Source organism: Mustela nivalis, assembly GCF_964662115.1.
Source record: "Mustela nivalis genome assembly, chromosome: 6".
In the NCBI taxonomy this organism is placed as follows: domain Eukaryota; kingdom Metazoa; phylum Chordata; class Mammalia; order Carnivora; family Mustelidae; genus Mustela; species Mustela nivalis.
In genome coordinates this window covers 95920678-95981625 of record NC_139025.1, presented here as the reverse complement: position 1 = coordinate 95981625, position 60948 = coordinate 95920678, and the positions used below count along the sequence as shown (strand labels likewise).

The following is a 60948-nucleotide window of genomic DNA, read 5'->3' as shown; positions in this document are numbered from 1 at the left end:
AACAGATGATAACATTTGTCTTAAAATTACCTGATGTCTCATGTCCCAGGGACACCTCATTTTCTGGCAGAATGCATATCTCCAGATTGTTTCAGGATGCTTCCATCATCACTAAGCTTTCAAGAAAGTCCTTACACTCCTCTCAAATGTTCACTTTCTTCCCCAAACATATGTAAGCTGTTCCTAGTCTCAACAGGGCAAAGCAACTTTGGGAATATCCCCTGCCTTCTTGTTGGGCCACCCTTCTGATGATAAACAAGCTTTCTTTGCCTTCAAACTAATGTCTCACATGTTGGCTTACTGCACCTGAGGGCACAGACAAGTTTGAGTTCAGTACCAGTAGTTGACTTAGGACATTCTACTAGCTGGTAAAACCAGGATTCTTCAAGATTTGAATAGGATTAAAGAATTATAAAATGCAGGAGAGCCTGGGTGGCATAGTCAGTTAAGCATCTGACTCCTGAACTTAGCGCAGGTCTTGATCTCATGGTCTTGAGGTTGAGCCCCACTTAAAAGCAAACAAACAAGCAAACAAACAAAAGAAAACAAAATGAAGAGGTATGCCATGGTAGCTAAATCAATTAATCATCTGCCTTCACCTAAGGTCATGATCCCAGGGTCTTTGGATCAACTCCTATATCTGGCTCTTGCTCAGCTGGGAGCCTTCTTCTCCCTCTGCTTACCTCTCCTCCTGCTTATGCGCATGCTCTCTCTCTCAATCTGACAAATTAATAAACAAAATCTTTTTTAAAAATCTAAGAATTATGTAATGAGGAAACTTTACAAAAGCATATGGGGTATTAAATTTCTCCATACAGAAAGAATAGCAAAGATCATGTTCCAAGCTCTCCCTCTGTACCTCCCTCATACCCACTCATTACCAGGAGTATGGATATAAATCAAGTTCTGTGGTGGGTTGGAAATATGTGTAAGAATATTTATAGAGTTAGTATAATTTTGGTGGTAGAAATGGGTTAGAGATTTTTTGGAAGAATCTGGGAGAAATCACATTATGAAAAAATAGAGAAGGATCAGTCTTTGGAAATAGGGTCTAAAGGTCATGAAACCACTTTAACGTTTTTTTCTTATTAAAATCCTGTGATGTAGGAATTGGTTGGGGTTTCAAGCCTCTGGTCAAGAAAGCATTCTTGAGACATCTTTGGTGCCAAGAGTTGATTTTATTAAAGCACCAAGAAGAATCCCTAGGCAGAAAGAGCTACATTGGGGTCATGACAAGTGGACGATTACACACTTTCCAGTTGGGAGGATGTTAAGCATAGGGTAAGTCTCTAAAGAATTTGGAATCAAGGTTTCCATGACCCTGAGGGGACTAGCTATTGTTAGGAAAAGGTCATTTATTACTGTCTAGTAAAACCTTAGTCATGAGACCCTTAAGATGTATACTGGAGGCCCATACGATTGAGGGATCATTGCCATGAGATATCTTGGGGGGGGTAGTTGGGGATAGGGTAGAGATACAGAAAATTTCCATAGGAATTTTTATAGGATCTTGCAGATCAGGCTAAGATTGCCTTTTGTCCTCAGTAATGTATTAACATTGAGGCAGTTGAGTTCCTAAAGGATTTCACTCTACTCGTGTCAAGGCCCTGTCAGTAGGCTGTTGGCAGTAAGGAAATTTAATTTTTTCTTTCACCTTTGTTTCCCACAGCATAGATGAATTTGTCAACTTGGAAGTTCCCTGAACCCCATACTTTGTGATTTTTATAGAGGCTACAACACATAGGCAAGATCATTATTACCTCCATTTCCATCCCCTCTCTCCTCTGTAGAGGATGGGGCTGAAGCTGAAATTGCCATGCCCTTTTTTTTTTTTTAAGATTTTATTTATTTGAGGGGCACCTGGGTGGCTCAGTGGGTTGAGCCTCTGCCTTCGGCTCAGGTCATGATCCCAGGGTCCTGGGATCGAGCCCCGCATCGGGCTCTCTGCTCTGCAGGGAGCCTGCTTCCTCCTCTCTGCTTGCCTCTCTGCCTACTTGTGATCTCTGTCAGATAAATAAAAAAAAAATCTTTAAAAAAAAAAAAGATTTTATTTATTTGACAGAGATGACAAGTAGGAAGAGAGGCGGGCAGCAGGGGACGGTGTGGGGGTGGGGAGCAGGCTCCCCGCTGAGCAGGGAGTATGATGCAGGGCTCAATCCCAGGACCTTAGGTCATGACCTGAGTCAAAGACAGAGGCTTAACCCATGGAGCTACCCCGGCGCCCCTAAATTGCCATGCTTTTAATCATGGCTGGATCTTTCTGGTAATCAGCCCGCATCCAGGGGCCATACCCAGGCGTCTGCCAAAAACAAAGATATTCCCGGTATTCTTATCACTTAGGAATTTACAAAGGTTTCAGGAGCTCTGTGCCAAAAATCAGAAGCAGAAATCAGTACATATTTTCTACTTTCTCACAGGGTTGTAGTCATTGATTGACTGATAAAGAGTAACAGAAAATGTTGACCCAAAATACGGGTCGACTTTTCAGCACAAGAATTACATTAAGCTGTTTATTTTGAGAAATTGCAGACCAGGAGAAATTCTGAAAGCAGACTAGAGATTTGTAAGCCTCAGATGTCTAGCTGTCTTTTAGTCTCATTTTCTATGGGGCTACCAAATGTCTTTACATAATTAAAATACTTTTTGTCTTATTAATCAGTCTTTTTATAATGGGAGGGGGGTTTCATCCAAGAACCTAGAATGGTGGAGAGAAAATTATTTTCCCTCCTATACCTAGAACCTAAATTCTTAATTCCAGCCATATTCTTTTTTTTTCCCCATGATTTTATTTATTTGAGAGAGACAGAGAGAGAGAATGAGCATAAGGGGAAAGGAGGGAAGAGGAGAGGGAAAAGCAAGCTCCCTTTTGAGCAGGGAGCTGGAAGGGGCTTGAACCTGGAGATTATGACCTGAGCCCAAGGCAGAGGTATAACAGCTTAACCCACTAAGCCACCCAGATGCACCCCAGCCAAATATTAAACTCCTGTCCTTCAATGTCTAATTCCAATATCCGTTCCAAAACACCATTACTTCTGTGATATTTCAGTATTTAGATAAGGGAAGAATGTTTTTCATCCCCCAGAGCTTATTCCCCGCCCCCCAATCTATGCTTTCTTTCATGCATTCCAATAAATCATGGGACAAGTGACTCTAAAGCTACAGTGGATTATTATCCCTACTACTACTTATATTTAAAACATCATCTGATGAAATAGGAAAACCAATAGTAAATATGTATGATGCATCAGTTGCCAAGGCTAGAACCTGTGTGTGAAGGACTATGCACACTCTGTAAGGTATCCATTCCACCTCCAAATAAACATAGAGCATGGTTTCAAGGGAAATATGTAAAAGCCTTGAGCAGAGTTTGAAGGGAGATGAACTTTCCTCCTCCAAAATTCAAAAGACATGGGGGAGGCAGGAGAGTGGCAGAAGCCTTGGGTTATGGTATAACCTCAAAAGTTACCTAGGGCCCAATTAGTTCTCCTGAGAATGTGAGCAACTGCAATCAAGATGGCCCCAGGCTTGTGAAAGGGATCCCAGGCACCCACATTTAAGGTCATTACAGTGCAACAGAAAGTGATTTTATTGCTGTGAACACAATGCAACAAAGCTTGACAGAAGTTTCAAGATTGAAACTAGGGGGCCTGGGTCTTTCTTTGCCCTCTTCCCTGTTGCCTTCTTTCAAAACACACAGAGCTCCAAAGCAGAAAAGTATCTGATCACTCTTGTCCACAACTCTGTCCACTCCCCTTCTTCTTTCTTCTGTGGGAACCATGAAAATCAACAAAGGGAAAGAAAGGCAGAAGAGATTATCAAAGAAACTGCACCAGGTGAGAGGGAATGTAAAGAAAACCTTAGTCTTAATCTAAGTGCACAGGAACTAGAGGATAGGGAGGGTCGCCCGGCTGAGGGGGGTTACAGGCAACAGTGTAGAACTGGTTCTGGGGAGTAGTACTGTAGCGGCAGTTGGGATATGTCCCTCCAGTGCGACTGCAGTAAGTCATGCCAATACGATTTGCACTCTGGTGGCAGTTATTCTGGCCATTCCTGCAGGTCCTGTTGGGCAAAAGACAGGTAGCAGCCACGTTCTGGAAGGTGTCATGCAGAAAGGTGTTTTGAGGTTTACAGTGCTGAGTAAGACTATTAACAGCACGCATTACATTGTTGCATTGTACGGGACCTGCTCTTATATGCTGAATTTCAAATATTTGAAACCTAGTGAGTTGAGCCATAGCACCAGGGGGAAGCCCTGGCCCCCATGATCCCAACAGCAACAGGAGGAGAAGAAAGGGTCCCAGAAGATCCAGCATCATCTCTTCTGTGTAGGAAGAGAGAAGAAAAGTAGAAAATGATTGTAGTAGAAGCCATAAGACCAAAATTATTATTCACAACCATTTAGATGTGTTTGTAACTTTTCAGATTTCATAGTCCTTTTCTTGTTCTTTAAACTGTCTTCTTTCTGACATGAGTCTTAAAATTCTAGGAAGGACCTGAAGCCCAGTAAGGAGGAATGGGAGGTAAGATGACTTTTCCTTTAAATAGCAGATCCCATTCTTCTTTTTGTCCTATACCTTCTGGTCCAGAAACTTGGCTCCTCCCACCTCCCTCCTGGGATATTTCTCAAATATCTATGTGACCTGGACCTTCTGGCCATTGTCATGACTCTGCTGTCCCCAGACCCCAGGCATCTCCTCTTACCAGGTCTTCTTACTGGGGCTCCTGCTGAGGATAGAGACAGTGGTTAGTCCCAGGCTCAGAAGCTTTTGTCTGCTGTTCCTCTGCCAGCATGGAAGGGTTCTGAGCCCTAGGAAAGAGGAAAGGGAAACCTGGGGCTTGGATGATGCCCTTCTTGTGCACAGTGTGGATGAGACCCACACCCTCCAACTCACTGTTTAAAGCCAGTATCCCTGCAGATGCAGGAAGACAAAGCCTCCTTAAAGGAACAAAGGAGAAGTGATAACTTCCTCAAAGAAGTGTGAGGAAATTATGAAATCCTGATGTCCGTTGAGTGCCTCCATCCCTGAAGCTTTATCATTTTGAGCTCCATGATTTCACTTCTTTAGGAGAAAACAAATGACAAACACACAAGACTCCCCCAGTCCAGTTGCCAATTGCAAGTGGCACTCGTTTCCTGTGCTTCTGATTGCCTGGCTATAAATCTGAGCTTCCCCAACTCCCTGTTTATTCCATTACTTTGCTAGAGTGGCACACAGAATTCAAGGAAACACTCATGGTTTATCAGTTTCTTTTTTTTTAATTTATTTTTTATTTTCAGCATAACAGTATTCATTATTTTTGCACCACACCCAGTGCTCCATGCAATCGTGCCCTCTATAATACCCACCACCTAGTACCCCAACCCCCCCACCACCACTTCAAACCCCTCAGATTGTTTTTCAGAGTCCATAGTCTCTCATGGTTCACCTCCCCTTCCAATTTACCCCAACTCCCTTCTCCTCTCTAACTCCCCATGTCCTCCATGTTTTATTTGTTATGCTCCACAAATAAGTGAAACCATATGATAATTGACTCTCTCTGCTTGACTTATTTCACTCAGCATAATCTCTTCCAGTTCCGTCCGTGTTGCTACAAAAGTTGGGTATTCGTCCTTTCTGATGGAGGCATAATACTCCATAGTGTATATGGACCACATCTTCCTTATCCATTCGTCCGTTGAAGGGCATCTCAGTTCTTTCCACAGTTTGGTGACCGTGGCCATTGCTGCTATAAACATTGGGGTACAGATGGCCCTTCTTTTCACGACATCTGTATCTTTGGGGTAAATACCCAGGAGTGCAATGGCAGGGTCATAGGGAAGTTCTATTTTTAATTTCTTGAGGAATCTCCACACTGTTCTCCAAAGAGGCTACACCAACTTGCATTCCCACCAACAGTGGAAGAGGGTTTTCCTTTCTCCACATCCTCTCCAACACATGGTTTATCAGTTTCTTTAAAAATATGGTAAAGGAGACAGATGAAGAGCCAGATAAAAAGATACCTAGGGTAAGGTGGGAGGGTCATAGTGAAGGAGCTTCTTTCTTCATGGAGTTGGGGTGCATCATCACCCTCCCAGTAGAGACTGTGTTAGAAAGATGTTAGGGTTTGAAGCCAACAGCCAAGAAAGAATTCTTGAGATATCTTTTGTGCTAAAAGGTGGTTTTATGAAAGCATGTGGACAGGACCCAAGGGCAGAAAGAACTGCACTAAGGTTGTGACAGGTGACTGATTCTATACTTTTAAGTTTAGGTGGGGTTAGGGATAGACAAAGTCCTGAAGGTATTTGGAAGCAAGGGTTTTATGGCCTTGCAGGGCTAGCTGCTATTAAGATGAGGTCATTTATTAGCATCTAGTACAGCATGAGTCATGAGACCCTTCAGATGTCTATCAGTGGGCCATAAGTTTGGAGATGATTGCTGACATGTAACTTGGATGGAGTAGAAATAAAGGAAGTCTCCAAAGGGATTTACATAAATTTTTTTAAAGATTTTATTTATTTATTTGACAGAAAGAGAAAGTACAAGCTAGGGTAGCCTCAGAGAGAAGGAGAAGCAGGCTCCCACTGAGCAGAGAGCCCATCAGGGGGATTCAACCCTAAGACCCTGGATTCATGACCTGAGCAGAAGGCAGACACTTCATCAACTAAGCCACCCAGGTGTCCTGGAACTTTTACATGTTAATGGGGACTTACAGGATCCCGAAGTTGAGGTCCATTATCAAAGGAACGAGGCTGATATAAAGCAAAGGTCAAGTAAATCTTTATTCGTGCCAAGCATCAAGAATTGACTGACCAGTGAAGGCTGCCTCTACAGAGAGCGACCCCTCTCAATCTTACAGGCTACCTTTTATTGGGTAAAACCACAACCCATATTTTGTTATTTTAACCCACTGGGTTTGTGTGTCTCTTGCTGATTGGCTAATACCATCTGGTCTGGTGACTTGTTACTTAAGATTACCCCATACCAGGAACTGTTAACAAACAGTACTTTCCAGAAGGCTTAGTCATGTTAGGCCACACACGGGTGGCTAATTGAATTACAATTGACCCTATAGTAGCTGTTTGAACTACCCTATCACTCTGGTCAGAATTGGCACCCAATGTGTGGCGGCCAAAAGCTAGGGTTTACATTCTTTGGTGGTTAGGGAAGTTGCATATGTGCTTTGTACTGATTAGATGTCTCCATCTGGTCTAACTTGTCCTTGTATTCTGGGCTCTGTTATCAGGAATTACTCAACCACATTTTACTGGTTTCCTGGACTTGCTTTTAAGGAAGTTTCTCTGAGGGGCAGGGACAATTTAAGTTTACTGCACAAACAACAAAAATTGCTGTTTAACAGAGATGCAGTCACTCTGGCTAAGTAGGCCCTTACCCCTGGGAGTTGGGCTCATGTCAGCCTAAGGTTACCTTTTTTCTCTAGCAAAATATTAGCATTGAGGTAACTGAGCTCTTTCAAGAAGGTCTCTCTGCCTGTCTCAAGTACTTGTCAATGGGCCATGTTGTAAAGAAATTTAATTTTCTTTCTACATTTCCTTTGCCTTTGTTCTTCACATCAGGAAGAGTCATTCAAAGTGGTGATGAGACCTTGGGCTAACAGACCATCTGCAGTTAAAACAAAGGAAGAAGAGTGTGGGGAAGGCAGACTCCAGGAAGGTAACCAGGGAAAGTATAGTAAACAAAGGTAAGGTTTGGTAAGCAGAGTTAAGTCTGTGCCTTCTTGATTGGTAAGAGTTTCTTGTGACTTAGAGGCATGTTTATCTTGTCAGACATAGGGAAAACCCTTAGGGATAGAGATTTCCTCTATGATGATAAATTTCTCTTATTTGTAAGAGAAATAAGAGGGGGATTTATAGGCTACTTTCAGAGCCTCTCCTTTCTCTGCTGTTTCTTAAAATAATCAGCTCAAAATCATCTCCATGCCAAAGAGCCATCTTTTGGGCTGTTACATTCTGGTCTCCTATAGGAAAGAGTCTGGTTGGCCTAACTTGAATCTCATGACCATCACTTCACTCAGTAGAGGGGATTTGAAACCTTGGGATGATCCCAGCAACACTGCACAGAAGCAGGGGAAAAATAGTTTGAGAAAAGAAATGAATATGCACCTATCCAAATGGGGTGGAGGAAGTGGATGTGGGAAAACCCAAGCAACAACACATTTTTTTAGAGAGAGATAGTTTGTGAGAGTATGGCTCAGGTGACAGAGAAAGAGGGAGAGAGAATCCCAAGCAAGCTCCACGTTCATGACAGAGCTGGATGCGGGGCTCGATCTCATGACCCTGAGATCATGACCTGAGCTGAGATTCAGAGCCAATACTTAACAGACTGAACCATCCAGGGCCCCACACCATACATTTTGAGACAGTTGGGGTTTTTTTTTAAGATGTTATTTATTTATTTGACAGACAGAAATCACAAGTAGGCAGAGAAGCAGATAGAGAGAGAGAGAGGAGGAAGCAGGTTCCCTGAGAGCAGAGAGCCCGATGTGAGGCTCAGTCCCAGGACCCTGAAATCATGACCTGAGCCGAAGGCAGAGGCTTTAGCCCACTGAGCTACCCAGGCACCCCAAGACAGTTTTTATCAACTGAGAAAAACGATTAGTAATCTTCATCTTTATACTCATTATTGATACAGAACTGCTGGTTCCTCTTTTTTTTTTTTTAAGATTTTATTTATTTACTTGACACAGAGAGAGAGAGATCACAAGTAGGCAGAAAGGCAGGCAGAGAGAGAGGAGGGGAAGTAGGCTCCCCACCAAGCAGAGAGCCCGATGTGGGGCTCGATCCCAGGACCCAGAGATCATGAACTGGTCCAAAGGCAGAGGCATAACTGACTGAGCCCACCAGGTGCCCCAGAACTGCTGGTTTAACACTAATCTCTTGTGAGTTTGATTACTATAGGTCATCATCTTCCCAGTGTCTGCTCATCCCCAGGTGCACTGAAAAACTGCAAAGCTGAGGAGCTCTTCTTGAGAAATGATGACTAACCTAGATTCCTTGGCTACTTATGGGGCTAGATATCTAGGACTAGGAATGCAGCCACCTAACTGTACGTGTTATGATCTTGGCCTTTTCTCCAAGTGTTTCAAGACTGGAGTCATTTAACAATGCAGGAGGCTAAAGGACACAGGGTACTTAATGTTCCACATTTCACCTCCCCATATCTGCTGGAGGCAAAATTTTATGTGAAGGTTTATCCTTCTCTGTATCACTCTTCCCCATTTAGCAAACAGAATTCTCATGGACATTACTTACTTGTGTCCTCAACATTTCCTTCTGCAATTTACTTCTTCTTTCCTCCAACAAAACTTAAGTCTTAAGACCCATTCTTGAAGGTCACCTTTTAACATCCCATATCTACTCTATACCTCTGCCTAGTGAAAATGATTATTATAAGAAACCCCATTTTTGCCATTACCTTCTTTCTTTTCTGTTTCTTGTATTATTTCTGCCATTATCTTCTACTTAGTTTTTTATGCCTCAGGAAACATAATGACTTAACCTATCTAAAATGCATGCATTTCCTTAGAGACATGTTTAAGGAATGAGTCCAATGACACACATCTTCAGCCTACACTATGCGCCCATCACATCCAAGCACAATGTGTATCAAACACCCTGGGACACCTCCACCAATCACACAACATATAACATATGTGAATGTCACACACATTGGAGTGACATAATTTATTTAGGGAAGGAAGACCATTCTGTTTTGGTCAGTGTAATGAGAGTCACTTTCGGGAACATGCCTGGTTCAGTAAAACAGAAAAGCCATATAGAGCCTAATCTTAAAATACTGTAGGAGCAGATCAGATACATGAGGGCACAGGAATATTCCAGGCAGAGAAACTGTGAGTGGTTTTGATAGGAAACAAGCATGCGATGATGCATAACTCTAAGTAGTTGGAAAATGTTGGCACCTCAAATGCAAAGGATGGCATAGCAAGGGCTGCTAACCGTGGCACGGGCTCCCTCTTGGGAAGTATTGAATACTCTACTCAAACCTCTGGGTATGGGTAGACTTTCTATTTTTTGATGTCTAACAACTGGATGTCCTCTATGCCATCCACATACCCGTTCATGCCACAGTGGAATTCAATGTAGCTGTAGCCATCGTGCTCTCTATAGCTCTTTTGGTTGCCCTCCTGGTAGCACTGGAGTATTTTGAAGGGATGCTGGGCCCATATATATACATTTCTGTAACGGTCTCTCCACTTCCTGAAGCAAATATGCTCAATTTTGTGCCAAAAGGTATAGATGAAGATGTGATAGTTTCTGTCTTGTGGAGCTTCTCTTTCCCTCATGAGATCATTGCATTTGTAGTCGCTGAATTTCCAGCTTGTGCTCAGGTAGTGCTGTTTCATGAATTCCTTCCAGGAAAGGTTCTGGCTGTGTACAAGCAGACCACCTAGGGGAAATAGCAGGGCCAACAGAGGGCCTAGGGCCTTTAGAAAGGATGCCATCTCAGTCACCAGAGCCACCTGTGGGTCTGCAGGGAAGATAGAGGAAAGCATTATCTCAACACTGCTGTAAGAGTTGACCTGCACCTTAAAATTCCTTTCTTGGCAGTGTAGACACTGGCACCCAACTTTACCATTTTGTTCCCAGGCTTGAAGAGGATAAATCTCATTAAGTAGTTAAATTTATGAGAACTAAACAGATGCTAGAACCTGACTGAGACAAACACGAAAATGGTCCAAAATAGACAAAGTTAATTTTGAGAATTTCAAACACCTGCTGTCTGGCCTATCTTCTACCCAAACAGAGGAACTCATCACCCTCTAGCTAACTCTGCCCAACAGTCCAGATCAAAAGTCTAAAGCGTGTGGCTGTAAAAGAAAATGGCAATTTAAGTTTTGTGGCTGTGAAGTGGAAAGGGTTGTCACCACTTAAGCGAATGAGGAAGTTAGGTGAAGACTTGGGTGATTTTCCAAGCAACAAGGCTCTGGTTCCCTCAAACCCCAGGCTACAGTTACATTGATTCAGCAGAACGGTATTTATCTGATCCTGATTTCCTTAGGGTACTTCCCCAAAGCCTGGGTGAAATCTCTTATCACTTCTGACTACCCACGTACTATTCAGTGGCCATTTATCACATTATCATAATTATAAATCTTCTTGATTTGGTTTCAGAATGCAATCATATAGGACCTCAAGTTTTGAAATATCGTTTTGTTCAATCAAGTTCCAAGTTTGAGACTGCCCTCATAAGAGCTACTCAGGTCAAAATGAAGGTACAGTGTTATTTGTAAACAATAGGTTGTTTATGATGAGGCATAAAGCTGGTCCTGTGGAATCTCTAACCTGGTTCTTAAGCCCTATGTTCACAAATGGGGTTAAGAACAGCTGCTTCAAAGACCTGTGAGCATCTAATAAGATATGTCAGTAAGAGCATTTCTGAGAATGGTATAGGGACCCAGGACAGCCCACCCCAAAAGGTGTCCCAATGGCATATTCATCATTTTGAATTGAATCTATTTGGAAAATAGACAAGGCAAGGATACTCAGACCCTCTTCAGTCCCCCCAAAGCAGAAATTGAATCTCTCCTATGAATGGTACTTTCCCTGTACTAAGAAATAAAAAGATATTCTTATCACCAGAGATAGCGATTTTACTTATTTTTTTATTATAATTTTTTAAGTAAGCTCTATGCCCAATGTGGGGCTTCAGCTCATACCCTGAGATCAAGAATCGCATGTTCCATTAAGTGAGCCAGCCAGGCACCCAACCAGTTTTATGGATTTTAAAGCCAAAAAAGGTATATAAAAGGTATATTCCTTGCTTTTTACTAATCTTCTACCTCAGCCCAGAATGTGCTTGGAATTCCTTACTAATTAGCACTCCCCAACATTTGTTTTGTCTGTCTTGTCAATTCCTCAGAAATCTATGTCTCATTGTTTAAAATGTCTAAAAGTAGCCTGCCTCCGTCATTTCTTTGGGATCTCAATTTCATTATTGGGCCTCTGTGCATATAATGAAACTTTTTTTCCCCCTCCTATTAAATCTGTCTGGTTCAACTTAATCTAAACTGGGTGGAAGAATCTTGAATGATACAAGGAAATGTTTTTCATCCTCTATCGTGTGAAGTGCTATAGAAGACAGAGGAGGCACATTCACATCTGGGCCACCCTGTACCTGACCCAAAGGTCCTACCCAGGTTAGAAGACCAGCAGTCAAGGTGCTTCAATGTATTATGCTTGGGAAGATTGGAGAAGAAGTGGGAATAGGGGTAGATGGCTTGAAGAGAGACACTGTTTCACTGGGATTAATACTGAGTTGATTTCAGGTCTTTGCTTCTTATAAAATTGGATCACTTTCCAACCTTACGTCTACCATCTAAAAGTTCAGTGAGACACTTTGCAGTGTTTCTGGGCCTTTTCCCTCATGCATGTTTAGCACCAGCCCCAACTGAACTCACCCTGTTCAGATCCAACACTCAGGTGTCAGTGGTGAGGAAATCAATATGTGGTTCTGAAGAGCAGAGAGCCAGGAAGTCTGCAGTTGTGAAGAAAGGAATAGTAGTGAGAAGTGCAGGACTCCAACTGATTAGTAGCCTGTCATGGGTGGGCGACAGCCTTCCTAGGTGAACCTGTTCTGTGTCTTCTCATCTAGAACACTTAAGTTCCCTCTGAGAATAGCCTGGAGCAAAGGTGTCTAATATCAAAGCCTCCCTTCTGGGTACAGAAGAATGACAAGGCTCTGGGGAGGGGTAAACTGGAGACGGGTAATCTGAACTTATCAGGAAAGAATCAGAGATCTAGCTCCTAAACTCACTTCCCTAAAATCTTCTGGGGAAAATCCCACAGATGACTAGGCTATGTTCAATGAGAACTTCAATGGAAAACAAACAAAGAAACCCCAAACAACAAAAACAATAAAACTCCTCTGGTTTTGTGGACTGTGGAATCTCCATTAAGCGGGGAGAGTATGTAGTCAAAGGTGCAATTTGTGGATAAACTGAGGTCCCTGAATGTGTTTCCTATCAGTGCACCTAAGCCAGCTTGGTTGAGTTTCTTACAGGGCCACCTTATTATCGGATAGTCATGAAGGGTAGCAGAGTTTTCCACTCCAAATGATACCTTTGGGCATAAGGACAATTTTGAGCTGGTGGTTTTTAAGAAACCACCAACACAGGAGAAGCTCTGAAACCAGAGACTCAGTTAGCCTTTTTATAGGAACATTTCCATTAATAAAGGAAATTTCCTTTTGTAAGTTTATCTCTCTCCTAGTATCAGAAAGAGGAGCATGACTCTACAAATCACAAGAAACTCTTATCAACAGAAAGAAAGAGAGGAAGGAAGGAAGGAAGGAAGGAAGGAAGGAAGGAAGGAAGGAAGGAAGGAAGGAAGGAAGAAAACCTCTTATCCATGGACATAAATATACCTCACAAATATTACCAGTGTTTGCTGGGTTTTTCCTGGCAAGCTCCATAACGCTGGCCCACCCCACCCTCATTCCAACATCTTCCTTTTGTCCTTAGCTGAAGATGGTATTCAAGGTGGTGGACGGGATGGGGGTTGCTTCATGAGCACACTAGGAAGGCGTTCACATTAGTTGTGTCCTTCCACAATGTCAGCTTTAATCAATCATAAAGCAAAGTTAAATCAGAATTATAAACCAGGTTCAGGATTCCAAGCTTAATGACATTTAACCATATGACTCAACTTGGCTCCTTACACAGCACACAGAGCAGGTCAGAAGAAAAACCACAGCACAAAGCAGATAACAGAAGGATGTAGTAAGTTAATGAACCAAACTTGAAGTCAGTCTGTGGGCGCACAGTTGAAATATGGTCTTGGTCAGGTCCTGGTCAGCTCTGGGCACTCACTCCTTCCTACGGTCCCCCGGGGAAGGATCTCAGTTCTGTCTGCAGATTAACAGGGTAGAGCCTTTGGGAGCAGTGGTCTTTTCAAGTGGTCTCTGACATAGAGGGGTAAGGTCTGAAGAGTCTGACAGTTTGCTGTCAATCCTCCCGTTTCTAAAGGGATTGCATTGGTTTCAGGACCCTGCAGACTTTTTTTGGTTCTGTTCCTTATTAGTTCTGGGAAGTCAGCTGACACCGGTCCCAGGAATATCTCCTAGCTGCAGCACCTTTAACTACTGTGTCATCACTTGACACAGGCCCCTGCTTGACACAGGTTTCCACCTGACATGAGAGACTCTATCTTGCTCTCTACAGGTTGTCTCAGATCTCACTCCATATATCCAACTACCCTTTGGTATTTTCGGGTAAAAAAAGGAGAGTAAAAAGACAGGAATTCTGGGCAAGTTCATGTGTTCCACTGAAGACCTAAATCATGCAGTGACTCAGTGAGTGCAGAGAGAGGCAGCAGAGAGAAGCTAGGAGAGCTAACCTGTGAAGGAACAAGCTCAGAGAGAGATCCACAGGTGTCCAAGGCATCCTATTTCACAGTGTATTACAGTACTTCAGGCAGGAGTTCTGAGAATCTAAGGAAGCAATGCATATGAAAGTAGTTTTGTAAAGAATAAAGTGTTAATGTTGATCTATATTATTCATAATATCATCATAAGGTTACTCTACCCCAGTCATTGCCAGTTTTGACTGGTTAACCCAGTGTTTCTGAAATAAGTGTGATATTCTACTTTTGATGTGGAAGACAAATAATTGAGAACCCAAAACAGACATCCAACAATTCAACTATGAGCTCAGCCATAAGCTCTAAGGCTTCTCTGAAATGAAGCCATTAGAAAGTACCCTAAACTGACTGGTAGGAATATATCCATTTATATCTACAGAAATCAACTACCGAAGTAGCCCAGGCAAGTCAATTAACCCTGGTTTCTGAGAGCTGTTTAGTGGGTCTCCTTCCTCAGAGTTCTACCAGCTTCTATAACAGACTCTGCTTGGGTTGTGGCTTCTAGTTTGAGTTATAATTTTTTCTAATTCTAATTTAAGTTTGTAAAGAGATATTATCCCTTGAATATAAATTTAAAATCATTTGTTAATTATAGTCTTTCTTTGAACATTTTCCTTGACTTTAACTCCTTTCTTTTAATTCCTTGATATTTCCTTTTGTTAACAATCATTCAACTTATTCAGTGTTTTGGTCCAAATGTTTCTCAAAACCATAATAATACATAAATGGCCTCATGCAGACTATAATAATGTCTTAGGGTGTCTGAACCTGGAATCCATGGGCTTCCAAAGACCCAGGGAAGGAACTGATAGAGTCATGAACGGGTATGAGGTATTAACCTCAAAAAATAAAACTACCAGTTATTTTACCAGCAAAAATGGGCTTATTCAGGAATAGCAGAGAACTGCAATCAGGGACAAGCAAGTTACAGCAGAAGTATAGGCAAGTGCCTGAACAAAGAAAGGAACACTTTTTCTAGAGGAAAGGAAAAAGTTTGGAAGGCTTTATAAATAGAAAGTCCCTGGAGTAACAGGGAGTTGGAAGTGTGGTAGTTTTGCTTTGGCTGGGTTGTGACAGAATCAGTTGGCTGGACTGTTCCGGAGCAGGGTGGAGAAGCCTATCTTCCTGCTGAACTAATAAAGTAGTTTGCCTTGCAAAGTAGTCTTTTCCTGATGTATCTGTAATTGGCCTGAGTGATAGGACAATAGAGCGCCTCGGGCTGGTCCCCACTGCCATTCTAAACCAGGTTTCCTTTTATTAACTTTCACAGGAGGGGAAAAAAATAACATCTTTATTTTCACTGACCTGCCACTGAGATTTAACAATTTCTTCACTTCTGGAGGCAATTAGCTGGCTCAGTCGGAGTATACAACTCTTGGTCGCAAGTTCAAGCCCCACATTGAGGAATCTCCACACTGTTCTCCAAAGAGGCTGCACCAACTTGCATTCCCACCAACAGTGGAAGAGGGTTCCCCTTTCTCCACATCCCCTCCAACACATGTTGTTTCCCGTCTTGCTAATTTTGGCCATTCTAACTGGTGTAAGGTGATATCTCAATGTGGTTTTAATTTGAATCTCCCTGAGGGCTAGTGATGATAAACATTTTTTCATGTGTCTGATAGCCATTTGTATGTCTTCATTGGAGAAGTGTCTGTTCATATCTTCTGCCCATTTTTTTATATGATTGCCTGTTTTGTGTGTGTTGAGTTTGAGGAGTTCTTTATAGATCCTAGATATCAACATTTTGTCTGTACTGTCATTTGCAAATATCTTCTCCCATTCTGTGGGTTGACTCTTTGTTTTCTTGACTGTTTCCTTTGCTGAGCAGAGGCTTTTGATCTTGATGAAGTCCCAAAAGTTCATCTTCGCTTTTGGAGACATATCTTGAAAGAAGTTGCTGTGGCTGATATCGAAGAGATTACTGCCTATGTTCTCCTCTAGGATTCTGATGAATTCCTGTCTCACGTTGAGGTCTTTTATCCATTTTGAGTTTATCTTTGCATACGGCGTAAGGATGTAGAGGTGACTTAAATAAATACAACTTTAAAAAAAAGAGAAAGATTTCTTTCTGTCAGTGGTCTTTGTGAACAATGCCTCAATGGTCATAGATGTGTGGATATCTCTTTGAGATATTGATTTCAGTTCCTTTATATAAACCCCCTGAAACCCCCTGAAGTGGGATTGCTGGATCATATGGTAGCTTAATATTTTTTACACAATTTATGTATTTATTGTGGGAGGGGAGAGGCAGAAGGAGAGAGAGAGAATCCCAAACACAGAACCAGAGTGACTCCGTGTTATACTCATCTTTTCATTGGAGTGCCAGGGGTTGTTCAGCAGATCCCTGGGGAATTAACAGACACATATGCATACCTTAGCTCAACTTGCAGGATGGAAGTGAAATGGTCTAAAGCAATAACGCAGATATTTGTGTTCACCACAACACAAATGAATTTTGTCCAGCAGAGAATGTAATTTTCTATAAACCATTATCACATTTGAACTGTTTTTACCATGTTACAGTTTTCCTCATTATTAATTAACCAGCCAAATAAAAGAGGTTTATTTATATATTTATTTATGACATGGGTTTTTTTTTTTTTAAGATTTTATTTATTTATTTGACAGAGAGAGATCACAAGTAGGCAGAGAGGCAGGCAGAAAGAGAGAGAGGAGGAAGCAGGCTCCCTGTTGAGCAGAGAGCCCAATGCGGGACTCGATCCCAGGACCCTGAGATCATGACCTGAGCTGAAGGCAGTGGCTTAACCCACTGAGCCACCCAGGCACCCTGACATGGGTTTATTTTTAAACTTCCATGATAGCCTCATGTTTTACTTTTAGAAAAAATTAAAGCTTAAATTTCACAGTTTTACAGGTGTTGTTTCTTTGCCCAGAATACTCTTTCTAACCTCATCTGTTTGGTTACTTAACCATCTTTCAAGGCTGTGCTCAGATATCCTCTCCTCTGAGCTTTCCCCTCTAAGGCACAGGACTATGTTTCAGCCTTCATTTGTCCAGCACCCACTGCATTCTATTACAATTATTAAGTTACATTATGATTATACAAAAGTGTACTACTTGAAGAGTAAATTCAATTTGAAAACTTCAGATCTACGGTCCTCGGTGGCACAGTAGGTGAAGCCACAAACACATTCGTCCTTTCAGCCAAGTCCCCGGTCTCAGGGTTGTGAGATCGAGTGCTCAGTGGGGAGTCTGCTTGGAATTCTCTTTCCCTCTCCCTCTGACCCTCTTGCTCTGCTCTCTCTCTAAAATAAAAATAAATAAATCTTTAAAAAAAAAAAAAAGAACCTTCAGATCTGCTGTCCCCGTGCTTTGCTCTTTACTACAGCTCCTTGAGGCAGCATGGCTCTTACTAAATACACATTCACACAGTGGCTTTCCCTCCTTCCTTCTAAATGGGCTAGAATTCCTTCTATCCTTAGACTTACAGCTTTCCTACAATAAGACTACTGGGGGAAATAAGAACGCGTCCTCCTGTATCTGGAATGGAAATTTAGGAATGTGACAAAGAGCACCACAAGCTCAAGAGAGAGTCATTTTTGCTAGGATAGGTCACCAGGCTGGGGCTTGGTACGGATCAAACTATGCTTTCAACCTCCCCCAGAAATGTCATCTCAGCTGGTGGTAAGTCAGGAAATTTCTCATCCACACCAAGGAGATAATCTCCCACATGGGCTCTTTCCATTCCCCAAAGGAAGAGGAGCTCAGTGGCGTAATAAGCACCCTCTGTTCTTCCCCCTAAAGAAAAGTGACCTAGTCTCAAATAATCCTTTCTTTTATTTTGCTAAAATTTCCTTGCCCCACAGCCCTGCCTATAAAAGGCTTCCTTTTTGTAAATCTCCTCTGAGCTCCTTTCTGCCTGTTAGGTGGAATGCTGCCCCATTCATGAATCACTGAATAAAGCAAATCAGACCTGGAAATTTGCTCAGCTGAATTTTTATTGTTTAATTTTGCATTTTGATGATAAGACCAGGCACTTGGTTCCTGGACTTGTTTTGAAAACATAAAGCAGCACTATACTTAAACTCATCATATTATGGACTTACCTTCACATTCTGTTTTGATCCCTGTTTAAATTACATTTCATGCACTTCTTAAACCCTGTGCATGATTAATCATTATCTTTGCCCTTTTGACTCTACCCCTTGTTTGTACATTGACGTTAAGAATCTAATGGAAAACAGATGATAACTTTTGTCTTAAAACTACCTGATGCGTCAAGTCCCAAATGCCACCTCATTTTCTAGCAGAATGCTACCTCCAGACTGTTTCAAGTTCCCCCTCAGTTCCCTCAAGGTTTCAAAAAAGCCCTCCCCTTCCTCTCTTGTGTTCACCTCCTTCCCAAACTTCCCCAAGCTGTTCCTAATCTCAACAGGGCAAAGGAACTTTGGGAATGATACCCTGCCTTCTTGTTCGGCCACCCTTCTGATAATAAGAAAAACTTTCTTTGCTTTCAAACCAGTGTCCACACACTGGCTTACTGCACATGGGGGCACAGACAAGTTTGAGTTCAGTCCAAAGGTTGGCCAGGACATTCTACTAGCTGGTAAAACCAGGATTCTTCAAGAATTGAGGGGAAGGATTGAAGAATTATAAAATGCAGGGGCATTTGGGTGGCTCAGTCAGTTAAGTATCTGACTCTTGATCTCACTTCAGGTCTTGATCTCAGCGTTCTGAGCTTTAAAAAAATCTTAAAAGAATTATAAAGTGCAGAAAGCTCACAGAAGCAGATGGCATAGAAAATTTCTCAATATGGAATAAAGAGCAAAGATAGCATAGCAAGTTCTCTCTCCCTATATCCTTTCACACCCACTCACCACTAGGAGTATGGATATAAACTAATGTGTTATGTTTACTTGGAAATCAATGTAGGAGTATTTATAGAGTAGGTATAATTTTGATTCTTTAGTATCTTCTGGAAATGTCTGTCTTTGAATAAGACAGTTGAATAATATCTTTGTTTTGGATAATGCTGACTCCTCTGATATGGGTTATACAATGTGGACACTAAAATATGAAATTTTGCCAGTCTATTGCTACTTTAATATCAATTACTTTGAGTCCAGTAGTTGTAGTTAGTAAATGAGTTCTAACTAGTTTTAATGGTATTTTTGGTAGTTATGTGCATATGTGTGCTGTTTATATTTTAGCCACTAAACCAAAGGCCATACAATTCTGTGATAATTTGATAAAAACTATTGACCTGCTGTCTAAAAATGGAAACAACAAGATGTATTCAAACAATTTCAGTGGGTTCACAAACTTCTTGAAGTCCTCAGGTTAGAAGCAACTATTCTAGAAAACTTGATCCCTTTGAGTGCTTGGACATTGGCTTTTTCATCCTTATATCATTGCTTACCATAGCATTTACACACAATAGACATTCTACAAATGTTGTGTATTTGTACTTATTCACATAAGTGAATGCTTGAACAAATGAATGAAAATGAGAAAAAAATGTAACCATATAAAGTAGGGCATGCTAAGTACCAAAAGTGTGGTATGAAGGGATTAGGAGGGAGGAATCACCAGGAGCTGGAATCTAGAAGCTTCTTGATGGTCTGAACTGACCTGGGATGTAAAAGCTGGACAGACTCTCACCAAGCAACAACAAGCAAGAATGAAGTTTCAGTGGTTGGAATGTGTATGGTATGTTCCTGGAACTGTCAGTGGCTAGGTATGATTGATATGAAGAGAACAGGTGATGTGAGTGATAGGAAACAAGGCTAGACAGGTGGGCAGAAGTCAGGTTATGGAGATTGTGACATATGCTGTGCTAAAGAAAGTTGATGTTTCCTGTAGGATAGGCACCTTGGCAGGTCCCAATATTTGCCAGGAACAAGTAGAATGACCTGCCTTGTCCACACTGTGGGATTACAGTCCCTCTTCACCTCTCCCCTTTTTCTTAATTTTTAAATTTTATTCTTACAATTCATTTGGCTCTGTTTTTCTGTAGTGGCTTCCTGCCACTCTGTATTTTGCCAGAGTGCATTGCCTGGGTCCTAGTTGACACTTTGGACTCTGTTCCTTTGCCCACCCATCATTCTATGGAAAAAATGCCAAGAAGGAGGAACTCACATACAATAAAAAGTGAAATAGTGTTCTCTGCCACAGAGCTAATCAATATGGATATAAGTAAAATGTGAGAGATAGAATTCAGGATAGCAATCATAAATTCAATAGCTAGGCTTGAAAAAAGCATTAGTGATAATATAGACTCTTTAAGGGCAGAAATGAAATCCAATCAGGCCAAATTTTAAAATGTTATGAATGAGATGCAGTCTAAATTGAATACTCTAACAACCAGGGTAAATGAGGTAGAAGAACAAATTAGTGATCTCAAAGAAAAGCTGATTGAAAGGAAAGGAAGCTGAGGAAAACAAAGATACATAACTAGTAGTCCATGAAAAAAAGGCTTGGAGAGATTAATGATGCCATGAAACATTCCAATGTCAGAATTACTGGGATCCCTGAGGGGTGGAGAGAGCGAGAGAGAGGGCTAGAAGATATATTTCAGCAAGTGATAGCTGAGAACTTCCCTAATCTGGGGATGGAAACAAGAATTCATATCCAAGAGGCAGAGAGAACCCCTCCCAAAATCAATAAAAATAGATCAACACCTTGACATAGAAACATCCTAAGAGTAGCCAGGGAGTGGAGTTTCCTTACATATAGAGGGAGGAACATAAGAATAATATCAGACCTATTCACAGAAACCTGGCAAGCCAGAAAGAGCTGGCAAGATAAATTCAGTGTACTAAATGAAAAGAACATGCAGCCAGAAATACTTTATCCAGCAAAGCTATCATTCAGAACAGATGGTGAGATAAAGAACTTCCGGGACCAGCAGAAATTGAAAGAATATGTGACTTCACAGATATACACAGAACATTCAATCCTAAAACAATGTAATACTCATTCTTCTTGAGTGCACATGAAACTTTCTCCAGAATAGACCACATACTGAGTCACAAATCAGGTCTTAACCAACACCAAAAGACTGAGATTATTCCCTGGATATTTTCAGACTACAATGCTTAAAATGGGAACTCACCCCAAGAAATTTGGAAGGAACTCAAAAACTTGGAGGTTGAAGAGCATCCTGCTAAAGAATTAATAGATCAACCAGGAAATTAAAGTAGAACTTAAACAATCATGCAAACCAATGAAAATGAAAACACATTAGTTCAAAAACCTGTGGGGTACTGCAAAGGTTGTCTTAAGAGGGAAGTACATAACCATCCAAACCTCTCTCAAAAAAATTAGAAAAATTTCAAATGCACAAGCTAATTTTACTCTAAAGGACTTGGAGAAAGATCATCAAATAAAGCCTAAACCAAGCAGGAGAAAATGAAGATTAGAGCACAAATCAATGAAATAGAAACTAGAAGACTAGGAGAACAGATGAACGAAACTAGAAGCTAGTTCTTTGAAAGAATTAATAAGATTGATAAATCTCTGCCCAGCCTTATCCAAAAGAAAAGAGAAAGAATCCAAATTAATAAAATCATGAATGGGGAGATATCATGACTATACCAAGGAAATAGAGACAACTGCTAGACATTATTACTGGCAGCTATATGCCAACAAACCAGGCAATCTGGAAGAAATGGATGCTTTCCTGAAAACCTATAAACTGCCAAGACTGAAACAGGAAAAAATAGACAATCTGAACAGACCAATAACCAGCAGAGAAATTGAAGCAATAATCAAAACCTCCCAAAAAACAAGAGTCCAGGGGCAGACAGCTTCCCAGGGGAATTCTATCAAACATTTAAAGAAGGAATAAAACCTAGTCTACTGAAGTTGTTTCAAAAGATAGAAATAGAAAGAAAACTTCCAAACTTGTTATAAGAGGCCAGTATTACCCTGATCCCAAAACCAGACAAAGACCTCATCATAAAGGAGAATTACAGACCAATAATCCTGATGAACAAAATACTCAACAAGATCCCAGCCAATAGGATCCAACAGTACATTAAAAGGATTATTCACCATGACCAGGTGGGATTTATTCCTGGGAAGCAAGGGTGATTCAACATTCACAAATCAGTCAACATGATAGATCACATTAACAAGAGAAAAGAACCTTATAATTCCCTCAATTGATGCAGAAAAAGCATTTGACAAAATACAACATCCCTCCCTGATTAAAGCTCTTCAAAGTATAGGGATAGAGGGAATATACCTCAATATCAGAAAAGACATCTATGAAAAATCCATAGCAAATATCATTCTCAATGGGGAAAAACAGAGCTTTTCCCATACAGTCAGGAACATGACAGGGATGCCCACTCTCACCACATTCGTTCAACATAGTCCTAGAAGTCCTAGACTCAGCAATCAGAAAACAAAAAGAAATAAAAGCATTCCAGTTGGCAAAGAAGAAGTCAAACTCTGCAAAGTCAAACTCTCTCTCTTTGCAGATGACATGATACTTTATGTGGAAACCCCAAAAGACTCCACTCCCAAATAGAACTCATATAGCAGTTCAGCAACATGCAGGGATACAAAATCAGCTGCATTTCTATACACTAAGAATGCAACTGAAGAAAAAGAAATTAAGGAATCAAATCCATTTACAATAACAACAAAAACCATCAGATACCTAGGAATAACCCTAACTAAAAAAGTAAAGGATCTATACTCTAGAACCTATAAAACACTTATGAAAGAAATTGAAGAAGACACAAAGAGATGGGAAAACATTCCATGCTCATGGATTGGAAGAATAAACATTAGGAAAAGGTTTTTGCTGCCCAGAACAATCTACACTTTCAATGCAATCCCTATCAAAGTACCATCGACATTTTTCACAGAGCTGGAATTAAACAATCCTGAAATTTTTATGAACCAGAAGAGACCCCCAATCGCCAGGGGAATATTAAAAAGAAAACCAAAGCTGGGGGCATCATATTGCCTCACTTCAAGCTATGTTACAAAGCTTGTGCTTATCAAGACAACATGGTATTGGCACAAAAAACAGACATATAGATCAGTGGAACAGAATAGAGACCCCAGAAATAGACCCTCAATTCTATGATCAAATAATCTTTGACAAAGCAGGAAAGACTAGCTAATGGAAAAAAGACAGTCTCTTCAATAAATGGTGCTGGGAAAACTGGACAGCCATATGCAGAAGAATGAAACTGGATCATTCTCTTACTCCATACACAGAAATAGACTCAAAATGGACGAAAAACCTAAATGTGAAACAGGAGCCTATCAAAATCCCAGAGGAGAAACTAGGCAGTACAATTCAACACTGGTCTCTACTCTTCTTTCAAGATATGTCTCCAAGGGCAAGAGAAACAAAAGCAAAAATGAACTTTTGGGATTTTACCAAGATAAAATGCTTTTGCACAGAAGATGAAATAGTCAACAAAACTAAGAGGCAACCCACAGAATGGGAGAAGGTATTTACAAATGACATTACAGATAAAAGGCTGGTATCCAAGATCTATAAGGAATTTCTGAAATTCAATGCCCAAAAAACAAGTAATCCAGTGAAGAAATAAGCAGAGGGGGTACCTGGGTGGCTCTGTTGGTTAGGTGGCTGCCTTCAGCTCAGGTGGTGATCCCAGGGTCCTGGGATTGAGCCCCACATCAGGCTCCCTCCTCAGTGGGGAGTCTGCTTCTCTCTCTGCCTGCAGCTCCCCCTGCTTGTACACACACACACACACAAACACACACACATACACACACAGAGAGTATCTCTCTCTCTCTGTCAAATAAATAAATAAAATCTAAAAAAGAGAAAAAAGGAAAGAAAGAAAAGAAATGGGCAGAAGACATGAACAGACAATTCTCCAAAGAAGACATACAAATGGCTAACGGACACATGAAAAAATGTTCAACATCACTAACCATCAGAGAAATAAAAATCAAAACCACAATGAGATATCACCTTACACCAGTTAGAATGGCAAAAGTTAACAAAACAGGAAACAACAAATGTTGGCAAGGAAGTGAAGAAAGGGGAACTCTCTTACACTGTTGGTGGGAGTGCAAGCTGGTACAGCCACTCTGGAAAAGAGTACGGAGGCTCCTCGATATGTTAAAAATAGAGCTACCTATGACTCAGCAATTGCACTACTACGTATTTACCCCAAAGATATAGATATAGTGAAAAGAAGGGGCATGTGCACCCCAATGTATCTATTAGCAATATCCACAATAGCCAAACTGTGGAAAGATCTAAGATGTCCTTCAACAGATGAATAGATAAAGAAGATGTGGTTCATATATGCAATGGAATAGTACTCAGCCATCAGAAAGGATGAATACTTATCATCTGCATCAACATGGATGGAACTGGAGGGGATTATGTTAAGTGAAATAAGTCAAGCAGAGAAAGATAATTATCACATGGTTTCACTCATATATGGAACATAAGGAATAGTGCAGAGGACCATAGGGGAAGGGAGAGAAAATTGAATGGGAAGAAATCAGAGAGGGAGACAAACCATGAAGAGAGTCTGGACTCTGGGAAACAAACTGAGGGTTACAGAAAGGAAGGCAGTAGCAGATGGGTAATGGGTGATGGGTATTAAGGAGGACATGTGTTGTGATGAGAACTGGGTGTTATACACAACTAACGAATCGTTGAACATTACATCTGAAACTAATGATGTACTGTACATTGCCTAATTGAACATTATGATATAAATAAGCAGAGAGACAGTTTCAATCTTATACCACTGTACTTTTAAATACCTTTATTTTAATCTTAGTTTATTATGACCACACCTAACATTCCTTTCCAAAGATTTTCCTTCACAAGCCTTCCACAACTTTCTTTTGCATTCAGATTTTGTCCCAATCCATTTCTCTTCAAACAACCATCTTATTTAGGACAGAAGCACCTTCTTTTACCTTTGACAAAAATACATTCCCATTCCTTATATCTTTCTTACATGTCTCCTGCATTTCTACATACAGAGTTGTTTCGTGTTATTTCCATCAGTCTTAATTACATTTAGCAGAATTTTGCACTCTTAGAAACCTTTGTCTCTAGTGAAAACTAAGAAGTAAACTAATTGTGAACTGTTACACTAAAACTTTTTAGATGGCAAATTTGTGAATCAGTTAAGCACAAAGCATGTTTACCAATAGACTCAAATATCCTTAGTTTTTTGTTTGGTTTTGTTGGGGTTTTTTGAAACAAGTAGTCAAAAGCACAAACCTACATTCTGTACTTAATGCTTTAACACTTTATCCTATTTGGAAAAGACCTAGATGTCCAATGAATTTAATCCCGTTTACCATCCAAGCAAAAGTTTAAAGTTTCAGATTATCAAAGACTTTGAAATCTTTCTTAACGATTACCATGAGAACTTTCATGAGACAGACAAAATTAACCATTATTTTAGGTCATTTTTTTAATAAGAAATTACAACAGAGATAACATGAGCTTATTTGATCTTTAGTAAACCTTGCTAGAATAAAAGTTTCACACTTAATGTTGATAACTTTAAAGACATGTCTATCTTAATTACCAAAAAGCTTAAATAAATTAGTTTTAATACTGAATTATTTTCCACCTGGATCCTCTTTTAAAAGTCTACTTGCTCCCCACTGTCAATTTTTTTTAAAGATTTTATTTATTTATTTGACAGAGAGAAATCACAAGTAGATGGAGAGGCAGGCAGAGAGAGAGAGAGAGGGAAGCAGGCTCCCTGCCGAGCAGAGAGCCTGATGCGGGACTTGATCCCAGGACCCTGAGATCATGACCTGAGCCGAAGGCAGCGGCTTAACCCACTGAGCCACCCAGGCGCCCCCCCCCACTGTCAATTTTTACTGGAGATACTGGTGGAGAAATCTGTAGTGGGTGGTGTTAGGTTCAGGGTGTGCTCTTCTTTACCCCTTGATAGTGAGGGGGGGAAGGGGGAGCCAATGGTGCAGGAGGCACCAAGGATGGTATAGGAACAAGCTATGCAGGCTGTACCCAAGATATTGCAGAAACAGGAGGAGGGGGACAGAGAGGCAGAGAGGCAAAGTGCTGCCAGAAGGCAGAGAAAAGGTTCCCAGTTCTAGAGCTCAGCAGCTCCAACGCTGGAGCAAACGCCATGTTTTCCCACCAGGGGGGAAATAGGCAGTCCATGTTGGGCCAGAGAAGACTAGGAATTTCCTCAAAACAGAGTTTCAGCAGCTGATTGAGAATATTCCTTAAAATCCCCATCAGGAGGTAGACTAACCACAGTTGGCTCCAGTTAATGGCTTCCCATTAACCTGGGAAATGAATGAATGAGGGAGAAGCCCCCACATTTATTAGGAGGTACAGTGAAAGAAAAAGAGAGTCAAGAATTCCCTTTCTCTGGGAAAGACTGTGTTTCCTCCAGCAACCTAGATTTACTTAGAGGAGGCCTGTTTAGATAATTATCCAATTTTTCAGGAAGGATTTTACTAGCCAAATACATTCTGCAAGAGCCTTTAGGTCTGGGTCCTGATCCTGGATAGACCTAGGGTGCCTCTGTCTATTTGCCTTGTTTTCTGCAGAAGAGATCTAATTGATAGATCCCACTGTAGCCATGCAGTGTACAGAAGATCAGTCCTTTCCTAAATTTTGCAATCCAAATTGTTTTCAGTGGGTTAAGAAGACATGAAAGGAGAGTCTTTGGGGAGTGAAGAAGAAGCCCACAGAGTCCACACTCCTGAAAAAGTAGAGAAGGTCCAAAATCCCACCCCTAGCCCCATCCTCCACCCCCGACTCCTGGGTGGCATCCCACAACAGGATATGTCAGAGGTTCTGTGTGTCAAAAGAGACTGGAGGCATCTCTCAAACAAAAGATTGCTATTGATCACATTCTGCCTTATAAGGAAGGCATTCCTGCCCTAAAAGTCCCTGGGGAAAGATACTGGCCCCCTTCCCTTCCCCATGATGTCCCAAGCTACAGATGCTTGCCTGGTGAATAAACCAAAATACTGTGCCATCCTATGCCTCAAAGCTGCTTTATTGCCCTGCCATTTTTAATTCATGGAGAACACTAAAAAAGTTTTACAAGGGGAAATTACCCAATTTTGTAACTTGAGTATTTAGTAGAGGACATTGATGGAAAAGAGGAAAGATAGAAATCCACTGTGGCCTAAGTGACATTCCAACACATGTAGTCCATATAGCCAACTACCCTAGGAAATGGTCCCCAGTTGGGTTTTAATTCCATTGGATACTGGTTTGGGGCAACTCCCTGTGGAGTTCCCCCAGCTAGAAGTGACCAGGGATGTGGAAGGAATCACATTAGATGAATCAGGAGGAAACCTCACATGGGAGTCTTAAAATTGGCAGCCGTCCCTGGTGACTTAGGTGGCTATCCCATGCCCAACACAGCTTTGTTTAAGGACAGGAATAAAGAGAGGGCATCAAGTTTCTAGGTCTTATTACCATCCCGGCCACAGGACTAACTTGCAGACAAAAGAGAGGCTTTCTCCTCCCCATAGAGTAGCCAGGGGCTAAAGGTTTACTGCCTGAGCAATTGACATGAAAATTTTCCAGTAAAGCCAGAGAGCCCCTGAAGGGAGAGTAAAGGAAGGGAAGAGAAGGTTTTCGCCAAGTTTGCACTCAAGCTCAGAGTCCAGATGAGCAGATTCAAACCCCCAAGTCTGGATGCCAGATGATGGGGTTTTGGAATATAGGTGAGGTTTGGTGGGGTGAGGTCCAGAGCCAATGGCCAAGAAAAGAATTCTTGAGATGTCTTTGGTGCAAAATGATGGTTTTATTAAAGCATGGGGACAGAAATTGTGCACAGAAAAAGTTGCTGCACCAGGGTTGTGAGGGATTGCTGATTATATACTTGGGAGTCGGGGGAGGTAAGGAAAAGGGAGATTTCAAAAAGGATTTTGAAATCTTAAAGAAGACTCAAAGGATACCAGAGGCCCTGATATTGTCAAGTAAAGTTTTTCCCTCTAACAAGGCATTAACATTAAGGAGATATTGGGTGCTTCCTGGAAGAATATCACTCATATCCCACCAGGAGTGGGGAGGTAGGGAGTTTGCAGGGTGTCAGCTTGTGCTTTGTCCTTAACTAGCCTTCTGCTCCCTCAGCAATGACACAAGCCAAGAGCAGAGGCTTAACAGCTTAACCCACTGAGACAGTCACATGCACCTCAGCCAAATTTATTCCCTGTCCTTCAGTGTCTAAATCCACTAACTGTTCCAAAACAGCATTATTTCTGTAATATTTCAGAATTTAGGTAAGACAAGAATGTTTTTAGTTCCCCAATGCTTTTTTTTTTTCCTTGATCTATGCTTTCTCACTATGCATTCCAATAGATCATGGGAGAAGTGACTCCAAGGCTACAGTGGATCATTATCCCTACTAGTACTTATATTTAAAACGTTATCTGGGGGCACCTGGGTGGCTCAGTCATTGAGCTTCTGCCTTCAGCTCGGGTCATGATCCCAGGGTTCTGGGATCAAGCCCCGCATCAGGTTCCCTGCTTGGCAGGAAGCCTGGTCTCCCACTCCCACTCCCCCTGCTTGTGTTCTCTCTCTCACTGTGTGTGTCTCTCTCTATCAGATAAATAAATAAATAAATCTTTTAAAAAATAAAACATTATCTGATGAAATAGGGAACCCAATAGTAGAGATGCATGATGCATCAGTTCTCAGGGTTAAAACCTGTGTGTGAAGTACTATCAAGCAAACATAGACCATGGCTTCTAGGGAAATACGTAAAAGCCTTGAACAGAGTTTGAAGGGATGATGAACTTTCCTCCTCCAAAGTCCAAAAGACACAGGGGTGAGGGAAGTGGCAGAAGCCTTGGGTTGCTGAATAACCTCAAAGGGCACCTGGGCCCAAATAGTTCTCCTGAGAATGCTGGTAAATGCAATCATGATGGCCCCAGGCTGACAATTTGTGAAAGGAATCCCAAACACACACATCAAGGTCATTACAATGCAACAGAATGTGATTTTATTGCTGAGAACACAATGCAACAAAGCTTGGCAAAGTTCCAAGTTTAAAAATAGGGGGCCTGGGTCTTTCTTTGCCCTCTTCCCTATTCCCTTCCTTCAAAACACACAGAGCTCCAAAGCAGAAAACAATCCTATTTATTTTTGTCCCAATTCTGGTCTTGAATCTTGGTCCTCTAATTCTCCCAGTCCCCTTCTTCTTTCTTCTATGGGAACCATGGAAATCAACAAAGGAAAAGAAAAGCAGAAGAGACCATAAAAGAACAAGTACCAAGGGAGAGAGGAAGTAATGGGAACCTTGGAAACCCTGGCATTTTTGTTTTAAGATGTTTATTTATTTATGGGACCATGACCTGAACCAGAGGCAGATGCCTAAGGACTGAGCCACCCAAGTGCCCCTGGAAATCTCAGTCTTAATCTAAGTGCACAGGAACGAGAGGATAGGGAGGGTCGCCCGGCTGAGGGGGGTTACAGGCAACAGTGTAGAACTGGTTCTGGGGAGTAGTACTGTAGCGGCAGTTGGGATATGTCCCTCCAGTGTAACTGCAATAAGTCATGCCAATACGATTTGCACTCTGGTGGCAGTTATTCTGGCCATTCCTGCAGGTCCTGTTGGGCAAAAGACAGGTAGCAGCCACGTTCTGGAAGGTGTCATGCAGAAAGGTGTTTTGAGGCTTACAGCGCTGATTATAATTATTGACACGACGCATTGCCATGTTGCATTGGACAGGACCTGTACTTATATGCTGAATGGCAAACCATTGAGCCCTGGTTGGGGGTTGAGCCCAAGCACCAAGTGGATGCACTGGCCCCCATGATCCCAGCAGCAACAGGAGGAGAGGAAAGGGTCCCAGAAGATCCAGCATCATCTCTTCTGTGTAGGAAGAGGGAAAAAAGTGAGAGAATGATAATAGTAGAGGTCATAAGAGCAAAATGATCATTTATAACCATGCCTTTTAAGATTTCATTGGTCCCTTTCTTGTTGTTTAAACCATCTTCTTTCTGATGTGAGTCTTAACAATTCTAAGAAGGACCTGAAGCCCAGGGAGAAGGAATGTGAGTTAAGATGACCTTTTCTCTGACTGGCAAATCCCATTCTTCTCTTTGTCCTGGGCTTATGCAAAGAGAAACTTGTTTATTCGCTCCTCCCTCCTAGAATATATCTCCTCCATCTATGTGACCTGGACCTTCTGGCCATTGTCACGGCTCTACTCTCCCCAGCCCCCAGGCTTCTTCTCTTACCTGGTCTCCTTGTTGGGGCTCTGGCTGAGGACAGAGGCCGTGATTATTCCCAGGCTCAGAGACTTTTGTCTGCTGTTCCTCTGCCAGGTATGCAAGCGTGATAGGATTCTGAGCCCTAGGAAAGAGGAAAGGGAAACCTAGGGCTTGGAAGATGCCCTTCTTGTGCACAGAGCGGATGAGACCCACACCCTCCAACTCACTGTTTAAAGCCAGTATCCCTTCAGATGCAGGAAGACCAAGCCTCCTTAAAGGAACAAAGGAGAAGTGATAACTTCCTCAAAGAAGTTTTGAGGAAGTACTGACTTCCTGATATGGGTGGAGAGCTTCCTTCCTGATCTTAAGCTTTAGTGTTTTGAAACTTTGTGGTTTCAGTTCTTTAAGAGAAAACATACCATGAAAATTTGATATGGTGATTGCCATTTATCTGTTAATGATTTGAGTTCCAACAACAAATTTGAATGAATTAATTTACGTGCAATTTTACTGGGCCAGATACTGGGCTACTCAGATTCAGAAGCTCATGATCCAATGAAAGAGATTATCAGATAAATAGACAAATACATTGTATACAATAACTATAAATAGCTCTTTCAGCTGTGGTGGAGGAGATGCTAAGGGGCTATGAGGACCTGGTAGAGATAAGGCCACAACACTGAACTGAGTCTTGAGGATTAATTAGAAGTTAGGTGAAGAGAATGGTAAGGGCATCTCAAAGAGGGAGCTGATGAGGGAGCAGAAGGCTTGCTAAGGACAGAGCATGGGCTGACAACCTGCAACTTTGAATAAGATCAATATAGAGAACACTGCAAAACTCTGATGAAGGAAGTTTAAGAAAATGTAAAGAAGTTTAAGAAAATGTAAAAAAATGAGGAACTAGTCCTTGTCCATGCTGAAGGAAAGCAGACTATGTCATTCCAAACTATGGTTCTTCGACATAAAAATTATTTTGCACTGAAGACAGTTAAGAATCAGTAAATGCAGAAAAGTTTGTCCCTTTTTTACCTAAAGGCAGGAAATAATTTTTTTTTTTTTCCTGGAGACAAACTCTTACCAGTCAGAGGTGGTACCACAGGAATCTGCAAACAAACCTTGTTAAATGAGTTCTTTTCTTTCTAGTTACTTCTTCACCATTTACTACCCATAGACCAAACCCCTTTATCTTGTGAATTCTTCACAAATGTACGTGTTCTTTGTCTAAAAGGCACAAATGCTTCCTACTCTGGCACTTCTTCAGGTCTTCATTCTCTTGTGAAGAGAATGAACATGTAAAAATTTATCAAATTTGTATGCTTTTCTCCTATTCATTTCTGTCAGTTCAATTTTCAGACCCAGCCAGAAACCATAAGAGACCTGAGGAAAACAGTTTCCTCTCTTATAGTAATATGCATTATCAAAACCCCTAGAACTATATAATGCAAAGAATTGATCCTAATTAAATTGTGGACTTTAGTTAATCATAATCAATATTGGCTCATCAATTATAGGAAAAGGACCACACTAAAGCAAGAAGTTATCAACAGGAAAACTGTAGGCTGTGTGGATAGGAGAGAGGGGAAAGGAGAAACATATGAGAATTTTCTATGCTTTCTCCCCAAATTTTCTGCAAACCTAAAACCGTTCTGAAGAATTAAGCGTACTTAATTAAAACAAAACAAACTGTCTCTTTGCCTAGCCCTCATCCACCCTTTTCTACAGCCACACACACCCCACTTCCCTCTGCAGTCCCACAACTTGAGCCTACTAGAAGAGGAAAACAGTATCAGATTACCCCTGTGCCTGGTCAGGAGTTCCCAACCCTGACCCCTCTCATCAGAAGCGCCTAAGACTTTTAAGAAAGCCTAAATTCAGGGCGCCTGGGTGGTTCAGGAGGTTAAGCCTCTGCCTTCAGCTCAAGTCATGATCTGGGGTCCTGGGATTGAGCCCCAAATCTGGAGCCTGCTTCCCTCTCTCTGCCTACTTGCGATCTCTCTCTGTGTGTCAAAGAAATAAAAATTTAAAAATCTTTAAAAAAAAAAAAAGAAAGAAAGAAAAGAAAGACTAGATTCCAGGTCTCCTGAAACAGACTCTTTGCATGTCTGTGTTTGATGAGCTCCACAGTGAATCTCATACCCATTCCTAGTGGAGAACCATTTTTCTTAGCTGACACTGATTTTTCACCCAGTGCTCAAGTTCTCAAGACTGGCCTTCTGCCTGATTCCTAAAACAAAGCTTCCACTTGTCTTAATTCAGGCAGGTGAATGACTGTCTTGCTACCCCAAGTAAAGTGCAAGACAGATTGCAGAGGACACAACTGGGAGAGTCTACCTCTCCTCCCTATCTCTCTTTATCGCCACACTTACAAGTGTAGGGGAGGAAAAATATCGATTCCTTCTACCCTTCTAAGTTCTCAGCTGGGCCCCCATAACAAAAGAACAAATTAACAAGAGAAAAGCATGCACATTTATTTCACATAGGTTTAAGTAACAGGGGAAACTTCCTAAGGTAATGAAGCCCCCAATGAAGTGGTCAAACTTGTGTCTGTATGCTAGGTTTGATGAAAGGTGGAAAGATGTGATAGAATAAAGTGTATGAGCTAAACCCTCTTCCAGGAAGGTTTTATGATCTGCTTCAGCAAAGGTCAGTGAGTCCTTTGTACCTCTGTCCTTTCACAAATTTCTTCAGCTTAAAAGATTGAATTTGCCAAGTTTCCACGTTCTGGAGTAGCATGTCCTGAACTCTGTCAGAAGCACCCTGTGATAGGAATGGACCCTGGTGGTTGGCTTAGTCCTTGTTCCAGCCCTACAATCCTAAAGCAAATTCAAGGCATTTGATGTGTTCATTGTGGGGTCTCTGATGAAATACGTCTGTGTCTTCTGCACACTGCTGCCCAGCTGGAAGGAGATTAGTCAAAGGCCTGCTATTTGGTCTGTTCCTTCTCTAGACTTTTATATGCTTGCTGAATGGAAAAAGAATAGTGTCAAATTCTTGTCACTGAAATAACAGAAGATTAGTATCTTTACCCAAACAAAATTATCAGCCATATTCAGACCTCTTAGAACACTCCCTTTTCTCTGGTTGCTGAGGTCTTTCTGTGTCAGGCACCTGACAAGGTAAGGGTCAGAACAGTGAGTCAGAGAGTGATGCTACCTGATGAGCTCCACGTTTAGTTTTGTAAGGTTTGTGAGGTTTAGTTTTATTTTGTGAGGTTTAGTTTTATTTCTGCAGAGCTACCTGGTTGTCAAAATGGCCTCCAACCCTTAGCCCATTCATCAATTCGGACATGTAATATCCTTTACTTTTTGTCCAGTTGCTAGGTCAGACTATCTTATGACTCCCTTCTTTTCACGCCCATCATAAGGAACTCTATAAGTTGTAAGTTTCCCATATCTGCTGAGGAGAAAACTATCCACAACTTGGAAGTGGACCAAAGAGATCATATTGTGTCCTTTCACTGGGGTGTCAGGGGTTGTTCAGCATTTCTCCAGGGGATGAGCTGACACTACAGAGGTGTATACCTTGGCTTGACTTGCAAGATACAAATGAAATTGTCCAAACTGATAAGTGCCCAGATAGTTCCTGTTCACCACACTGCACATGAATTTTGTCCAGCAGAGAATATAATTTTCTGTTGATGTGTAACTCTTAATCTCAGGAAACAAACAGGATTTCTGGGGGTGATGGGGGGCAGGATAGGGTGGCTGGGTTATGGACACTGGAGAGGGTATGTGCTATAGTGAGTGCTGTGAAATGTGTAAGCCTGATGATTCACAGGCCTGTGTCCCTGAAGCAAATAATATATTGTATGTTAATTAAAAAAATTGTTAAAGAGTATAATTTTCTATAAGCCAAGATCACATTTGAACTGTTTTACCATGTTACAGTTTTCCTTATTATTAATTCACTAGCTGAATAAGTAGGGTTTATTTATGAGTTTATTCAATGACCTGAGTTTATATTTAATCTTTCATGATAGCCACATGTTTTACTTTTAGAAAAAATTAAAGCTTAAATTTCACAGTTTTACAGGTGTTGTTTCTTTGCCCAGAATACTCTTTCTAACCTCATCTGTTTGGTTACTTAACCATCTTTCAAGGCTGTGCTCAGATATCCTCTCCTCTGAGCTTTCCCTCTAAGGCACAGGACTATGTTTCAGCCTTCATTTGTCCAGCACCCACTGCGTTCTATTACAATTATTAAGTTACATTATGATTATACAAAAGTGTACTTGAAGAGTAAATTCAATTTGAAAACTTCAGATCTACGGTCCTAGGTGGCACAGTCGGTGAAGCCACAAACACATTCGTCCTTTCAGCCAAGTCCCCGGTCTCAGGGTTGTGAGATCGAGTGCTCAGTGGGGAGTCTGCTTGGAATTCTCTCTCCCTCTCCCTCTCCCCCTCTTGCTCTGCTCTCTCTCTAAAATAAAAATAAATAAATCTCAAAAAACAAACAAACACATGGGGCGCCTGGGTGGCTCAGTGGGTTAAAGCCTCTGCCTTCGGCTCAGGTCATGATCCCGGGGTCCTGGGATCGAGCCCTGCATCGGGGTCTCTGCTCAGCAGGGAGCCTGCTTCCTCCTCTCTCTCTGCCTGCCTCTCAGCCTGCTTGTGATCTCTGTCAAATGAATAAATAAAATCTTAAACACACACACACACACACACACACACACCCCTTCAGATCTGCTGTCCCCATGCTCTGCTCATTACTGCAGCTCCTTGAGGCAGCATGGCTCTTACTAAATACACATTCACACGGTGGCTTTCCTTCCTTCCTTCTAAATGGGCTACAATTCCTTCAGTAACCAAATTGACTTCTATCCTTGGACTTACAACTTTCCTACAATAAGACTACTGGGGGAAATAAGAACGTGTCCTCCTGTGTTTGGAATGGAAATTTAGGAATGTGACAAAGAGCACCACAAGCTCAAGAGAGAGTCATTTTTGCTAGGACAAATCACCAGGGTGGGGCTTCATACTGACCAAACTGTGGTTTTAACCTTCCCCAGAAATGTCATCTCAACTGGTCAGTTAAGAAATTTCTGGTCCACACCAAGGAGATAATCTGTCACATGGGCTCTTTCCATTCCCCAAAGGAAGAGGAGCTCAGTGACATGAGAAGCCCCCCATTCTTCCCCCTAAAGGAAGCTGACCTTGCCTCAAACAATCCTTTCTTTTCTTTTGCTAAAATTTCCTTGCCCCATAGCTCTGCCTATAAAAGCCTTCCCTTTCCTATAGCTCTTTTGAGCTCCTTTCTACCTGTTATGTGGGCTGCTGCCCCATTCATGAATCATTGAATAAAATGAATTAGATCTTGAAATTTGCTCAGCTGAATTTTTGTTGTTTAATTTTGATTTTTTCCCCAAAAGGTCCAACTTTTTTTTTAAAAGATTCTATTTATCCATTTGTCAGAGAGAGCATGCATGCACAAGGGGAGGGGACAGAGGGAGAAGCAAGCTCCACACTGAGCAAAGAGCCTGATGCAGGACTCAATCCCAGGACCCCGGGATCCTGAACTGAGCTGAAGGCAGACATCTAACTGACTGAGCTACCCAGGCATCCCTAATTTTGAATTTTGATAATGAGGCAGGACACTTGGTTCCTGGGCCTGTTTTGAAAGCATAAGCACCACTACAGTTAAACTGATGAAGTTCTAGAACCTAGGTGAGGTTTGGTGGGCTGAGGTCCGGAGCCGATGACCAAGAAAGAATTCTTGAGACATCTTTGGTGCAAAATGGTGGTTTATTAAAGCACGGGGACAGGACCCGTGGGCAGGAAGAGCTGCTGCCCCGGGTTGTGAGGGATGGCAGGTTATGTACCCTGCTGTTGGGGGAAGGTGAGGGGAAGGGAGGTTTCAGTGGAGTTTTCATATGTTAAAGAGGGCCTACAAGGTGCCAGGACGTTCCGGGCCTGCCGGAGGCCTTGCCCTTGCTGCTGGATCAATGTTGTCTTTAGACCAGTCATTAACATTAAGATCTTTGGGAGACTTTTTGGTGGGGTGTCACAATCCTGCTATCAATCGTCTTTGTTAGTGAGATTTAGAACATTTGTAAGCCAAGGGAGACTCCGGTCTAGCAGGATTGTGAGCTCTGCAAGTTAACTATTTGCTTATTGTTCATGGCAGTCCGGGCTGCCTGAGGGATGCTACACATATGGAGGGGAGCGGATGAAGGGGGGGGGGGGGTGCAAGGCAAGGCGCCAGCTTTTGCTTTGTCCTCAGCCAGCCTCCTGCTCCCTCATCATTCCCCCCTGAACAATTTTGACCCTTAAATCTTTAAGGTGGTTGAAGGTGGAAGGTCTCATCTTCTGTAACTTCTTCCTGCTGAATAGGGGCATAGAGCTGTCCCTACCTACTGGGGTCAATATTGATCAGTGGAGGAATGTATAGGGGAGTTACGAAAGGCAGAGGCAGCCGAATCCAGCGCGGGACAGTGAAGGAGTGTCTTTGCGTGTGGTAAGGATCATCTGTCTTGGTGAAGTCATTGCAGCAATAGGAATCTCCTTGAAGATAATTTTACAAAAGAATTAAAACAATTATAAATGACAAAAACTCAGAATGGATATGGTTAGAGCTAAAGAGACATGGGAGTTCACAATTTAGCTGCAAGGAAATCAGGTTATTTCTGTGATACATAACATTTCCATAATTACAGTATCAAGCGATGATCTCTCAAAACGTTAATAAAACTTTAGGAAGTGCGTAGAATCTCTAGAATAGTTATAGCATTTTCCCAAATGTAACCCAAGGTTTATCATTGGTTCAGTAGTACTTCATGAGCAACTTCACATACCAAGGAAAAGCCTGAGTTAAAGAGATTTACAATTTAAATCTTGTCAACATTTGCTAAAATCTTAGAAAGTTTTAAAGCACATGCCTAAATATAATTAGGGATGTTAAACACCTGATAAAACTGAACATAGAAACTGGTTTTTCTGGGCAGGGAAAGAGAAAACCATTTACATTTTCTTAACAGCAGATCAATTGATCTAAGAAAACATTGTCCTTTTGAACAGAGAATTTCAGTCTTGTACCAATGTACCTTTAAAACCCATTCATTTCAATCTTAGTTCATTCTTGACCATAGCTAAAATTCCTTTTCTGAAGATTTCCCTTCACAAACCTTCTACAACTTTCCTTTGCATTCAGGTTTTGTCCCAAGTCATTTCCTTCCAAACAACCATCTCATTTAGGACAAAATTACCTTCCCTTACCTTCAACAAAATGTATTCCCATTCCTTAAATCTTTCTTACATATCTCCTACTTTCCTACATACAGTTTCCCTTTATTTCCATCAGTCTTAGTTACACTAAGCAGAACTTTGTATTCTTAGAAACACCTTTAGTTATTAACCAATTGTGAACTGCTACAACAGAATTCTTCAGGTGGCAAATTTATGAATCAGTCAAGTGGCAAACAAGTTTACCAACAGATTTAAATACTCTTAGTTTCTTTGCAGTAAGAAGTCAAAAGCACAAACCTACATCCAGTAATTAACGACTTAGCATTTTATCCTGTTTGGTTAAGACCTAGATGTCCACAATTTAATTCCATTTGTCATCCAAGCAAAACTTTCAGGTTACCAAAGACTTTGAAAGCTACTTCAGCAATTACCCATTAGAACTTTGAGACAGACAATTAACCATCAGTTTAGTCATTTCTTTGCTAACAAATTTTAACAATCAACATAAGCTTATTTAACCTTCAGTAAACTTCGATAGAATAAAGCTTCACATTTACTGCTGTTAACTTCAAAGATGCATCTATCTTAATTAAACCAACAAACTTAACTTAGTTCCAATACTGATTTACGTTCTACCTGGGCCCACTCCAATTTGAATGTTTACCTGAGACATGCGTGGGAAGATCTGGAGTGGGGGTGCTCTTCTTGCTCCTTGACAGTGAAGAGAGGAGCCGTGGTGCATGATCTAGAGGCTAGTCATGCAGGCTGTACGCACGTTGGTGCACAGAAACAGGAGTAGAGGGAAACAGAAGAAACAATGTGCTGCCAGGAGGCAGAGAAAGGATTCCTGGTTTCAGAGCTCTTAAGCCCCAACAGAGGAGCAGACGCCATGCTTTCCCACCAGCAAGGGGGGAGGGTTAGGCAGTCCAAGTCAGGCCAGAGAACACAGGGAAACTTCCCCGAAACAAAGAGAGTTTCGGCAGCTGCTTGGGAATATTCCTTATAGTCTCGGTCTCGAGTTAGACCAACCCCAGTTGGCTCTAGTTATAGCCATTAACACGGGACGTGAGTGAGGGAGAAGCCCCCACATCTATTAAGAGAAACAGAGAAATAAAGCCAGAGTCCCCTTTGCTAGGGATGGCCCAGCAACCTGGGTTTACTAGAAGGCTTATTTACGTAATTACCATCCAATATGTCAGGAGAAAGTTTACTAGCCGACTCATTTGGGCAAACACATTTCGCAAAAGCCCCTTAGTCTGGGGTCCTGGTATAGAGCAATAAAGGCCTAGGTATGAGCAGTGAAGGTATCCTAGGTCCATTTGCCCTGTTTCCTGCAGAGGAGATCTAACTGATAGATCCCACTGAGGCCATGCAGTGTTACAGGAGCTCAGTCCTTTCCTAAGTTTTGCAATCCAAATTATTTCCAGTGGGTTAAAAGGCACCCCAAGGTAGAGTCCTTGGGAACTGAAGAAGCCTACTGAGGCCATGCTTCCATAAAAGTAAAGAAGGTCCATTACCAAATCCCCCCTGACTCCTGGGTAGCGTCCCACACAGGATATGTCAGAGGTTCCTGTGTGTCAAAAGCGACCAGAGGCGTCCCTCAAGATACGCTATTGATCACCATCCTGCCTTCCCTGGGAAGACATTCCTGCCATAAAAGGCCCTGGAGGGGTGCCGGCGTCCCTCCACTTCCCCATCGCATCCTAGGCTGCTGATGGGTGCCTGGTGAATGGACTAAAACGCTTGTGCCATGCTATCGTATGTCCTGAAGACTGCATACTGTTTTGTCATATTAACCCACAAAAATGCTAGAGAAGTTTTGGCAAGGGAAATTACTCAATTTCATAGGTTAGGCGGTTTGCAGAAGACACTGACGAGAAACAGTAAAGATTGAAATCCATCATGGTCTATGTGACATTCCAACACATGTGGTCCTTACAGCCAACTTCCCTAGGAAACGGTCCCCGGTTGCGTTTTAATTCAATAGGGTACTGGTTTCAACCGGCTCCCAGTGGAGGTCCCGCGGCCAGAAGTGGCTAGACCGGGCATGTGGAGGGGATCACATTAGATCATTCAGGAGGAAACCTCACACGGGAGTCTTAAGATTGGCAGCCGTCCTGGTGACTTAATTGGCTGTCCCGTGCCCAAGAGAGACAACTTTCTATAAGAACAGGAATAGAGTGAGGCCATCAAGTTTCTGGGTCTTATTGCCATTCCGGCCAGGGTACTAGCTTACAGCCAAAAGGCAGACGCTCTCCTCCCCATAGAGTAGCCACGGGCTAGAGGATTACAGCCTGAGCAATTGACATGCAAGTCTTCCAATAAGACCATACTCCTTGAAAAGCCCCTGAAATCAGAGTAAATGGAAAGAAAGTACTCACCAATTTTGTACCAAAGCTCAGAGTCCAAATGTAAAGACTCACAGCCCCACGTTGGGCGCCATATGATGAAGTTCTAGAACCTAGGTGAGGTTTGGTGGGCTGAGGTCCGGAGCCGATGACCAAGAAAGAATTCTTGAGACATCTTTGGTGCAAAATGGTGGTTTATTAAAGCACGGGGACAGGACCCGTGGGCAGGAAGAGCTGCTGCCCCGGGTTGTGAGGGATGGCAGGTTATGTACCCTGCTGTTGGGGGAAGGTGAGGGGAAGGGAGGTTTCAGTGGAGTTTTCATATGCTAAAGAGGGCCTACAAGGTGCCAGGACATTCCGGGCCTGCCGGAGGCCTTGCCCTTGCTGCTGGATCAATGTTGTCTTTAGACCAGTCATTAACATTAAGATCTTTGGGAGACTTTTTGGTGGGGTGTCACAATCCTGCTATCAATCGTCTTTGTTAGTGAGATTTAGAACATTTGTAAGCCAAGGGAGACTCCGGTCTAGCAGGATTGTGAGCTCTGCAAGTTAACTATTTGCTTATTGTTCATGGCAGTCCGGGCTGCCTGAGGGATGCTACACATATGGAGGGGAGCGGATGAAGGGGGGGGGGTGCAAGGCAAGGCGCCAGCTTTTGCTTTGTCCTCAGCCAGCCTCCTGCTCCCTCATCAAAACTAGGTGTATTATGAACTTAGCTTCACATTCTGTTTTGTTCCCTGCTTAGTCATGTTTTACACACCTCTTAAGCATTGTGCATGATTAATTATCATCTTTGCCCTTTTCACTCTACCCCTTGTTTGGACATTGATGGTAAGAATCTGATGGGAGAGTGCCTGGGTGACTCAGTGGGTTAAGCATCTGTCTTCAGCTCAAGTCATGATCCCAATATCCTGGGATCAAGTTCTGCATTGGGCTCCCTGCTCAGTGGGGAGTTTGCTTCTCCCTCTCCCTCTGCTTCTCCCCCTGCTCATGTTCTCTCTGTCTCCCCCACTATCTCTCAAAAAAATAAAAATCTTTAAAAAAAATTTATTTTGGTTGCAAATCACCACAAATTGAGCTACCGCTATTTTAGTTACCCTAAGGGGAATATATTTTAAATCACTGTAGGAATGGGGTAGGGATATTTTGAATGAATCTTTGAGTAACTACATTATGAAAAAATAAAGAAGGATCAGTCTTGGGAAAAAGCTGGATCCTTGGGTGAGCTGGAGACCAGGGCCCAATGGGCATGAATCCACTCTAAATTTTTTTCTCTTAAAATCCTTGAGATGTAGCAATTGGTTGGGTTTTGGAAATGACAGCCAAGAAAGAACTCTTGAGACAACTTTTCATGAAAAAAAAAAAAAAAAGACAAATTCATGCAAATTCTTGAGACGTCTTTCATGCATTAAAGTATGAGGACAGGACCCATGGGCAGAAAGAACTGCACTGGAGTCATGAGGAGTGGCCCATTTTATACTTTCCAGTTGGGAAGAGGTTAGAGATACTGTTAGTCTCTAGGGAATTTGGGAGCAAAGTTTCTAGGACCTTCAGAAGACTAGCTGTTTTAGGAAAAGGTCATTTATCGTAAGTATATCTCTCTTTTAGTACCAGAAAGAGAGAGATGACTCTATAAATCACAAGAAATGATTTTTAAATTTTAAATTCAATTAGCCAACATATAAGACATCATTAGTTTCAGAAGCAGAGTTTGGTAATTTATCAGTTGCAAATAACACCCAGTGCTCATCATACCATGCACCCTCCTTAATGCCCAGCACCCTGTTACCCCATGCCCCCACCAACCTTTCTTCCAGCAACCTTCAAGGAAACCTTGTTTCCTAGGATTAAGAGTCTCTCATGGTTTGTCTCCCCTTCTTATTTCTTCCCATTCAGTTTTCCCTCACTTCCGCTATGATCTTCTACACTATTTATTATATTCCACATATAAGTGAAAATATATGATAATCTTCTTCCTCCAATTGACTTATTTTGCTCAACATGATACCCTTCAGTTCCAACAAAGTTGATGTAAATGGCAATATTTCAATTTTTCTGATGACTGGGTAATATTCCATTGTGTATATATATCACATCTTCTTTATCCATTCATCTGTTGATGGACATCTGGGCTCTTTCACTAGATTAGCTATTATGGACATTGCTGATAGATATATTGGGGTGCAAGTGCCCCTTCGAATCACTACATTTATGTCTTTGGGGCAAAGACCTAGTAGTGCAATTGCTGGGTCATAAGGTAGCTCTATTTTAACTTCTTGAGGAACCTCCATACTGTTTTTCAGAGTGGCTGCACCAGTTTGCATTCCCACCAACAGTGTAAGAGGGTTCCCTTTTCTCTGCATCCTTGCCAACATTTGTTGTTTCCTGACATTTGTTCATTCCAAGACCCTGGGATCATGACCTGAGCCATAACAGACTGTCAGACTGAGCCACCCAGGAGCCCCAAGGGGAAATGCTCTTATACATGGTTTCCAAAGAATTTTGATTGAGTTGGTGCCAGAAAACTCATCTTGGCTAAACATAATTTGTTGCTAAGACAATCACTATGCAAAGTCCAATAGATATTGTAGCAAGTTGTAAATGTTCCCCCTGAGATCTTAGAGCCTTTTTTTGGTTTGGCCCAGTTCAAAATTCATGATTCCACCCAGGGAAGATATGCATAAGGACCACCTCCTGAATGACCTCCCTGTTTCATTTTAAACCCCCTTGACATAAGGACTTAATTTTTGTTTTGGAGTAAACTCTACCCCTAATGTGGGGCTCAAACCCATGACCCTAGGATCAGTGTCACCTGCTTTATCAACTGAGAAAGTCAAATCCCCATAAATGACTTTATTTTATTTCACCTTTCATAGTGGACAGAGGGAAATTGTTGTTTTCTGTTTTTTAGTCAGAATGTTCTGTTTATGCCCAGAACTTCCCTTCAAAGCATATTAGTAACAATGCAATACTGGTGTATAGTCTCCTGATTCTCTCCTTGGATGGGAAATATGTCATCAGGATTAGATAGAGAAATACTGGCATTTATTGAAAGCACTGGTGTTTCTATACAAAAACCCATCTCAAGTCAAGCATTCCTTGAATAACAGGGACTCATATGCTGATAGACTGGATGGGGGTTATGTCATGACCACGTTATGAAGGTCCTCCCATTAGTTTTTTCTTTCCACAATGAAAGCTTTAGTTAACCATAAAGTAAAGTTAACTCACAATTAGAAAGCAGGTTCAAGATTTCCAGCTCAATGACATTTCACCATGTGATTCAACTTGGCTTCTTACACAGCACACAAGACAAACCACAGCAGAAAACAGATAACAGAAGGCTGTAGTGAGTTAACAAACCAACTGTGGGCGCACAGTTGAGATAAGGCCTTGGTAGTGTCCTGGTCAGCTCTGGCCACACTGCTTCCTATGATCCATCGGGGAAGGATCTTGGTTCTGTTTGGAGATCAATGGGCAGAATCTTCGGGGGCAGTTGCCTTTTATAAGTCGTCAGACATCAAGGGCTCAGGTCTGAAGAGTCTGACATTGTGTTGCCAAATCCTCCTCTTTCTAAAGGGATTGAATCTGTCTCAGGCCCTAGGAAACCTTTTCTGGTTCTGCTCCTTATTAGTTCTGGGGTGTCAGCAACACTGGTCCCCTGGAATATCTCCTAGCTACAGTACCTACTGTGTCATGGCTTGACACAGGCCACTGCTTGACACAGAGACTGCTTGACATGAGAGACTCCATCTTGCTCTCTACAGGTTGTCTCAGATCACACTTCATAAATCCAAATACCCTCTGGTATTTTGGGGTAAAGAAGGAGAGTATAAAGACAGGAATTATGGGCACCTGGGTTTGGAGGACTTGAAAGATGACTCTGAGAAAAATTAAGATGGCCATCACGTGACCCTATATCCACAGCCCTTCCTAACAAGTTCATGGGATCCACTGAACAACTAAACCAGGCAGTGACCCAGTGAGTGCAGAGAAAGGCAGCAGAGAGAAGCTAGGAGGGCTGACATGAGAAGGGGCGAGCTCAGAGAGAGATCCACAGGTTTCCAAGGCATCTTATTTTACAGTGTATTATAGGAATTCAGCCAGGAATTTTGAGAATCAAAGGAAGCAATGCATGTGAAAGTAATTTTGTAAATAATAAAGTGTTAATGTTGATCTATATTATTTATAATATCATCATAAGGTTGATCTACCCCAGTAATTGCCAGTTTTAGCTGGTAAACCCAGTGTTTCTGAAATAAATGTGGTATTATACTTTTGATGTGGAAGACAAACCATTGTAAACCTTAAGCAGACATCCAACAATTCAACTATGAGCTCAGCCATAAGCTCTAAGGCTTCTCTGAAATGAAGTCATCAGGAAGCACCCCAAACTGACTGGTATGAACATATCCCTTTATCTCTGCAGAAATCAACTACCAAGTAGCCCAGGTATGTCAGTTAACCCTTGTTTCTGAGAGCTGTTGAGCTGACCTCCTTCCTCGAGTTCTGTCTACCAGCTTCTGTAACGGACTCTGCTTGGGTTGTGGCTTCTAATTTGAGTTCCTAAAGAGATATTATCCCTTGAATTTAAATTTAAAATCATTTGTTATTTCTATTCTTTCTTTAGCATTTTCCTTGACTTTAACTCCTTTCTATTAATTCCTTGATATTTCCTTTTGTTAACCATCATTCAATTATTTATTTATTTATTTATTTATTTGTCACAGAGAGAGATTACAAGTAGGCAGAGAGGCAGGTTGGTGGCTCCCTGCTTAGCAGAGAGCCCAATGCAGGGCTCAATCCTAGGACCCTGAGATCATGACCTGGGCCGAGGGCATAGGTTTAACCCACTGATCCACCCAGGCACCTCCCATCATTCCATTTTTTTCAGTGTTTTGGTACACTGTTTCTCAAAACCATAATAGATAGATGTCCTCATGCAGACTATAATAATGTTTTAAGGTGTCTGAAGCTGGAATCCATGGCCTTCCAAGGACTCCATGGAAGGAACTGACAGGGTAAAGGAAAAAGTTTGGAAGGCTGTTATAAACAGAAAGTCCATTGGAATAAATAGAGAGTGGGAAGTGTGGTCGCTTTGCTTTGGCTGGGTTGTGACGGACTAAATTGGCTGGACAGTTCAGAGCAGGGTCGGGGAGCCTATCTTCATGCTGGACTAATAAAGTAGTTTGCCTTGCAAAGTAGTCTTTTCCTGTTAGATCTGTAATTGGTGAGTGATAGGGCATGAGGGCGCCCCTGCTGGCCTCCACTGCCATTCTAAATCAGGTTTCCTTTTATTAATTTTCACAGGGAGGGGAAAAAAATAACATCTTTATTTTCACTAACCTGCCACTGAGATTTAACAATTTCTTCACTTCTGGGGGCAACTCGCTGGCTCAGTCGGAGGAGTATGCGACTGTTGGTCACAAGTTCAAGCCCCACCTGGGTGTAATGGTGACCTAAATAAATACAACTTAAAAAAAAGAGAGATTTCTTTCTGTTGGTGGTCTTCTTGGCTATTTTCTTATCTTGCTACTGTGAACAATGCCTCAATGAACATAGGGACGTGGATATCTCTATGAGATCTTTATTTCAATTCCTTTGTATAAACACCTAGAATTAGGATTGCTGGATCATATATGGTAGTTCAATATTTTTTTTTAAGATTTATATATTTATTTGGGGTGGGGAAAGGGCATAGCAAGAGAGTGAGAGAGAGAAAGAATCCCAAGGAGACACCCCAATAAGCACGGGGCTTGATCTTCCAATATGGACCTTGATTTCCCCACCCTGAGAACATGACCTGAGCCAAAGTCAAGAGAAAGACACTAAACTGACTGAGCCACCCAGGTGCCCCAGTACTTCAATGTTTAATTTTTGGAGGACTCTCCATACTGGGTTCCATAATGGCTACACCATTTTTACATTCCCACCAATAGCATAACAGGGTTCTCTTTTCTCAGTATTCTCAATGTCTTGTGTTAGCCTGAAGTATTGGAGAGTGATGCCATCAACTACGGCATGTACATTGCCCTCACTATTCGTGATCAGCCCCACAGACGTTTTCCCATCCAGAGCTGATCTTGTGGCTGGACTGACCCTTGTGGCTCTTAGGTTGATTGCAAGATACACCTCAGCAACCCCTCAGGGAGTTTTGAAAAAATGAGGCTAATAAGCCTCATATATTCGGGAAGGTATATGGCACAGCCAAAGCCACGCAGTGATGTCTTGAGTAGTGAAAGAGTGCACAGACTTGGGGCTCTGCCTTTATTGGAGTCAAGGGTGGGATCCCCAGGATTTTGAGGTTTCACTTTTTATTGGTGAATTTAAAACATAAGAGTGGGAATGAACGCATGGGAAAAGAAAAGGGACGGGTCACACAAATGTTCAGTTATCTAGGTCACCCAGAGCCAAAGAGGATGTGTCATGGGTGGGATGGCATCCCTTCTTAGCTAGCTGTACAGCCAGCAATGTGTGTATTTGAGGGATGTCTTTGAAAAAGATGCCTTGGCCATCAAAAGCTTATTGTCAGGCACTTAATGGTACACTTATACCACTTCTTATCTTTTTTTTTAATGATAGCCATCCTTTATCAGATATGTGATGATATCTCATTGCAGTTTTGATTTGCATTTCCCTGATGGTTAGTGATGGTGAATGGCTAAAGAAAATAAGGTATAAACACACAATGGAATGTTATTCAGCCTTAAAAGAGAAGGAAATCCTGTGATTTTGGACAACATCGATGGACCTGGTGGACATTATGTTGAGTGAAATAAGTCAGACACTGAAAGACAAATACTGTCTGATCTCGCTTATATGTGGAATCTACAATAGTCAGACTCACAGAAGCAGAGTACAGTAGTGGTTACTTGGGGCTTGGAAGATAGGAGAAATGGGGAAATGTTGGCCAAATTTCAGTTTAGCAGCTGAATAAGTTCTGGAGATCTGATGTATAGCATAGTGACTGTAGTCATGTTAAAACTCAAAATGGAGTTCCTTGTGCTAAGCCCCACATTACCAAACTGAGACTTAACTCCAGTTTTGACTCTCCCAGAAACTGGGACCTGCTTGTTCAGCACTAGTTAGATAATCTGCCTGATAGATCCCTGCCATTCCCTAAAGGAAAGTAACTTCGCAAAACTGGATCTGCTCTTTTGCCTAGTAGTTCATCGCTGTTCCTGCTTCCTCCTGCCTATAAATGTCTCATTCTGTACAGCTCCTTGGAGATCCTTTCTCTCTGCTAGATTGGATGCTGCCTGATTCATGACACTGAATAAAGCCAATAAGCTCTTAAAAATTTACTCAGTTAACATGTACCTGGCTGGCTCAGTCAGAGGAGTGTGACTCTTGATCTCCGGGTTGTGGGTGTAAAAATTATTAAAAGCAAATAAACTTTTTTAAAAAGAAAGTCATTTTTTAAAAAATTACTCAGTTAAATTTTTTTGACGGGTGGCAATACACTACTATACATTTGAAATTTGCTAACAGGATGAATCCTAAGTGTTCTTACCACACACACAAAGGAATCCTTATATGAGGTGATAAATGTATTAATTAGCCTGATTGTAGGGAGAATTTCATAATGTATATGTTTACCAAATCAATTTTTTAAAAAGATTTCTCTCTGTATCTGCTGTAAATCAAAAGATTTCAGTTTAGTCCTTACACACACACACACACATACACACACACATACTTCCTTTCCTTAACACCCAACATCTGCATATATCTCTGTTCCAGAGTTTGTTTAAAATAGTCAAAGGTAGAAGGAAGAGGCATGGGAATTGGAAGGATCATTCTCTCTGGAGTAAATGACACAAGGGGTTCTGTGTCATGGTTATGGATCTGGTGGGTATTAATCTTTGGCCAGAGTGTATGAGGCTAGTAAGGTGTGTGCATGCTTATAAGCTGAAGAGGGTGGGGGGGGGGGAAATGCCCCCCCCACAAGAACCTTAGGACAGCCTTCTCACATACCTGCAGTTTAAATCCTTTATTATAAGGAAAACATGAAAGATGTTTCCGTCGGGAAGAGTGAATGAGTCTTAAGTGAGCTCCTACATTTTTAATATTCCGACTTACTAAAGAGATTCAAAAGTCTGGGAAAAGAGAAAGTAAATCTCTTGTATCATTTCTTGATGCTGTTAGAGCCCAGCACAACAAGGGAACCAGATTATCCAGATAGGGCTCTCATTTTGCCAACATGCATTTCCAAATTTCAAATACTTCTCCCAACAGCTGACTTCTGGGAATAACCAAAGCAGTTACTTTCAAAACTCTCCTTGTGATGAAGTGGAAAATGGCCTGGATTAGAAGCAGTTCAACTGGATTTTTGTCTCAGCATTCCCACTAATTTCACGGTCTTCAGCAAATCCCTGAACTTTGGGTTCCTACATATAACATCAGCAGCATTATACCAGTGCTGTGCTATTAAAATGAGATGATTTCGATGTAAGCCCTTTGAAATGCTTGTAATGCTTTATAAATCCATATAATGACTAAATCCCAGAGGATAGGATCTGAGAGAGCTAAGCTAACCAGTATTATAAAAGAAAGCCAAAACATTTACTACAGAAAGCCCGGACTCATCATAAGTTTATGTCTCCATTTCTCTTTGATATAATGTACTTAACAGAATGGGTTATAAAGAGAAAAAGAGTCAGAAGCAGAGGAGACAGAGCCGAGGGCAGCCCAAATGCATTATTCATTGCTATTCAAGAAGTAAGTTAAAGGCCAACAGGTCAGGCAGTAACCCACACAGGCTGGTGTCTATCTGTCGAAGTGCACAGGCAACTGCGGGTCACCCTCACAGGCAATGACCACATGCCTAGTGCTCGCCGATGCCCGGTATCTGCAGTTGGGGAACCTGGAACTTCCTGTCTCCCTGCAGTCTGTGACCCTCACTACACCCTCATGGCAGTTCATCTTGCCATTCTTGCATTGGATATTGGTGGTGCTGCAGATACTACGAATGTTCCAGATGTCTTCATGGACAAAGGTGTTGAAACGCTTGCACTGACGCGCGGTCATCTTCCGTCTTTGCATCATCAAGTTGCAGTAGGTGTCATTGCCACCTGTCTCCTCAGGGTCCACATGCTGCCGCAGGAATCGGTGATACATACGATCCTGGCCGTAGGAGGGCTGCACCAGCCCCAGCCCCAGCAGGGTCAGCAGCAAGAGCAGAAGCAGTGAACGGGTCCTCTGGAGAGCCATCACTACCTTGGAGATGCCTAGATGGAAACCCAAGGGGCAGGAGAAAGGAAGGTGAGATGCGGCACTGGGGAGAGGTGTGGGGAATGGCAGATTGACATTGCCTCAACTCTAGTCTCCTCTTTCCTCCTTATTTGTACCAGTTCCCCCACTCTTCACTGTTCACAACTTTTCCCGTCTTGCTTTCCCAAGAGCGAATAGTTTGCAAAACGTGTTTTTCTCTGAAAACTAGAGCCGATCTCTTTTATGAAGAGAACTGGCTTCATCAAGTACAGCGACCCAGGACAGACACTGACCGTGTGGCTCTCCAGTATGTCTGGCCTCTGTGGTCACAGAGGGAACAGGAAGAAACGGCAGATCTAAGGGAAAACTGGAGTGGACCATCTCTTGAGGTAATTTTCTGGTCATAGGATCTTTGGAGTTTTGGGTACTCTGGAGACTCCGATTTCCGAAAGTTTGGATACACTCATGATACGTCAGAGCAAGTTTAAGAACTAATTTTCACTCCTTACATCTGGAACTGAGGAAGGTGCAGAAAAGAGGCCAGAGTAATACCAGGGGTACCTTTCTTCTCCTATGGCTGTTCTTCCTGTGGTATTAAAATCAAGTCCTTTTGGAAATCCTGCTCATCGTCTATAAAGAGCCCCTACAAAAGCAGAGTACCCAGCCACTGTGCTTTGAAGGTAGTGAATATTGGCTAAATAAATGAATGTAATGAGTGAGCTCGTGAACAAATGAAATGAAATGGATATAGAGAGTGAAGGTGTTTTCCAGGCTTGTGGAATTGATCACTAAACTAAGAAACATTTAAAAAATAAATTTAAACAGCACAATCTCCACAAAAAAGGACATGGATTGTGTCTTTTATTTCCCCCCTGGGTGAATGTACAACCCAAAATACTAGGCCCTGGTGATACAGTCCATCTATTGTCATGCATCTATCCTTGATGCTCTGCCTGTCTTGTCCTTAGCTGTCGGTAATTATCCATAGTCTCTGGTTGCAGGATCTTTGTGTTGTCCCCTCTTGATGGTGGGAAATAAACATTTGTTTTACAGAGTTAGAAATTAACAAACAGAAACCTCTGGAACAACAACAAAGAAAGCACTGTGGTATGGATTAGAGAAATTGCTTTGGTGGACTCATTAAAGAAAGGAAACCAGTTCTCTCTGGCTCTAAAATCCGTACTCTTTCCACCATCCTCTGACTGCCTCTCCCGTCCCACTTCCTAAATATTCAAGCTACCAACGATGTTTACGCTCAGAGTTGCTTCTCCCCAGCAACAGAATTGAATCCTGGGTGGAATAGGGTGGGAGGGGAAGTGCGGGTCACTCACCAACACTAGCTAGATGCTGCCCTCTGGCGGTCAATCTCGGATTGACATGGAGTCCAGCCTCGAACTCCTTGACTCTTGCTGGGGGGCAGGGCTGCCTCACGAGGGCAAAGAAAAATCATCTCCAATTCAACCTGGAGTCAGACAGACCCGTTTCTACACGTGCAGTCCACAATCAGCCTCAGCTAAACTCCTGGGTTGATATCTCTGGGTACTACTGTCCTTCGCTTTCAGAGATGCCGCGTCTTGGTGCCGGGTCATGAGCGTAAAGGACTGAAACGGCTGAGGAGGGACCTGCAATCGGTCCCACCTAAGCCTACACTTTGGTTAGTGGTGACGACCAGGATGAAAGAGAACCATCGCTCTTTTCCATGCCACCTCCTAGGTTCATAGCCGCCTTCTGCCTCTACACAGAAAGTTATAAAGCTCTAGGTCATTCCTTGGGCCTGTAGCTGATATGGGAAATAGAGTAAGGAAGAGAGGGAAGACGAGGAGCTGTGAGAAGAAGGGGGCAGGGAGAAATTATGTTCAATTTACTCCTCACCCCAGCACCAAAGGATATAACTTCTGAAGGCGCACTTAGCACTTGGGTAATGGTTTCATCACGATGGTGTGCTTTGTTTTCCCCAAATTTAATCTTGTACCTCTCATCTTGCACAGTTCTGTCTACTTTCTCTCATCCTGATTCTTTGTAATGGAGATCGTGGTTTAGCAAAACAACTGGCTACAGAGAAGACGTAAACTACTCATGCAGAGCAAACCCCCAATCTCAGCCGCACAGACCGACTGATTTAACAAGATAGGGGAAAATATTAGCCAACAGAAGTCCAATGTAGGGGCGCCTGGGTGACTCAGTGGGTTAAGCCGCTGCCTTCAGCTCAGATCATGATTCCAAGGTCCGGGGATCGAGCTTGGATCCCAGGACCCTGATCTCAGGACCCTGATCTCAGGACCTGAGCTGAAGACAGAGGCTTAACCCACTGAGCCATTCAGGTGCCCCTATAAGGCTCTTTTTAAGGTGAACTACTAGAATTTCTGCTCCGTCTCTAGAGAAATCTGTTCTCTCTAAACTGCATGGAATTTTCTTCTTAGAATGCCACCATTCCTTGAAGGACATGACATTTTTGAGGTTATTCTTCTCTTTTCCTTGCGAAGTCAATAAAGTACAGCTGACCAGCACTTCAATTCCTCAAATGATTCACTCCAGATAAAATGACCTGCCTGTAACTTGATATTTCATTTTAAAGAGCTTTTGAAAATGAGAGAATAAGAGACCCAGAGCAAAAAGTACTAGGATTCGCTCCATAGCTGCTAGCTTCCTCTACAAGTCAGGAAGCACCTCTACCCCACTGCCATGCAATTTCCCAGGAAATAGTCATTTGTCCTAATACTAGAGCAGAGCATGCAATGGCAATGCTGTAAGCAGATGTTTGGAGAAGACACCGGTTTTCATAAATATGGTGTGATCAATGTAACAAGGGTCCATGCCTTTGACCTTCTCTATCATGAGCTTAAGTGGGGCAATGATCTGTAGGGAAGTCACTTTGCTTCATATCAGGGAGATAGTACTGGTTGGAGAACCTGAGAAAGGATCCAAATATTCTACCAAAAACTCGTACTTACTTACTTTAAGTAATTAAGCCTTACTTACTCCTTAAGGGTTTTTGAAATTTTATAGTAAGACAGTTTTTCTAATAAGAGAGGTTTGGAAAATTCTTCTTCCTAACTAAAGACAGTGTTTTCAGTTTGGAAATAGAGAACTCAAAGTGGACAGATTCATGGGTTGAGGGTACACCAGTAACCTACTTCTCCATCACTTCTTCCCAAAATCTGAACATTTCCAGCAAGGCCTAGCTCTCCTGGGTGGCATCTAGATACTGGTCTATAACCTGAGTATTGAGCAACTAGGGTTTTGGGCCTACTTCAGGGCAATGTGGGCAGCAGGAGAAGCCACCATTGGGAATATGGTGACCACTATAGTTATATATTCACAAAATAGCAAAACTGTGACTTATAACTGTAATTTATTAACTACTTTCCAAATAAAATATTGAGGCAGCAGTTGATAGAAATTAAGTTAACAGGAAGTTAATTGCTTAATCTGTGGATCGGTTAGTATTTTTTACAAAGAGAGTATTATCAACCTAAGCGTATGTTTACTTGAAAATCAAGTCTAGTTGAGGAAGAATAAGGGATAATGTTTGCAATCTATGATCTCGGACAGTTACCAGACATTGGTCAATAAAGTAGGAGATTAAGGAGAAAATAATGTAACAATGAATAAATACATAAATAATAAAATAATCACTTTTGTATCCTTATATAAAATAGCCATGAGAATATCTTAGGAACATTCCATTCAAATCAACATCAAAAAATTACCTCCTGCTTAAGATGAGTGGTAGCTGCGCTTTGGAATTCATGCAGGAGTGCATGTACAAGCACGTATGTGAAAGAAAGTGGAATGAATCTATTGGTATTTACTCTTAAACTGTTCTTCTCAAGGTTTAACATTTGTAAAAGTAATACTGGCTTATAATTTTCCCCTTTCTATTTTCCCCTTCTGTTATTTGCCACGAGCCCTGGAGTTTTCCTAGTTCTCTCTGCAAAATGAATCTAACCACCTTACCTTTACAGAAGACTAAAGTCCACCTCCTTACTGACTGATAAGGAACTGATAATGAAAAGGGCATTTCTATTCTATCCAATCCTCTCTGGGAGCAGTTGAACGGAGAAAATGGTTGAGATTAATAGGCCAATAATTAGTGACAAGGCTCTGAGCCTTACTGATTTCAGAGACATTTTTATTTATTGAACATGTTGTAAAATAAAGAGATCATGTTGGAAAACAAGAGATCCAGACAGCTCATTCTCTAGGCCCTTGACCATGAATGTTGCCACCACCATTCTGGGATGTGGAGAGAAATGCAAGGAAAAGAGAGCAGAACCAGCTGTGGCCTCTGATTACGGACTGAAAAAGGACTCATCAAAGTGAACAGGTAAGCCATGTTCACAGCCAACAATGATGTGTCTGAACCCTGCAGTAGCTCTATACTGGCACGGAGGCTGAGGGGACCCTCCCCTATGCCTGCAGGTGGTGACCTGGAAAAGAGACTTGCTTCGTCTTAAACCTTCTCAGTAAGGTTCTCCAATATTTCCACAGATGGCTTTGATGTTGTTCTTGTTGTCATGAATAAAGGTATTGGTGTCTTTGCAGGGTGTGGTCAGGCCTCTTCTCTTCATCATGATTTCACAGTATTTGTCATTCCGGCCCCATGGTTTGGCATCATAGTGCTTGGTCAGGAAGCTTCTGTACCTAGGGTCATCCTGAGCCAGGGCTGGTGGGGTCAGACCCAGACCCAGCACGTAGACCAACAACAGGGAGCCCAGACCCATCATCATCTCTTCCAGTAAAGGATCCTGCCAAAGGCCAAAGGAGGTGTGCTAGGGGTATAGAAGAGCATTGCCCGATAAGGCTAAAAGTACAGGGACTTTGCTCTCTGACATGAATCAAGTATCTTCAGTCACCTAATTACATCTTTTCTTTTCTCTTCCTCATTAATCTCAAACTTTTCATCAATCTGTTTCTTTGGAAAGTCTATTTAAAAGTTTCCTGAGAGGCGCCTGGGTGGCTCAGTGGAGTAAGCGTCTGCCTACAGCTCAGGTCATGATCCCAGGGTCCTGCATGGGGCTCCTTGCTCAGCAGGGAACCTGCTAGTTTCCCAAGAAGTAGACGTTTCATGGCCAAAGGTGCAATTATGATGTATCATTGAGAAAGAGCAGGGAGAAACATGGAAGAACCCATGTAAAGCTTACAAGTAGTTCTGGGGTGAACTCTTACAAAGGACTGGAAAAAGAAGAATAAAAGCTTATTCCTAGGTGCCTCTAACATTGAAAACACCTTGGATTATTCTCAAAGAATATTACCTAATTTTCCCTGCACATGTACATAGACTGTACACCACAGTTAAATGACATCTCCATGTGGTAAAAACAAAAACAAACCCCAAAACAACTCCTTAGACCTTTTTTTATTTTTTCTAAGTAAACTCTAGGACACACATGGGGCTCAAACTCACAACCCTGAGATCAAAAGTCACATGCTCTACCAACTGAGCCAGCCTGGCCCCTCTCCTTAGATCTTTTCATCAAGTCAAAGGCTTTACAACTTGCTGCAATGATTTCTCAAATCTTTCTCAAAAGGAGAAGAAAGAGAAGAGGATTGCTGCCATATCTCTCAGGAAAGAGCTGTCAGTCTCAAACTCTAGAACTCCCACATCCCAGGGGTGGTGTGCCAGATACTCAAACACACCCACAGGGTAAACATGGTACTTCTTCCTGGAGCATGATTTTAGCTCAATGATGGATAATTAAAAATGGAATCAAGCAAATACAGATTATAACAAAACAGAGAACAATTTTTTATGAACTATTAAGGTCTTATTTCTTATGAAATTTGAAGATTTGGGAATTGAAAGATACTTGGTGTTTGCAGCAGGTAGTTTCTGATTATACTTCTAGTTCTTTGGAGAAAATTTTAAAGAATATTCAGAGCTTTTAAAAACCACCGTAGTCCACGCTTGCTTTGGCAGTCCATATACTTAAACTGGAATGACAAAAATCACCATACTCCTTTACATTATATCAAATATATGTGAATATCCCCCACATTCAACAATAAAAATTATTTTCACTGTAAATTTGAAACCGATTTTATAGAGTGCCTGGGTGGCCCAGTCAATTAAGCGTCAGACTCTTGATTTTGGCTTAGGTTATGATCGCAGGGTTGTGAGACTGAGTCCCCATGTTGCCTCAGCTGCATGCTCAGTGTGGAGTCTGCTTAAGATTCTCTCTCTCACTCTGCCCCTATCCACCTCTCTCCCTCTCAAAAAAAAAAGGGGGGGGAATTGATTTTTATAATTTTGTTTCTCAAATTGTCAGTAATTCATTTAATTTATGACCCGGTAGGGTGTTTTTTGGCAATCATCACACATACTTAGAAATTCTTGCAAGGGAAAAAAATTTGACCTTCAAATTATTCTTAAATGTAATATAATTCCTATGAATACTAAATTTAAAAATAAATGGTATATTTTCATGGACATTAAATTATTAATCTTTATTTTGTGCTTTCCTGGGCGCCTGGGTGGCTCAGTTGGTTAAGCAACTGCCTTTGGCTCAGGTCACCATCCTGAAGTCCTGGGATCAAGTCCCACATCAGGCTCCCTGCTCAGCAGAGAGTCCGCTTCTCCCACAGACCTCTCTCCTCTCATACTATCTCTCTCTCAAATAAATAAATAAAATCTTTTTTAAAAAAGAATAATCTTTTGTGCTTTCTTGTGAAAGTCATAACCACGATTTTCATATTAAGTAAAATTTTTTAAAGATTTTTTTTAAATTTATTTGAAAGAGAGAGAGATTGAGAGGAGGAAGGTCAGAGGGAGAAGCAGACCCCCTGTTGAGCAGAGAGCCTGCTGTGGGGCTGGATCCCCCGACTCCAGGATTATGACCTGAGCTGAAGGCTGTCGCTCAACCAACTGAGCCACCCAGGTGCCCATATCAAATAATTTTATAGCCCTCACAGAGGCCATAGGTTCTAGCACTAGACCTGTAGGGTTGCTAAACAGTACTGGGAGTATGACTGTGCATCCAGAAAAACAAGGGAGTCTGGGATTTTGCTGGTTACATGGAAAGACATGTGACAATAGTAAACAAAGTGAACTCTCTTATCAACATTTGGCATTGATTTGCCTTGTCTGTTTCATAATAACTATAAACAAATTTGGTACACTCCTAAAAAATCTTTTGACTATTCCACAACACTGATGTAAGTAGCAGCTGGAAAGTTTTCCATTAAGCACTTAGCGTATCATTTGCAACAGAATCAAGTGAAATTGCACTTAGCAAGAAAGTGGTATACAACTGCAGTGGGGAAAGTCACCCCTAAAAGACTAACAAGTATTCCTACAGGGCTGCTGCTCCAACACAGCTGCTCAGCTACCCTGCTGCCAAGCTCTTTACATTTATATTGTGCTTTCCAGTCTCCTGGGTGTGTTCTCTTTTTTTAGTTTTTTGGAAGACCTCATCAAAGTTCTATTGATTTGGAATCAACTAAGTTTCTTGCTCAGCAATTGACAAATATTGCCTTTTTTTTTTTTAAATAAACATATAATGTATTATTAGCCCCAGGGGTGAATCGCCAGGCTTACACACTTCACAGCAAATATTGCCTTCTAAAGTCAAAGGTAATGTAGAATTACAGGATATCAAGATCCAAGGCACCTTAAAAGAGTTCACACAGTCGCACATCTCTTGCAGAGTCAGAATCCCAGGGTTTAAAAAAAAAAAAAAAAAAAAATCAGGAAATAGAACCAGAACTGGTAGTCCCCCAGAGAGTCCCTAGGTGGCAGTGGTGGATAGGGATGTTCCCAACCATTCAAGGCTGCAGAAGAGACCTTGGGTCCTTGTAGATGTGCCACTCAGGTTGTGGGGATACTGCTGCTCACAGAAGGGAGTGTGAGCCCACAGGTCTACCTAGAGTCTCTGTCCAAACACTCTATGCTTTAGATATTAAGATGAAGGACACTTCATTAAATATAAGTGTCAAAGCAAAAATCACAAAGCTGATCTGTCCACAAGGATATAATCAAATAAAGATTTACCTGTTGTCAGCTTTCATAGGTGCCATTTCCACAATTATCTATGTGGTCTTGGGCAAATAGTGACCTGTTTACTTGTCGGTGTCTCCTACTGGTGTGTAATCAGTAGGAGGACAGAGCCCATATTAGTCAACTTTGAATCATAGTGCCTGCCTCATGGTAGGTCCTCTATAATTATGTTTTTAATGACTGACTTCATTTTCCCCTCCAGACCTAAATTTGTTCATCTGTAAAAAGAGAGTTGCTATCAGTTACGGCCTGAAATTCTGTAGTTCTCATTAAGTATAGAAGCCTTTTCCTTTCCTTTCCTTTTCTTCCACTTGAATTGAGAGACAAGTAAGTTACTTGTGTAAGTTTAGCTTGGTGGCAAAAGGCACCAGCCAGAAGAAATAGCTAATAGATTGACTGAGGAGCATCATTCTTTAAGGCTCAGCAGGTAAGCCAAGCCCACAGACCACCTCTAGTTAAGACACTGGACCGACACTACATAGGCTCTTCATATCCTAAAAAAAGCATTTGCTTATTGGAGGTTGAAGGTCCTCACATCTCAGTCTTAGAGGTTAAAGAATATCTTTGTTTCTGATTTGCAGAATTTGCACATTCGTTCTGTAGTAATTCAGCTAAGGTTCATCCAGGCTTATTATAATCTTAATTTCCTAAGACCAGAGACCAAATCCCAGCAAGTATACACTAGGGTTACCAGTAACAACTTCTGCTCTGTCACCCATAACTTCCTCACTTATATATTCCATACGAAATTTCCCAAAAATGGGAGCTGAAACGGAATTGGGAGAAAACACATAAGACATTATATGGGGTGCAGAAGTGAATCTGCCTAGGCCAAGTGTGCAGAGCCTCTCATCTAGTGGCCAAATTCATTCACACATACCTTTCTACACCTAAGCACATAACTGTCAGATTTTCATCGCTGGAATTTGTCCCACAACTTGTTTTTTAGACGAACTTCACCTTCTGTCTCAAACCAGTCCCTTAGTCTTCACAAAAAGTAAAATACTCTTTCTCTCCCCTTAGACAATGTTTTGTATTCAAAAGATCTATCAAACTTTATACACCAGGGAGTTAACTTGATAATTTATGATTATGACTCTGAATACAACTTCCATTAACATAGCCTCACGCTTTTATATGTTCTAGGGCAATATTATCCAAACTGAAAGCTTACCACCCAATGCATATTCCTCTATCTCCTTCCTTCTTTCTTCTCTTCAAACTGACAGTATACCTTTTTTTTTTTTAACCTTGGCATTTGTTGTTCCATTGTGTTTTCAAAGAGCAACCAAAACTTTAAGGAAAGAAATTAGTGGGAAGGTTTACAAGAAAACAGAGCTAAAAGTATATTCTCCGTTTCTTTCCTTGCTAAGTCACATAAAATGTCAGGGCAGGGAGCTCCAGATAACCTTCCAGCAGATGCTTTTCCTAGATCTTTGGGGACTTTACCACAATTTAGGAATCCCTCCCAAATCACCACTTGCTCCCAATCTTACTAATTTCCCTTTATCCATGTTTAGGCTATTCCAGAAGAAATCTGTTTGCATTTTAAACTTTAGAATCTAATTTGTTTCTTTCTTAATTCATGAACTTGGGCCAAGAGTTTTTAAAAGGGAAAAAATGGTTTTTTTGAAACAGATGGATGTCTAGAAATAGTATACATATATCAACAAATAGAGAAATAGGTTACCCAGGAGGAAGAGTCTTACAGAAGTCTAGAATTTTCCTTCCAACTGAAGATGGGTTCCAGCTATTGGTTCCTGGAGATGGGTTCCAGCTGTATGGACCTAGAGGTCCCTCTAGGTTCTGATTATATAGTGATCAGACAAACGGGGAGGGAAGACTAGGTCTAAAGATCCCCGATGCTGGCAGAGACATGAAAACCAAGGACACTGCGCTTGGACAAACAAAGAGAGTCATTCACCTTTCCCTGGGCATGACTGGGTCGAACATTAACCCACATAAATTAGAGATTTGTTCTGGGAGGCCAACTTTGATAAACATGGTCTTTTGTCCCACAGTTGCTTTTTTCTGATGTCTGTGGTTCCGACTCCTACCCATGACAAGACATGCAGTGATCTGGATCCAGAAGATATTGTTTCTGATCTTATGGGCCATCTCTAAGAACTGTGTTGGAGGAAGCCTGCAGAGTAAGATGTGGCCTCCCAGTAGGATGCTGTCCCACTGTCCTCTCTTTTTACCCACATAATTTGGTTTCACAAAAAGATGCTAAGTAGACTCTTCCATAGATTGCACAGAACCAGGAAAGCATTCCTAGAGAAGGTTATGTGACAGCTCTTACTACTCTGCCCCTGCCCTCAACCTTCCAGCCACTAACCCCCAGAAGTTTCCTCGCCTTATTTCAAGGGCTTCTCCTTTCTTTCATCCTTACCTGTTCACAAGAGATTAATCCTCAGCACTCAAACTTCTGTTCCTTGTAACGCAGATGTAAAATTGGTTATCTCCACCATCAGTGCAACCCTAGTATTGCATCTACTCACTAAGTGAATCTGTCGCTCGAATAGAAACAAGCCAACTGGGTCAAAGTTTACTGGGGTCACTTTATAAGGATCCTACAGTTTCAAATATCAGGCAGTGCAGGATGCCAACTCTTTCACAGACCCTCAGTAACTACCTCCACTGCTGCTGAATCTCCAAGAGTGCTATTTTTTAAAAAATCCTCAACCCTCGGTAGCCATCCATCCACCTTCAAGTTTTCAGTCTGCCTGTCTCTGAGGTATCAATCCAGACTGGCATCCTGCCAATAAAATAACTGGACTTAAAATCATCCTAATAATTATAATCATAATAATAGTCATTGCCTTTCATTTAAAGAAACTCTCACACACTTGATAAAATTTAACCATCACCAGGACTGTGTGAGGTAGGTGTTACGGAAGTCAGTTTTTCTCATGAAAGAAACTGCCAGTTCAAACAACAGAAGGATAGTCCAGTCGGACTTCAAACTCCTTGTCTTCAGGGAGAGGATCTACTCATCTTTCCAGACTCAGCATGAGCAATACCGCCTCTGAGTCTGACAGGCTCTCCTCAATCCCAACCCATCCCAGGAGAGGGGGCCCACATCTTCCTTGGAGGATTCTCTGTACCCAGTACACACCAGGCTGAGGCAAGCACGGAGCCACAGTCCCAAGCTGACAGCTTATGCTGCATTGCTTCTAGACTTCCAACGTGCCTTGGTGTGTGTGTGAAAAGCTGGTGAGTCAGCCCGAGTGAAGCCTATCTGTGTAAGAGTCTGTGATGTCCCGGGAAAGGATTCATCCATAGAGAAGGACATGATGAGAGGAGGGAGAATGATGCCAAAGCTATAGAGCAGTGTCAGGCAAGGACTACAGTGTGCCCCGCCTCCTGGGGCCTAGAGGAAGGACGGCACTGCAGTAACAGCTTTCATAAAAATCAAGGTTGTTTCACTAAATCTCTATACGGTTCAGAAAGCATACAGCAAGTTAGTGTGAAGGAGCTCACTCTATGGTTGACCAGAGGTGGTATGGGAGTGGGGCGGGAGGTAAAGCACCTTCCCCACGGTGAGGATCCCTTTGCAGATTGAGGCACGTCTGGACAAGAGCTAGAACAACAGGTCAGACCATTTGCTCTATGAAAAAGGAAGAGGACACTGCGTGTTGGCACCTTCAGACATTTTTAGCAGCACAGGCCAGGTGCAGAGACAG

The 60948-nt window shown here is 41.9% G+C and overlaps 3 protein-coding genes, 1 long non-coding RNA gene and 1 pseudogene across 9 annotated transcripts in view; all 5 read right to left on the bottom strand.

The window, feature by feature from the left end:
* Positions 1–3562: 3562 nt before the first annotated feature.
* On the bottom strand, positions 3563–4971 carry LOC309867794 (ribonuclease K3 pseudogene; annotated as a pseudogene). Its single transcript, XR_014316705.1, has 3 exons — positions 4893–4971; positions 4702–4807; positions 3563–4321 (listed from the first exon to the last, which is right to left on the bottom strand). The product of XR_014316705.1 is annotated as a ribonuclease K3 pseudogene (transcript).
* A 5496-nt stretch (positions 4972–10467) lies between these two features.
* On the bottom strand, positions 10468–24284 carry LOC309867815. The gene is made up of 4 exons (XR_014313331.1): positions 23930–24284; positions 15683–16721; positions 12418–12494; positions 10468–10487 (listed from the first exon to the last, which is right to left on the bottom strand). It is a non-coding gene; the product is annotated as an uncharacterized lncRNA (long non-coding RNA).
* A 5003-nt stretch (positions 24285–29287) lies between these two features.
* LOC309867789 (ribonuclease K3-like) lies at positions 29288–30822 on the bottom strand. 2 transcript variants are annotated; one of them, XM_082736862.1, is made up of 3 exons: positions 30752–30822; positions 30552–30666; positions 29623–30183 (listed from the first exon to the last, which is right to left on the bottom strand). In XM_082736862.1, exon 3 carries the CDS (start codon positions 30176–30178, stop codon positions 29723–29725), a length of 456 nt encoding a protein of 151 aa, XP_082592988.1. In that variant the 5' UTR covers positions 30179–30183; positions 30552–30666; positions 30752–30822; the 3' UTR covers positions 29623–29722. The 2 variants fall into 2 exon arrangements, with proteins under 2 accessions (XP_082592987.1, XP_082592988.1); XM_082736861.1 differs by lacking the exon at positions 30752–30822 and having other exon boundaries at positions 29288–30183.
* A 17209-nt stretch (positions 30823–48031) lies between these two features.
* The window catches only part of RNASE4 (ribonuclease A family member 4), a 17055-nt gene continuing 4138 nt past the window's right edge, over positions 48032–60948 (bottom strand). For 2 of the 4 annotated variants that reach the window (XM_082736865.1, XM_082736863.1), the window contains exon 2: positions 48032–49283. In XM_082736865.1, the coding sequence (XP_082592991.1) occupies positions 48823–49266 (444 nt within the window). In that variant the 5' untranslated portion in view covers positions 49267–49283 and the 3' untranslated portion in view covers positions 48032–48822. Of the gene's footprint in view, positions 49284–58952; positions 59125–60948 lie in introns of those variants that run through there. The other 2 variants (XM_082736866.1, XM_082736864.1) reach the window with 2 other exon arrangements.
* On the bottom strand, positions 51512–54304 carry ANG (angiogenin). The gene is given in 2 exon segments (XM_082736867.1): positions 51512–53729; positions 53733–54304. Coding segments are annotated over 2 exon segments (435 nt in total). The 5' UTR covers positions 53997–54304; the 3' UTR covers positions 51512–53558.

Excerpts from the sequence above, each read along its gene's own strand:
- LOC309867789 (XM_082736862.1), bottom strand. The coding sequence starts at position 30,178 with ATGATGCTGGATCTTCTGGGACCCTTTCCTCTCCTCCTGTTGCTGCTG.